The 72,089-nt window shown below is 36.4% G+C and overlaps 1 protein-coding gene across 2 annotated transcripts; it reads left to right on the top strand.

The window, feature by feature from the left end:
• The first annotated feature begins 7,404 nt into the window (after positions 1 to 7,404).
• Positions 7,405 to 52,627, top strand: PLPPR4 (phospholipid phosphatase related 4). 2 transcript variants are annotated; one of them, XM_025391802.1, is made up of 7 exons: positions 7,405 to 7,778; positions 31,396 to 31,581; positions 40,227 to 40,356; positions 42,526 to 42,721; positions 44,397 to 44,454; positions 45,236 to 45,409; positions 48,726 to 52,621. In XM_025391802.1, the coding sequence occupies exons 1-7, from the start codon at positions 7,557 to 7,559 to the stop codon at positions 50,049 to 50,051; spliced, it is 2,292 nt and encodes a 763-aa protein (XP_025247587.1). In that variant the 5' UTR covers positions 7,405 to 7,556; the 3' UTR covers positions 50,052 to 52,621. The 2 variants fall into 2 exon arrangements, with proteins under 2 accessions (XP_025247587.1, XP_025247596.1); XM_025391811.1 differs by lacking the exon at positions 45,236 to 45,409 and having other exon boundaries at positions 48,726 to 52,627.
• The last annotated feature ends 19,462 nt before the right edge of the window (positions 52,628 to 72,089 follow it).

The following is a 72,089-nucleotide window of genomic DNA, read 5'->3' on the forward strand; positions in this document are numbered from 1 at the left end:
TCTCTGCAGAGGGGGACACAAGACAAGTGTCTAGTGGGGCAGGACTTACCCAGAGGGGTGTTGTATGATGGAAGAGCCTGGAGGCCGTAGCAGACTTTTGTAGGAAACCAGGCATTAATTCATGCTAATGGAAATATGGAAGAGAAAAATACGAAAGGGCAAAAGTTCATTGGAAATTCAAAAGAATTTGGAGACTAAATATAAGGGACACAGGCATGCATAAATCAAGGATGATGACTAGATTATTAGATTGAGTGGTTTGGATCATCTTATACTTTAATTAGCTACTCCTTGTTACTTTCCAGGAAGATAGTAGAGAACCAGTTGCAGTGTGACACTGAAAAAAAAGGAATAGCCAATTCATATGTATGTATTTCTCAACCCTTTCAGACATAAACTAGTGTATTAATACAGCACAATAGGGTAAATGTTTTAAAAGGGAATTGAGGGCTGCTGTGCAGAACTTGGTAGGAAAAATATCACATTTTTATAGTACATGAACATGAAGAAAAATCAAGTTTTGGAGAAATATATTAACTTTAAAACTTCCAAATACTATTCAGTTTTTAAATGAGAAACTTGGACTTACTTTTACAGAGAATGGCTACGTACATTTTCTCATCAGAATTTTTACTTTTGATCTCTTTAAATCCCTGATAGTAACCATTGAAGAGAAATTTTGCACAAGCAGGGGATAAAAGTCTGATATCATTGCTTTGCAATCATTAAAAATATAACAACCCTTGAAATTACATGTGAAGAATTCAACAGCTCTGCCTTCATTGACAAAAGCAATGTTTAAATTTCTTGTGATAAACTTAGATGTTTCTAAATCAAATTAAATATTTTTATCACATGTTGCAAAAGAGAAATGATGCTTTATTTGCAGAATGTACATTCATTTTTAGAGCTATTGCTATGTAGGTAGCATGGAAGCCATATACAAGACATATCAGTACCCATGGACAGAATTTACAGAGAGAAGAGAAATAGCAATCACTTCCCTCAGTTGTGCCCATGAGGAGAACTGCTGGATCTCTCCACTCTCCAAGCATCTTTAGCAGACCACACCTAGGGGTGTGCCCGGTGCTCCTTGGGCAGTAACATATGCCGCAGCTGGCTGTCCAGTAGGTTTCCAGGTAGTGGGGCTCCCTCTTGGCTATATTTAGTACACTGAGGTGGGGCAGCAAATTCTGAAGTCATTCCTCTTTTCTCCTGGTTTATAGCCTTCGGAGCTTGCTGTCACACACTGTTCCACCTTGAACCTGGATTATTGCAGCCAGGAGCAATCTGCATTGAGACTTGGCAGAGACCCTGCTAAGGCCCTGAGGGGATCAATATCTTGTGGGAAAGCTGAAACCCATTCACAACACACTAGTATCACAATGCACAACACAACTCTGCAATAAACGTTTTATTTTATTCCCTGTGTCACTGCTATAGGTTTTCTTGGGATAGCCACTGATTTCCAGGGCAGATATGTTCCTGTGGGATGAAGCTCCATAGATTCATGTAAACCAGCTTCTACCATATCCTGATAAGGAATCACAGAGGACCATAGTGGACAAAACTCATTGATAGTAAAACAAACAAACAAACATAAAATTATATTTTAAACATCTCTTGCCTGAACCAGGCATGGTGGCTCACACCAGTAATCCCAGTACTTTGGGAGGCCAAGGCAGGCAGATCACTTGAGGTCAGGAGTTCAAGACCAGCCTGGCCAACATGGTGAAATCCCATCTCTATAAAAATACAAAAATTAGCCTGGCATGGTGGCATGCACCCGTAGTCCCAGCTATCAGGAGGCTGAGGCAGGAGAATCACTTGAACCTGGGAGGTGGAGTTTGCAGTGAACTGAGATTGTGCCACTGCACTCCAGCCTGGGGAACAGAATGAGACTCCACCTCAGAAAAAAAAAAAAAAAAAAAACTCTTGCCAGAAGAATTGCTGAATTGCTGTTAGGTAAATTTGGTGTTAAATTAAAAAACAAAAAAGCCATGTCTTCTTATCAAAGGTATGTGAATTTTTTTGTTGTGGGCACAGAAAATGTTTTGATTGGTTGTGGGCACAGAAAATGGGCTCTGGCTAAATTAACGGGAAAGACAGAAAAGAAGAGAGGAAAGGATATATTTGGAAAGACAACAGGGATATAAAAAGAAACAAAAGAAAAGGAAAAAGCCAGACTTCTTAAGGGAAAGTTAACAAGGACAGTTCAGAGAATCAAAAGGCCAGCCTTAATTATCATTCTCTTTTCTTCTACCACGCATCAACACCAACAATTTTCTGTCTCTGTATCACTTTCCTCAATATTCAGATTCCTGGGGAACAGGGTCCAGTTGTTCACATTTTGGTCACTATCCCATCTGGCCTAGGGCAGACTGAATACCTTCATTTACAGTCCCAGTTTGGACTGTAGAAGTGGGACAGTTTATCATGAAAATTCAAGAAACCACCACAGAAAGAAGGAATGATGGCTCCTGAACAAACACAACAACATATGTCCATTTCACTCATCTAACTCATTCATTTTTAGATGTGGAAATAGAGTCCCTGAGTTAAAATGCTCTTATCTACAGCCATGGAATTAGTCAAAGATGAGGCTGGAACTAAAACATCACTTTCCTGTCCTTCAGAAACTTCTCATTTCAGTGCTTTTCCTGCTTCACATATCTACATATTCAGTTATGTTAAGTCTCTTCTGTTTAGAAAAATGCAATAAAATCTTACATTGTCCCCTCAAAATGTGGTGGAGTGGGCTGATATCTGAGAAATACATAACTAATTTAAATATATTTTTATGACCTTAAAGATAAATGTCATGCAAATATCCAAAGGGCAAGTAGTTGCCAGGAAACAGAAAAGCAGTTTGCATTTGGCTATGGGCACACAAAACCAATATATAGAAAAACGACTTCTTTCTTATCTGAGAAGTCTGACACTTTTAATAATAATGTCAAATGCACTTTCAGGCATATTTTTTTCCATGTTATTTGTGCTCTGAAGTACTGTCTCGTGAAATGTCAGAGTGCTGCTTTTTCAGTGGGTGCCATTTTTCATCTGAATGCACTGAAACAGGATTTCCATTGAAAGTGTTCAAGTTCTGTGAGGCACATTAAATTGTTTTTAATTTCACTATTGTAATGTAGAGCTGCAACTAGCATACATGAAGCAACATTCAATATAAAAGTTTTGCACTTGGCTTCAATGTGAATTTACATGGTAAAGATGGGATGAAGCATATTTTTTAGTTTTGGAATGTTCTCTAGTAGCCTCTGTGCTGTAAGTGGCTTGAATGTCAACTCCTCTCATGGACTTCCTTGACTACCATTCTTTTTACTATTATTATTATTATTTTATTATACTCTAAGCTCTGGGATACATGTGCAGAATGTGCAGTTTTGTTACATAGGAATACAAGTGCCATGGTGGTTTGCTGCACCCATCAACTTGTCACCCACATTAGCTATTTCTCCTAATGTTATTCCTCCCCTAGCCCCTCACCCCTGACAGGCTCTGGTGTGTGATGTTCCACTTCCTATATCCATGTGTTCTCATTGTTCAGCTCCCACTTATGAGTGAGAACATGCAGTGTTTGGTTTTCTGTTCTTGTGATAGTTTTCTGAGAATGTTGGTTTCCAGTTTCATCCATATCCCTGCAAAGGACTTGAACTCATCCTTTTTTATGACTGCATAGTACTTCATGGTGCATATGTGCCACGTTTTCTTTATCCAGTCTATTAATGATGGACATTTGGGTTGGTTCCAAGTCTTTGCTATTATGAATAGTGCCACAACTACCATTCTTAAGAAGTTTCTCATAGTGACTGCAACTGCACCTTAACTGTTTCTTTAGTAGTCTATATCACAAGATATAATTATATGTTTGTAAAGAGAGGCAGTACATGTAGCCCTTAAGATCACATAGCCTGGAGCAACCTACTGAGTTCAACAATCTCAGCCCCATTAATTATGTCTATGGTCCTTCCATACAATCATAGTTTACATCTCTGAGTCTCAGTTTTTTAACTATAAAATGTGATAGTAATGATACTAATTTCATAAGGATCTTGTGAGAATTACATGAGGTAAGATGCAAAGTATTGTTAATGGTGCCTATTCCATAGTGAGCTTCATGGAGGTGTTTTCTCTTACTATTACTAATCAATTGTCTGTATCTGTCTTCTCTTCACCTACATTAGCCTGTGAATTCTATGAAGGCAACAAGCATATATATTCTTTTCTCCAGTGGGTGTCTTGTGAGAAATATGCCTCTCACATAGACGGGGATCAATAAATACTTATAGGCTGAATGGATGGACTGATGAACGGATGAGGTAGTTTTACGTTTCACCAAGTGCTTTCACATATATTGTCACAATTAAGCTACTAGGCATTGTTGTCAGATAGTACCAGTACTCTTCTCATTTTACATAATAGAAAACTAAAGCTTGGAGATACTAAATGGCTTGCTTATGAGCAGAGTTCAAACATTACAAACCCTGAGCTCAAATTCATGTCTTCTGACTCCAAATTTCATTCTGTTTTGGTTCAAACTTTTCTATTTATTTATTCTATCTCTGAGTTCTGTCTGCTGACTTTTTTATAAAATAGGGAAATCATTTGCCGTGTTCACTTCATTGCATTGTTTTGAGCATCAAAAGTGAAAGTAGGTAATATATATCAAACTGTTACCCCAGTGTAAGACATAATTATTGTGTTTAGTATTTAAGGGAATCTTTAGCTTGATTGTTTTAGGAAATGCTATACATTAGAAAAATAAAATTCAAAAGAAGAGAGACCGAAGGAAGGAGAATCTGACCTAATGAAAGATAAAGGATTTACGATAAGAATTGTCTTTGAATTCTGAAACATTTCCTAATCCTTGACAATGTGAGCAGGTCAATCTGGGCAGACCAACTAGGGAGGAAAAAAAGGGTCCCTTTCTGATATTTGGACAATTTGTTGAATTGTTGAGGTATGGTCAACATACATCTCTGATATTTTATCACATACCTTCAGGTTTTTTGCTATTGAAATTAAGCAGGTATAGGTTTAGTCTTATATTTCACCCTTTCTTAAATAAAAACACTGAGTTTCCAGGATGATAACATCTGTCTTAAGTTACATATGTTCTAGCTTACTTTTTACCTCACCAAAGATTGCAAATTTTCTTGAAGTACCAAGAAGGTTGAAAAAAGAAAGGCCTCCAGTACCCAATACCCAACCCCCACAACACAAAGTAACATTGGTAGTAATGAAAAGTATAATTACTGATTAATGTAATAGTTAAACAGAATCAACAAGCACTTAATGAACATATACTATGTGAAAAACTATGCTATCTAGTTATATATGAATCACTTAATTTTTTTGTTCCATTTATTTCTTCACTGTATACTGATAACCTACTCTTTGCCAGGCACACTTCTAGTTACCAGAAAATATAATAATGAAAATGTACTGGACCTCAAGGAGTTTACTAGTGGGTGAGGCAGGCAAGATAAAAAAAGGACACAGAAATACTTGATATACTATCAAACGGTGATAAATTCTATGAAGGAAAATAAAATAGTATAAAAGAATAAAGAGTAACAGAGGTCTGAGATTATGAATCTACTTGGTGCATCAAAGACAACTTCCCTGAGGAGTTAAAATTGGAGCAGAGATATGAATTAAGTGAGGGGGTAAGCCACGCGATTTTGGCGGAACACAGTTCTTGGACAAAGGAACAGTAAGTGCAAAGCTCCGGAGGCAGTGAAAGGCTAGGCTGGAATGGCCAGACCATTGAGGTGCAAAGTGATGTGAATGAGGTCCTAGAACCAGGCAGGGTGGCCAGGCAGGGCTTTAAGGAAGAGACGGGAAGTTTGGACTTTCCATTGAAGTGGAAGAGAGCTCTTGGGGGGTTTGGGTAGGGGAAAAACACAATTGGGTTTACTTTTCAAAGGACCTTTCTGGTTGCTGCATAGGGAATGGTTTGTAGGTTGTGGGAATGGCAAGGGCAAAAGCTGGTAGAACAGTTAGAAGGCTGTTATGTTATGCCAGTCTAGGCAAGAGATGGCGGTCACTGTGTGTGGTGGGAGGTGGGGCAAGTAGTGAGTTTGGGAAGAAGATGTAGTTCTCTTCTGATTACTTCCATTTTCTAACTGAAATAAGAGTTAATGTCAGGAACTGAGAATGAGGAGATTTGAGAAGTGAGAAGTTGTGAATGGAAAAATGGCTGGACAGAAAAAAATTACAGAATTGTGGGGGCAACTCCAGGACCTACTTGGAGTTTGTGGTCACGAGTTGGATGTGAGACAGGAGCATGCAGTTGCGTGCTTTCCTCCAGTAACTTTCAGTTGCTCTGGTAAGGGCAAAGAAGTTGGCTCAACTAAGCTGGCATATTATCAGGTGAGTATGGCAAATTGGGAGGCGGAAACAAGCAATTATAATGCAAGACTTTGGAACCCAAGCCTGGCAGAGGAAAGTGGGAGCAAGAGGTGGTGTTGGCAGTGAAATGTGTACATTATCAAATAGGGTGGTCCCATATTGCTAAAGACCTATTGGAGGAGCAACTAAAAGAGGGAAATGGATAAATTGGTTGGAAATTGTTCATCACATGCTTGAAATGGAGACTTGGAGATACTGGAAATGGCCTGGGACATGTGATCACAAAAGTAACTTATCTTTATTAGTATAATACCATGTCTCCTGTTTGCTGGGTGTTTCTCTCTTCTGTATCAACTTGATACTTCTGGTTGCCAAAGCAATCACAAAATTGAGACCAGCCATGTATACTGCCAACAAGGTGAAGGATTTCAGATTATTAATATCTGAAGACATACTTCTTTTTACAGTTATGATTGTGATACTGACACTGTTCTGGGAGTGTGACAGTGAGATTAGAACATACAGTAGCCTCTGGGCTCAGTGAGGATGCCTATTACCTGCGCATTCACACATCTGCCTCTCTGGATGCAAGGAACCCACATCATTCCCAGGCAACCGGTAGTGTTTGTTAGTGGGTGCTTCGGTGTGGAAGGGAGCCAAGGAGTCTCCTAGGTAGAATCCCCTGTAGGAGTTGTCATTCCTGGTTAGTAACCAGCTTTCAGTGAGTGCCTACCTCGGCCTACTTTTAGTATGGGATCCAAGATCTCATTTCGTGCAGACAGGGGTTGGTTTTCTTGCTATGGGTCAATGCTCTGGAGCAGAGCTTCTGATCCTTAGCATTCTTGAATAGCATTCCTAGAGTGACCTGGGAGGGTTCCCAGAAGGGGACTAGGTGGCTAGGCTCCTCTACCTCCCTACTGCAGAAACCAGGAGTGCGTCCCCCTTTTTGGATTCTTGACGTCAAGCTCCGGCAGCCTTGGAGCCTCCCAAGGGCGGTAGAGAGCTGAGGGAGGGTGACAGGGAGGGGAAGCCATTGCAGCAACAGCTTGGAGGAGGGAGCTGGACATCGTCTCTCACCAGAAAAACGGGGAGCAGGAGCCAGACTAGGGGAGGAAGAGGACTGGCACGCTCAGAGAATCGCTGGGTTGCTGCAAAAAGGGGCGGGGAGAAGGCGGGGGCGCTGCATGCAGCGCGCTGGCTCCAGCGGTGGCCGCGGGGAATGTGACATCAGCGGCGCCGGACGCTTGGGGCTGGAGGAGGCAGCTCGCCTCAGCTGCGCTGTGCACACCTCGCCCGGGGGAGAACGCAGACCCGGGCAGGCGGCAGGGATGTCGGCGAAGGAGAGGCCAAAGGGCAAAGTGATCAAGGACAGCGTCACCCTCCTGCCCTGCTTTTATTTCGTGGAGGTGAGTTGGCCCAGCGCCTTGGCATAATGCAGATCCTCTGGGCATCTCCTGAGCGAATTCAGGTCCTGGACAGCGTTGGAGGCGCAGAGATCGTGCCAGGGCGCGCGCCGCTGTCCCCAAATGCCCGACCCTCCCCTCTTCCCCTCGATTTCACAGCAGCTCCCCGAATGTGCCTGTGAATACCTGTCAGCCCGGGGTGATTACCATTGGAGGTGTCGCTGCTGGGTGGCCTACGGGGAAGGGATACCTGTGTGAGTGAGTGCGGTTTTAGTTCCTTGGCCCTCCTGTAGTGCCTGTGTGCACAACGTCCGCTAGTGCCCCAGAGGGGCCATGATGCCCATATTTCGGGATTTGTGTCTTCAACCTGCCGAGTACGTGTCGGGAACTCTGTGTGCACACAGCTATGCCTAGGGCATATAAGGGTTGAAGGTGTTTACATAGTACAAATATTGTTGATTGCTTTTATTACCCCTGCCGCCCCCCCACAAATCCTTCTCCTATTATATTATTATGGTGCTCACATATGCTTCTGAAATTGGATCTGCATCTCTAAACATCAATCATCGGTGTACTGGCCTCCTTCCACAGTAAAAAAATACATATTATGTATGTGTGTATACATAACTATATATAATATTTCAAATCTATGACATCATCTGATTTTACATGATTTGTATCTGTGTATTTACTGTGCTGAGCAGTATTATAGATAAGCAATTAAATGCAGATGTATCCATCATGACCCTCTAACTTGCCAAAATGCAGTATTTGAGGGAGAAACAATTGGTAGGAGTTATAAAGATTGGCAGATACAGTGGTTCTATGTACTGTGCTCCATAGCATTAGGAAGACATTTTTAAGCAAGACGTTTACTAAATTACAGATACAAAAGGGGTATATTGCATATGTTTAGGGAAATCAGATGGTTTTCGGCATGAAACTATATTCTGTGTAGTTAGAGTCTGGGTTGCATAGAGAATTATAAGACTGTTGCTGAATCATAAATAACCTTCTCTGGCCATCTTTTCAGCCAAATATGGAGGTTTAGCCCTTCCAAGTACAAACAGTAGATTCTGTATTCAATGATTGCAAGGCTTATCTGTGATGAGGAATAGTCACTGCCTTGAAACTTGGGAGAAGAGACATTGTCAGTCTGTTCTTATAGATAACAATATATTTGGAAGTTTTGTAGAGGTGTCATAATTTTTTTAAATAATTTCAGTTTTAAGAAAGATGTATGTGACTTGCATAAGTTTCAGAGAAATGATGGGTGACCCTTCATTCGTGACCCATAGAAAAGAAGCAAAAAAAAAAGGACCTATGTATTTAAAATAATGAATTCATTTATTATCCTTTCTCTTTTCACAAGAGATTTTTGAGACCACGATTGACCACGATTTAGGTAATTTTTGTTGAAAGATAATGAAGAGCTTTCTCAAGAAAATGTAGGTAGCAGAAGATTCCATAATGAAAAGGGTGAAGGAATAGAAAGATGAGATACCTGCCTTCAAGTTCAATCTATCAGACCACTTGTCGCATTGCTAATCCCTGTAGTTTTGTGTTATAGTGATTTCATTTGTGTCTGAATCAATGACATCTGTCTAGGAGAAATCAGTTTGTCTGAATTCCATCTCCAGGAAGGAACACACCTGAGGTCAGCTAGAAGCTGACTACATGGGGGTTGCAGCTATATGGCTTCAAGGAAATGCCCCCATGAAAGAGGATGCAAACCAGGCAATTAAGGATGTGCCTTTACAGAATGTCCGTGTGCACTTTTGAGGCATCTTTAACCGGAGTACATGTCCCTTAAGCAAGAATTTTAAAAGTACAAGTGCCTCATAATGCATTTGAATTGTGTTTAGGAACAGACATCTGACAATTGTTACTTCTTTTCCACGGGTGGAAATAGCCCAGATTCATTACTTTTACTTTGGCCCATTCAGATATCCTCTATGAATTCCTTAGCAGGGCAAACTATAGAACAATTACTTGAAGACAATTCATGGAGTTTAAATGAGCATTGATGACACTGTGTCTTGGGGTTAACAGACTTCAAAAACAGATCCACACAATTGGATTGCAAATTATCTTCCTAAAAATTAAATGTATGATGAACCACTAAAGAGCCTCCAGAAAATGGGAGACTGCATTAGTATAACAATTATTTAAGGGTTTGACCAGATGCACTACCACACTCCTTTGAAATGACTCATTTTGAAGGTGGTGACAATGCACTAAATTTACATCTCTTTTGTAGGCTGAATAAACATAGCTTGAATTTGCATGTTAGTAAAATGCTCTAGAGTAATGACACTTTGCTTTCCAGCACAGTTTCCCAAGACCTTAGAAATTAAGATGGAAAAGTGAAACATGAGTGAATCTCTTTCCATCACATATCAGTCTAAAGCACATATTTTTAGCCTTCTCTGTTACTCAAACCATAATTTAAGTAACAAGAGGATTCTAACAAAACAGATCTCAGGAGAAAACAGTGCCTGGTTCTCAAGTCAGTGACACCATGAGCGACTTACACTTTGCCTTTTTTCAAGGAGTTTAGGAGTTTGACGACATCACTAATTCATGATAGGTATGAGATGTAAAGAAACTTTAATTGGGAAAATGAGGGAAGGAAAACTTTCACTTGAGTTGTGAAAGGGGCTAAAATCAAGATGGACTGAGTTATATCAGGAAAATGGCAGCATGCTCTGGGAAAAACCTGGGCCTTGCACACAGATTGACTTGGTTCAAACACCACCTTTGCCAGATGCTACATGAATAGTTCTGGCCAAGTTACTTCTCTCATCCTTAGTTTCTTCACATATAATAGAAATTACATAATATAAATATAAATACACTTGTATTCATACATAATAGAAATTATTATACCTATGTCTTAGAATATTGAATATATCATGTGGTTAAAGGATCATGGCTGAGATATGGTAGGCAATCAAGATATGTTAGTTCTTTTCCTTTCTTATAACTGTTCTTGACCTGAAATAAATTATTTTACTTATAGTTTGGACTTAAAAGATCAAGTCCTGACAAGGTCCAGCTTGAGAGTTCCCATTGTTGAGAAGAAGTCATCTCCCCAGTTTCTAGAAACAGTTTGGGCTCCACAGGCTTCTTGAAATGGATCTGTATTAATTGATACAAATGGAGAGAGTGAAGTACTATTTAAAGTTTGTACAATAATAATGACAACCATTTATAAAGTGCTTAATATGTACTAACAATAAGCTAAATGCTTTACATGACCATGTCATTCAATCTTCAAAGTTTCTCTTTAAGAAAGAGCCATTATTATCTGTGTTTTGAAGAGAAACTGAAACTCATAAAAGGTAAACAACTTGCCCATTTTTATAAAGCAAAGTTAGAGGCAGGGCTGGCTATTAACTCAAAGCTCATGCTCTTCACCACTGCAATAACAATCTCTCTCAACTTGTTGAAAGAACATTCATATAGGCAAAGTTACTTTCTATGGTTTCTCACTGGTAAAAAAGGAAGATGTAGTAAGGCAAGGGCACACTGACAAAGGTAATACAGTTTTCTCTGACGACAGATCGGTTTCCTCAGCTCAACCTCCTCCACTGGGAGCCTCCAAGCGCAAAGAGTTGGTGGACAGTGCATACTCCCCACACTGGCTCATCAGTTAGTGGCTAGTGCCCCTCAACAAGAACTCTGGATAGATGCAAGGAAGGAGTAAAGATGTTGGCAGCCCATTTGCAGAGTGTCAAGGTATCTCTAATTATACCCCTATGGGCATTAGGCTGAGGTGTTCGTGTTCAGCTACTAAAAGCAAGTAATCTTGTCTTTGTTCACCGCCATACCTGATGTTAAAGCACGCATTGGTTTAAGGGATAGAATTATTTTTTCTTACATTTTTGGTTTATGCTGCTGTTTGCTAATGAAATGGCTTATGGTTGACAGTAATATTGGATGGCGATTTGAAAAACACGGTGATTTTTAATTTTGCACATCATTTTATGAGCAAGCTTCATAACTCAGTTTTACACTGTACAGCCTGGGGAAACAAAGGTCAAGTTGTGAAAAGAACTCTCAGATAAGCATAGCCAAACCTTATTAGGATAAAGAGAAAAGCAGGTTAAAAAGGAATGTTCCACTAAAGAAAAGGTTTATCATGCCCTTAAACTTCCCAAGTACCCTGCAAGTGATGGCTGTATCACTTACAGTAGCAACTGCAGCCAGCAGTATACCTAGAGTTAGCAAAAGAGTTTTCAAACTTTTTAAAAATAATTATACTTTAAGTCCTGGGGTACATGTGCAGAACGTGCAGTTTTGTTACATAGGTATACACGTGCCATGGTGGTTTGCTGCACCCATCAACCTGTCACCCATAGTAAGTATTTCTCCTAATTCTATCCCTCCCCTAGCCCCCCAACCCCCACAGGCCCTGGTGTGTGACGATCCCTTCCCTGTGTCCATGTGTTCTCACTGTTCAACTCCCACTTATGAATGAGAACATGTGATGTTTGGTTTTCTGTTCTTGTGTTAGTTTGCTGAGAATGTTGGTTTCCAGATTCATCCATGTCCCTGCAAAGGACATGAACTTATCCTTTTTTATGGCTGCATAGTATTCATGGTGAATGTATGTCACATTTTCTTTATCCAGAATATTACTGATGGGCATTTGGGTTGGTTCCAAGTCTTTGCTATTGTGAAAAGTGCCACAATAAACATATGTGTGCATGTGTCTTTATAGTAGAATGAGTTATAATCCTTTGGGCATAGCCCAATATTGTATGCGATAAGGCTGGTTGTCTGGGACTAGTGCACTTCCTTTATGCAAAGGATTACAGTGGTCCATCTGGGACTCAGGCTCACAATTTTGTTCTCATTAGTCATCCTTCTCAAAGATCAATTCATTATGTAATGTAAACAAATGACAAATTACCTTTTTAAACCTAAAAAGATATAAATTCTTAACATGAAATAAATGGGAATGAGATTCTTTTTCCTTAAACATTCTGCTATATGACATAACATTTTTATAACAAACCTGATGCTAACTTTATGAAGGCAGAAGAGTTATGCTTCACCTATATGCAAATATATTTTGACAGGGTTACCGATACAGAAAAGAGTTTGAAATTGCCTGTTATTCATATGAGAAAACACACAAAGACACATATGTATGCACACACTTCTGTGCATAGGTATGTACAAATACACGTGGAGTAAGAATATCATCTCTCTCTCCACTCAGTATAAAATTACAGTATCTGAAGCATTCCAATTCAGAATATTTGAATCTCAAAAAATTAAGATTACTCAGAAAGTTTTCATTCCTTTTGTTTTTTTCTTTTTGTGGCAGGGTCTTCCTCTGTCACCCAGGCTGGAGTGCAGTGGCATGATCTCAGCTCACTGCAACCTCTGCCTCCTGGGTTCAAACAATTCTCCCACTTCAGCCTCCTGAGTACCTGGGACTACAGGCATGGACCACCACACCCAGCCAGTATTTATAATTTTTGGTAGAGACAGGATTTCATCATGTTGCCCAAGCTGGTCTCGAACTCCTGGGCTCCAGCAATCCTCCTGCCTCAGCCTCCGAAAGTGCTGGGATCACAGGCGTGAGCCACCACACCGGGCCTACTCAGAAAGTTTTCATTACTTTGAATGTGTACTTAGCAGTAGATATGTTGCAGGATTTTGTTAATGGAGCTTAATTACTATAAGGTCAGTAACTAAACAGTTTGTTCAGGAGTAGAAGCCATTGCTGCTACTCTGTTGCTATCCTACCTGGGGAAGTTCAACAAGCCTTTGAGCAAAGACACACATTTTGAAACACATTTTGAAATTGTGGTGTCTTGACAAAATCTTAATACAATTTTTATTTTCTTCCCATTGGAAATCGTCCACAGGTTTTTAATTGTAGCAAACATTAATTCACAAGATTTCAGTTCTATCTCATGATCTATGTTAAAATTACATAACTCACTTGATTTTCTTGCTAAGAAATATTGCTAGCTTATTCCCTTTTACATAAACTTCAGCATCAGTAGGAAATATAAAATCACATTTCTGCATTGCATATACCAAAATAGTAGCTGTAGATTTTTTTTCTCTTCTTTAGATTGTATAGAAGTAGAGTCTGCTCAAAGAAGTACTTCAAACCCTGCCAAATGAGATGAGTTGGCAAGTCTCTTCTCTTTCAAAGTCACAATGCATAAACTCTGATGCAAAATAAAATAAATAGAGACTAGAGCCCTAAGTTTTAGAGATAGAGTTAAATGAGGACATTTCTACAAATCTAAGTATTGAACATAGCGCTTGCTATTAGGGAATTATTTTCTATTTCTAAACACCACGACTATCTTACTGTTTCTTCATGGCCAAGTTACTCAAAATGTGATTTGTTCTACTTTATCAGGAAAGAAAAAATACTTGGCTTCTGCCAATTTCAAGGAGATTTTAATAATAATGATAATAATCATAGTAATAAAAAAGAATAGTCCATTTCAAGTCTTCTTTATATGACGGACTCTCTAGATACATTATCTTTAGTCTGGAGAACTATCCTATTGAAAAGGCATTGCTATCTTTATTTTTTGAATCAGAAATTGTATCTCAGAGAGCTACCGTTTTTACCAGGGTCGCATAGCAATGAAATGAGGGAGTCAGGATTTCAGAGCCTGTCCATCTTGCTCTTGCATTATGACTACACCATACTGTCTCACACATGCTTCCAACAACAATGCTAAACCTAGTGAAGAAGTGCAATGGAGAGCCCTGCCTCTGCTGTGACTTGGCTAGCTTCATGGTATCTGGATGTGTGTCTTTGAAACATGTCTGGTTGTGGCTCTGTCAGAGTTGTGGATCAGAGTTTTTCTCTACATTCAGCTACAAAACTTGGCTGTGTTAGTGCTTTTTCCTACTTAATAGTAACTGGTTTAATTTTTGATATGTCTGAAAGGTACAGTGTCCCCTAAAAACAAGCTCTCTTTGGGCAAGCACAAATGGCACCCGTGAGTCTCTGATGAAGATTAATGAGGATCAATGGGTGGGGGTGAGAGGGAAGACTTGGAAATTAAATAGAGTTTAGGAGAGTAGAATATGTAGGTCAATTAAAATGATAGAAAGAAAGAAATTCAAAAAGATAATAGAAACAGAGAGAGGTCAAGCCAAGCAGGATTAGAAGAAAAAGCATTAGAAAATTGAAGGTAGGAGTGAAGTGGGTGGGGGTGTGTGTGTGTGTGTGATTGAGATCCAATCTATGAGCAAACCATGGAGACCCCTTTAAACATTTTGGTTGTCTAAGCTGGCTTGTTAAAGATTATTTGAGACACAATTATTGCTGTTTATGTTGGAAATGTATTACAAATGTTACTCATAGCAAACACATTTTCTCTCAGCATATGTATACAGCATAGGCTATTTCTCAAGCAACCATTGTATTTAAAAGGTGAGGAAATGTCTTATAGAGTTTAAAAGTCTTATTACAGAGATAAGTCTAAAAAAATTATATAATCCAATGACATATGGTCTCACTGTTTCTTCAATCATGTAAGATAATTTTGCCTTGAAAATGTTAACTGAGTTAACCTTTGGACATGCCAAGTATGCCCGAGTTACCTAAGGACACACTGGTTAATATCAGATCAGGAATAGAACCTAGGTCTCCTGACTCCTGTTCTAGTGCTCTTTCCTAATTATTACTATTTCTAGAATTCCTTATATTAGAAAGTTTCCCTCTGGATTATAACATTTAAAATACAGGTCATTCTAATTCTACATGTGAACAAATTGGGCTAGCTGTTTGTGCTAACTTCCAAACACATTTCATGACCACCTTACATTAAACAATTATGAATGGATCTTCCACTGTTCCAAGTTGTTAGGCTCTTTGAAAAGCATGGTAGTAGCTAAAGATTAGAAAATCAGAAAGGATTTTTCTCATTGCCTACATGCCCACCTGTAATTTCACAATTAACTCCCTTGACATGAGGTCTCTAACAGATAGTAAAGGAAAGCATAAACAAGGGAAGGAGTAAGAATATAATTTATGTCATCAGCTATACAATAGCTTTGAATTTTCCCTTATACTTCAATGTAAATTTTTCATACATTATCTCATCTGATCCTTTAAATGCAACTGAGAAATAAATATAAACTCTATTTTAAAAATTAAGTAACGAAGACTCAGAGAAGTCCAAAAACTTGTCTAAAACTCAAGTAGTGCTATTTTCCATCTTGGTCAAAAGGAAAAAAAAGGTGATATTTAAACTGTGAAATGTCTAATTATGAGCATCATGGTAGCCTTTTATGGTATGAATTAGCTGAGAAATTTATTTACAGTTAACTATCGAATGGAGTAATCTTTTCATGGTCAAGTGGATTTTGAAATATGGATGCCAAGGATAGAAATGCTAATTTTGGCATAAGTAATGTTGAGGTGTTTTTCTTATCAATAAGTAGACTGAACCAATTGCACTATCTGGACTAAACCAATCATTACTATCTGGTTGTTTGTCAAGCAACATAGAGGAGGATAATTGCTTTCTTATTTGCTGTAACAAGATGGTTTCTGTCTGTGTAAAACTGGTATTTAGATCACTTAGGAATAAATTAAAGAAAAGGGGAAAGACAAGTAATTAAAATCAATGTATTTGTTGAAAAGGTAAACATGGAATCAGTACATTTAACAAAAGAATGATGTTTGGGAGTGAGAGCAATGGAAGTAGATGTGACTATATTGTTAACAACTTAATGCTCTTACCAAAAGTCTGTGCTATGGGTTTGCTTAGAGGTAAACTGCCATTTAATGAAATCCTAGACATGCTTCAGAAATTGAGTCCTCATGGATAGAGTCCAAAAGAGACTGATCTTATATCAAATGTTCTTCAATACAGAATGCTAAAATGAAATTCCAGGGTATAACATGTTTTGTACTCTTACAACAATTTATTTATGTACTGAGTAAATATTTATTAATTTCTTATGATGTGACTTTTGGTAAAAGTAATAGAAACGATATAGAATCATCACTGGCATACTTTCTAGTCAATAGTAGAATTTCCATAAATTTTAACTGGATGTAATAAAACAAGACTAATCATATGAACATAAATTTTTCTTTAACTGTCTTTTATCAGCTTGTGGAGACATTTTTATTTGCAGAGTGATCATAAATTCCCTATCAGAGACATTGCTTGGCCTTGTGGATTATTGAACAGTTGAAGATTAAATCAATATCCAAGGTCTATATGAGTCCTTATCTCTTAATTATGCTTATGTTCATTTTATGATCTAGGACCTACCTATGGATTGTTTGAGATTTGAAATTTCAAAGGCATCAGTGAAGCAAAGTTGCAATTTTAGTTTTCATAGAAAGTTGTTTCAGTTAGATAAGGCACATATACCACAGACAATTTTTTGTGCCTATGGTAAAACAAACTATTAGATATAGATATATATTTTTTTTTACTTTTGTAAAAGAATATAGCGTTTTTTTTTTTAACTTGATCTGCCAATTAGCTTTGTAATCTTTGGCAATTAACTTATTTCCTCTAAGCCTCATTTTCCTCATTTGAAAATGATTGAACTATTATGGTCAGGATAGAGTAATTATGACCCCTTAATCATATACAAATTATAAAATATGGCCAAGAATTCTAAAGCAAAGTCAGGCCTAGTAAACGAATTTCCCTTTCCCATTTACCAACACCCCCTCTCCCATCTTGTCTGAAGTAAACTTTGTGGTGGCTTTAGATGCTACCAGATTACCTGGAAAGGGGCTGGTTCTCCTGATTGTTTTCTATTGGTATCACACATTTATGTATGTTTTATACAGTGTGCATACAATGGTAGAGCAGTTTATTATAATGTTTAAATACAATAACAACAAATATTTACTGGAATTTCTGCTCATTTTTAAAGATAGAGGGACATATGCACACACTTACAAAATAGAGACCACTTTTTTTCAGTACCCTTACCTTGACCTAGTCAGTGGAGGGGAATTCTCATTTACTGAGCATCTTCTACACACAGTGCCCAGGTAACACTCTACTGAAAGTCCTTATTCCAGGGTTGTTGGGAGGCCCATAATCTGTAAGCCACTGCCGTTCTCAGCTTTCCAGAGTTCTAAAGTGTCATATATAAACTCATCAGCAGCAGTGTCTGTTCAATGCAAATTAAATATCCTCCCATGCCTCAACTGAACCATCTGTGAAATAAAGAATATTACGCTTTCTAAAAAATGATGAATAAATTAGATTTAGTCTTTGGGAAAGAGTCATCTCATTTAGGCTATTGTATGATTCATTGAAATCTTTTTTTTTAAGGCAGTTGCATACACCCTGAAGAATTAACAGGTTACTTATCCCTTGGGTGATGATCTGAAAATGCTTGTATTGTAGCAACTGAGATTTGACTGATTAAAACATGGAGAACATCCAACTGTGAAGATTTGGACATAAATAATGTCTTCTTCATGGCAAAACCTCATAAAAAGGATGGTCAGCAATCTGTTATAAACAATGTACTATAGAGAGATGAACTTTTGAAAACTCTTCTGCATTAAGACCTCATTTAGTTTCTAGCTTCCAGTTGAATTTGATGTACATGAAGGAAAATTATTTGATGGTGTTATGTTTCTCAATATTTAAGCCTCAGACTAGTGGTTATTCCATAGATAATATTGGTTCTAGTAATTTTTAGATGGTTGGCGCAGGACATAATTAAGAAAAAAATCCTTTTATTATTTATTTTTAAACTCCAGCCTGTAGAACAATGCAAATAGCAGAGAGCAGATACTCTCTCAATAGATCTGTGATGCATTAGTTGTGGTGTTGGTCAATAAATCTAGCAGCTTAATTAATGAATATAGGGAGACAGAGCCTGGACTGAACCTCAGCTTTGGCCTTGGCCTTGGCCACATTATTCTTTGTCTGACCTTGAAGGCTAGTGGTCTTTTCAGTCCTGTTCAGAAATAGAGGAAGAGATTGCTAAGACTTCACTGCTCAAATGTATGTTCCAACATGACTAAGAATGGCCAAGTGTAGCATCCCCTAGAAAATGCCTACTCTATGGGACTACAAAAAACTTTAAGAACTGCTCATTCCTTGTTCCAAATCCCCCAGCCAACCAAACTCAACAGGCTCTGTTTCTTCCTCCACCACAACCCTTCACCTTCCCAAGATTCCAGAGGTCAATGCAGCACAGTAGGGAGAGGGAGCGGGGTATAAGGTATCTCATATGGGATGACCCTAAGAATCACAATGTCCTTAGCCATCTGTCCTCAGTTCCACATTCTTTCCACGCCATGTTGAAAAAAAAATCACAGAGAGGACAGCGATTTACAATCTAAGCAGAAGCTCTTTAGCATGGACACTGAGCTTGGGCAGTGAGGCAGGGCAATTTAGCTCTCTCTCACACTCTCTCTATTTACTGTTGGTTCAAGCCAATTACCTTCCCAGGTGATTGTGTTGGTCAAGCAATCCAAAAGCAGTTATATTTTTTCATTTAAGTATTTAGTAATAAAGTGGCTTTCTTTGGCAGTTATATAGCATTTTATTTATATATATTGTTCATCTTTTTGATGCATTTTCCAGTAAAACACATAATACAATCCTACCTACTTTAATTAATTTAATCACAGCATTAATATGTTAGAAAATAAAATAGAAGTTATTAATGTCCCACATTAACAGCTTAACTTCAACATCTCTTTTACATGCACCAAGCCTTTTCAAAAGTGAAACTTAAATAACTAAGGCCTTCAGCAGCACTGGAAAGTTTTAACTTTGAAGAAGGGCTCCTAATGTGCATCTAAGTGTGCATCTAAGTGTGTATAAAGATGTGTACATAGGAGACAAGCTCAGAGGGAAGAGAAACTTGTGATATGCTATAGTGTTCTAATCTCTGAAATTAGATGAGAAATTCCTTTTCTGGATAATTAATAGGTCAAATAAAATGTATCAGGCACAAGGCAAATACTAAAAATATTTGTTAAATAAATTGAATAAATATAATAGAAAATATGAACTTTCATAATGTTTAAGTAAAATGGTTTAATGATAAAATTGATGCCTTATTTTAATAAACATTATGAAACTATAATTAATTTAGAAACACTGATGGTCTTTAATTCAGTCATTTCTGTGTGTATAATGTTAAGATTATATGTCAATTTAGATCTCAAAATCAAAAATTTGCTTTTCTTATGCTATAACTCAAATACAAGGGGACTTCTAAAAGTTCATGGAAAAAAATGGGATTAAAAGATAAACATAAAAAACATAAACTTTATTTCTCAACACAAGCTCTATCAAGTTCAAGATAATTTTGTAAGCAATGATAAAAGCTGTTTGGTTCATTCCTAAAGAACTGATGCTCCTGGGAATTTAACCATGTCATTGCAAAATTTTTTACATTATCAACTGAAGAAAAATGGATACCTTTGAAAGATTTCTTAAGATTAGAAAACAAAACTAAGTCAGAACGAGCCAAATTAGGACTGTGAAATGGATGTCTAATGATTTCTCATTGACACTCTCACAAAATTGCCTTTGTTTGGGTGAGAGAGATGAGCATTGTTATGGTGGAGAAAGATTCTCTAGCAAAGCTTTCCTGGGCATTTTTCTGCTAACACTTTGGCTAACTTTCTCAAAACATTCTCATAATAAGCAGATATTACTGTTCTTTGGCCCTCCAGAAAGTGAACAAGCAAAATGCTTTGAGCATCCCAAAATGATGTTGTCATGACCTTTGCTCTTAACCAGTCCACCTTTGCTTTACCAGGACGACTTTCCCATCTTGGTAGCCATTGTTTTGATTGTGCTTTGTTTTCAGGATCATACTGATAAAACCATGTTTCATCACTTGTTACAGTTCTTTGAAGAAATGCTTCAGGACTTTGATGGCCTACTTGTTTAAAAAATTCCATTGAAAGCTCTACTCTTGTCTGCAGTCAATCTGGCCACAGTCACTTTGGCACCCATTGAATGGAAAGTTTGCAAAACTTCAATGTTTCAGTCAGAATTGTGTAAGCGGAACCAAGGGAGAGGTCTATGTTGTTGGCTATTGTTTGTGTTGTTAGTAGTCAGTCCTCTTCAATTAGGGTATGAACAAAACAAATGTTTTCCTTGCAAATTGATGTAGATGGTCTGATGTTGTGGGCTTCATCTTCAACATCATCTTTTCCCTTCTTAAAATGAATCATCCATTTGTAAACTTCGGATTTCTTCTCTGTATAAACCTTCTGTAAAGTATCAATGATTTTGCCATTCTTCTACCAAAGTTTCATCATAAATTCGATGGATGTTCTTGCTTCAATTTGAGCAAAATTCATGTTGCTCTGATAGGGGTTCTTTTCAAACTGATATCTTGTCCTTCTTGGCGTTTCAAACTAGATCTTTTTCAGACATGTTTTCAGTGAGTATGAGCTTATTTTGGTGCAAAAAATTGAAATCCATTCACAATTTTTTCATAATATACATGTTCCATGACTTTTGAAGATCCCTCATATAGAAGTTTTAGTTATGTCACTTTTGCCTGACATTATTGCAATAGACTTTTTCCCCTTAATGCTTGTTTTGTATGCACTATGTCTTTCCTTTGCCAGGTTATGTGAACATCTATATGCTTTCTCTGTATGAATATAACAATCCCACTAATAGGGAAAGCACTATTTAATCTAAGTATATTAAGGTCTTAGTTTTGTTAGAGGACATCAAGAATATACGCAATATCACACATTATAGAAATTGTAGGGTAGCATTAACAATCTATAAAGAGAAATATTCTAATTTTTTTATTTTGTTATTTCTCAATGTCTTTGGAAACCCATTGGTCCATAGTATAAGCTCCTAGGAAGAGGTAGTATGTACAATAATCACAAACATGAATTGGGAAGCCAGATTTCTTGAGTTTGTAATCCAGCTAACAAGCCGTATAACCTTATACAAATCATGGAATCTTACTGTATAACCTTGTACAAATCATGTAATCTCATGTAATCTCAGTTTCCTCACCTGTAAGATGGCAGTAATAATAGTACCTTCATCAAAAAGGTGTTGTGAAGATTGCATGAATTCAAACATATAAAGTACTTTAAATGGTACCTGTCAAATATTAGTAGCATTAAATTACAATTATTACCCAAATTTTAAAATGTCTGCTGTACGTTGTAAGGGAAGAGAAATTACAGCTGGAAGAAAGGATTTAAAAGCAATTACTTTTAACAATTGAAATACAGATCCTCAGCCTCAGGTCTTAGTCTCTAATTTGGTTTAAAGAATAAAATGCTTCCCAAGACAATGCACATACTTCAGTGTCTAATTATGTAAGAAGAACAAATTTTTACTACCTGAGGTTAAGACTGGTGATTACAAAACCTACTACCCCAAGCCTAGTGCTAGATCAATATTCAGGTAATAAAACAACCATTTATCATTATTTATTTTTGACTTTACTGTTAGATCATTGAGTGATTGTATTGGTCCTTTTAGAGCTGTAAAGATGTAGTTTCATATTCAGGTATAAAACATAGAACAGATTTTTTTCCCATTCAACCTAATACATCTATTAGGTGAGGTAGCTCTTCTCTATTAATTATCATTGCTATGGAGGATCCAATGTAAGTTTCTTGATTTTTTTAATGCTAACGAAATCATTAGAATTCTAGAAATTCAAAATACAAAGCATTTTCTTGTGGTAGAATAAATGAAGATCTTTTTAAATGGGGGATATTTTCTTAACAATACAGCAAGAACGTCTCAACATTTGGCATCTCTCTTCAAATTATCCGTGTCTGTATTAGTTTATTGTATATTATTGTATATATTTGTTTATTGTATATTGAGGACACCTAATATGTCAGGGATAAAGAGATGGATAAGACAATTTCTCTGCTTTCAAGGATCTTGTGGCCGAATAGGAGAGAACGTAAAGGAACAACTGCCATCCCATATGACAATTGCTATGATCCAGGCATTCATCAGGATATCTCTGTATGGTCAGAGAAAGTGATCCAAAGGAAACACTAAAAGCAGGAAAACATCTGGAACCTTACGTTTGCCTAATTTCTGATACTTTATATTAGAAATCATTTACTAGGGAAGACAAAAGTGAAAATAAAAGCAGACCATATCCAAAATATAATTAAATGCTCTTAAGATATTCCCCAAACCAAAATAATACAAATGACTTCACAGAAACTGCACAGGGAAGAACCTTCCGGACCTGAGGGCACCACATCAGTGAGAGTGTGATTTGAAAGCATCTGCCAGCCCTTTGCTGTTGTTGCCGTTGAAACCCCTTGACACATGGCCATCTCTCTCCTTGTGTCCTTTAAACTGGCAATCTCATTGAAGCCTAGGGCTATCCTTTCCTGAAAAGCACTAGACTAGTGCCAGATGGTGACATGTGGCAGAATGGCAGCAGGATACACGGCGGTGCATGCTTCCAGGAATTTAACAGACCAGGTTTCTATTACTGGCCTTTGCAGCCAGGCGTTCTATTTTACTTATCTGGGCCACGGTCCTTATCTTAAATTTATCTTAAGAATCCCAAGGAGGTTATAAGAATTAAATTAGATAATTAGGAGGAAATGTCTAAATGAAAACTCAGTAAATGTCCTTTGCTTTTTAGGTCTGAGTACATACCTAATAAATTCTACCGAAACTGAGAGGAGCTCTAGAAAAGATAGATCTCAGATTGGAACAAACAAAGAAATTTTCATGTTTGGGTGATAAGGAATAAGTGAGTAGAGAACATGTTTAAGAGTAATAAGAATTAAGAGAAACAGAGTGGCCTTCCTCAAACTGCACCTGTCCCCTAGGACCCCCTCTTCCCATATGGGCACCCCACATGCAGTTATCTTAGCGGTGTGGAGGAGGAAAGCCAGATGAGTTCCATGAGCAAAGAATTTTGAGCACATTTCCCAACTTAGACACCTGGGTAGGAGTCTGGATGTTCCCACCTGGGGGCTTTGTGGCTATTGCACAATTTATGTAAACTATTTCTGCCTCAGTTTTCTCATTCGTAATTTGGGGATACTGATAGATACTTTATACAGTGTAGATTGAATATAGCAATCTTTTAAACTTAAATAGTATCTCGCACCTAAGTCTTCAACACCTGCTGTGTATTTTTCAGAAATTGTCTATGTTTTTTGTTCCTTTAATCAAAATTTCTTGATTTCTTTCAATTAAATTCAGTGAACATTTATTGGACACCTAGAACATTCAAAGCATTGGGTAAATTGCAAAGGTTTCACTTTTGAGTACTTGATCTTAGGGCAAGGGCTGGTAATATATAAATAACTATAATCAGAGGCAGACTAACAGATCCTTTGATAAAGTTATATATGTAGTATATGAGATGGAGTCTTCAATTCTGAGTGGAGAGCCTGGAGAAGGTTTCAGGGAGAAAAAATTCTATGACCTCAACCTGAAAGGATAAGTCCAATTTTTATGAGAAATAAATGTGGAACTGTAATGTGAAGCAGAGACTAGAACGCATCTTTTTGAAATATAAATATAATGGGAACATGGGCTGTCTTTCTGGTTTAGGAGAGTGGAGAGTAGGTGGAAAGCAAAATTAACCAAGAAAGGCAGATCAAGGCCATATTTTAAAAAGTCATAAATATCATTCTAAAAAATTTGCACGTTATTTTGTTATTAATGGGGCACCATTAAATGCGCGATGAGGTGTGAATTCTAGGAAAATTAGTTTGGAAGCATTGTGGAGGATGAAACAAATTATGAAGAGAATAGAGTTTTTTTTAAAGGCCCTAATGCTTTATATAAGGCAGTGACAGTGTGAAAGAAATGAGAGAAATGATTCTTCATTCATGACAGTATATGAAGCATTTCAGTATTAGATTGCAATGTAAAAAAAAACCCATCATTTCATTGATAAGAAATGACGCCCAGAAAGGTTAAGTGACTTTTCCAAATCCCAGAAGAAGCTGGCAGAATAAATAAGGGGAAAAACTGGATTCTTCTGGTTCTGAGGCCAGACCGGTTTCCCTCAATCACACTGCCCTGTTTCAATTTGTATCTATTCATGTCATACAGGCCGTATCTGTTTTATGTATAAAAACCAGTTTAGACTTCTAGACCTTAAGTAATGTTGCAGACTCATTCTGACCAATTATTTCCCTTAATGACACTTTAAGTGTTACTGTATGTTTATAATGTGTATTTTTGAAGTTCTTTGCAGCCAATCTGAATATGCTATACTTAGAGCGAAGATAGTTTTATATATCATAAAGCCTAATATTATTTTATTATTATCAATATTTGAAGAAAATATTAATCTGTATTAGCTACAAGGCAAAAAAATACTACAAAATACCACTAAAGATCATACTGTAGGAAGTAGAAAATTCCCTCACCACGTGTGTGTTGACCTGTGACAACTTTCTTCATGGCTACAGGCTTTAATACAATTGCTTTGATCTGCTAGCATTTTTTTCCCAGTTTGAATTGAATTTCAATGTACTGTATTACTGTTTCAAATTTCACATTTTATATGATTTCAGGGTATTTATCAAGTTGGTTCCAAGCATCTCATTTTAAATGTGTTATTAATATTAAAATCTTCCTTTATCTCTTATAATAGATCTTGCATATGATTGGCACGAATATACACAATTATTTTCTTTGCCTTCTTGTGACATTACTTATATCAAAGCTAAAATAATTTAACTTTGAAATGTCTTATGCTAGCGTTGTTCTCCAAAAGTGAGGATTTTGCTGCTTAAATCATCTAGTACCAATAATTTGCAGCTTTATGCCTCCAGCCTTGGTCTCTCCTGTTAGCTCCAAGTCGACATCTTACTTTAATAACTAAGAGACGTAACAGTTTTAATACTTTCAAAACAGAATCTTCTATTCTTTCCATCCAAACTTCTCCCTATCCCAAGGAATGACATCACTGACCTAATTCCTCAAACCCCATCTTTGAAATCAACCTTTATTGTTTTATCTTCTTCATTGATCAAGCCATAAACAAGGTTTGTTATATCCGTCTCCAAAACCATATCAACAATCTACCAGTTTCTTTGTATCTCCAGTACTAAACTCTAAGACATGCTGCCTCATCTCTCCTGGATTTCCGCCATTGCCATGCATCCACTAGAATGTAAGCTCTGTGAGTGCATGGAGTTCTCTGTTTGGTTTACCGCTACATTCCTTACACTTAGAGAAGTGCTGGGTGCCTACTAGGCATTCAATACATATTTGTTGAGTTTTGAACAGCCTTCTAAATTTTTACCCTATTCCTACTTTTGACCCGCCATGATCATCCTCAATCTGACAGCCAGAGATCTTTGTAAAATACATTGCAAATCCTATTACACCTCTGCTTGAACTCTCCGGAATGTTTCTGATCCTACTTTAAATAAAATTCTAACTTCCTCCTTGGACTTCAGGACTCTGCAACGTCTGGTCCCAAATCTACCTCTCTGACTTCATTTTGTATCACTTCCTCCATTTGATTATACTTTTCACCTGGTTTTTATCCGGTTAGTTCTTTCTTGCCCATTCAAGTCTCTGCTTAAATGGCACCTACTCAAATAGGTTTTCCTTGATCTAAAATAGGAATTCAGGCACTTAATTACACAGCCCTCTTCTTTATAGTATGTGTTCTTTCTGATATATATATATTTCTGACATACATTTAATATATATAATATATAATATATATATTTTTTACCTGGCTTCCTCAACTAGAATGAAATATTCATAGGGACAAAGATTTTGTTTTATCATAACTGTATTCCCAGGACCTAGAGCAAGGCCTGGGGCTAGCAGGCTCCCAAAGATATTTGTTGAATGACTAAACGGATGAGCCACCATTACCATATATATTAATTGGCCCTTTGTGGCTATGGTTTCCACCAGTTCAAAAGGCTCTTATAGGACTCTGAATTCATGATGGCTATGAAGAAGGCAAAGAATGGAGCTCATCTGTTTTGCCCTAGGCTCAGAGCAAAGTGAACTCTCCCCAAAGAAAAGTAGTTTGTCCTTATTATAATCATGCTAAAAACAAGTAAGCTATCTGATCTAGATAAAGTGTCATGATAGATTTGGTAAAATGTTTCACTAAAATGGATATATAATCTAAATTTGTCTTTTTAAAGTTGACATCAGAAAAATCAATATTGACTAGCAAATGTGGTATTTTGAAACACCTTTCTTTTGTTTGCCCTGTTCTCTAAAACAGTTATAATTTTTCTTCTTAAAAATTGCTCTATTATTTTCACTCACAGGTTCCTTAGTGGATGGTAATTATAAGAATCAATCTTTTCTTTTTGAAAATAAACCATTTTCCTATTCCTCAGGTAATTTCTCTCCTCTCTATTGCTGCATACAAATAGCTTGGTTCAGACGGGCACGGCGGCTCATGTCTGTAACCCCAGCACTTTGGGAGGCCAAGGCAGGTGGATAACCGAGATCAGCAGATCAAGACTATCCTGGCTAACACGGTGAAACCACATCTCTACTAAAAATACAAAAAATTAGTCAGGCATGGTGGCACACGCCTGTAGTCCCAGCTACTCGGGAGGCTGAAGCAGGAGAATCACTTGAACCCGGGAGGTGGAGGTTGCAGTGGGCCAAGATGGCGCCCCTGCAAAAAAAAAAAAAAAGAAAGTTTGGTTCACACTTTTTTGAGGGCTATATCATGACTGGAGAATAAAATTTGTAGTTTTTGGCTACATACTTTTAAAAAATCTCTTTAAATCTCATTTTCAAAATCTCATTTTAAATGCAATCAAAACAAGTCTGTGTAATTTTATTATGTGCATATCAATTCTATATGTATGCCAAAATTGGCATATACCATCTGTTAAATTCCTTACACTCAAAAAAAAAAAAAAAACTCTTGTTGAGCATTTCAAAGATAAAAAGGTAACTCTGAAGACAATTATGTTAGAAATAAACATTGTCATTTAATTCATTACATTGGGTAGTAAACTACAGTATGGGAACACCATGTATAAAATTATTTATTTCTAAAATATAATGAATATAATGAAGATTTTATACAAGTAACTCTTTATTACAAACAAAATGATGTAAGGAACAAAGTAAATATGATTTGAAAAAATAAGAGAAATAGATATCAAAAAGAAAAAAAGATTCTTTTTAATAGAGATGGGATTTCACCATGTTGGTCAGGCTGGTCTCAAACTCCTGACCTCGTGATCCGCCCACCTCCCAAACTGCTGGGATTACAGGCATGAACCACCAGGCCCAGCGAAAAAATGATTCTTATTATGGAAACAAATGAAGGTTTTAAAACATGCTTCTATAGAAATGTAGAAGATATTAATATGGAAAATTATATAATTGGAAAAATGATATAATTGGAAAAATTGTCAGTTTCAGGAAGGCTACTGGCTGAAAAGACTAATGCATAATATTAGTGACAAATTAATTCATATGTTAATGTAGCATATATGTATATATAGAGATACATGCATATATATTTGGAAGTCACTATAATGTATATTAGTGGCAACACAGAAATCAGTACGATTAGGCCCCTGCCTTAAGGCGATTTTAGTTTGGGAAGCAAAGCAAAAGACTAAACCTAATTTATAGCAGATAAAAAAGAGCAGTGGGTAAAAATTTCCTAAAAAGAAGTACTAGGGGATTAAGACTAAAGAAATTACTCTCAAAAGGTATTATCAAGCAAAGCTTCATGAGAAAGGTGATGTTTAATGAATAGATTATTGTTACTAGTTATAACAATAACAGTACTTAATAACATTTATAAGCTATTTATTCCAGATATTGTTGACTTTGGAACTAGAATTCATGTATTCAAAATCCACCTCTGTCACTTATGACAGGTAACTGCTTATCTACCTGCAAAATGAGGATACTGATAGCAGTTATCTTACATCACAATAGAAAGTTTTAGGTTAAATGAGCTTAAAGTCTGTCAAATTAATTAAAAAATATCTAAAACAGAAAAATTGACGCATAGTAAGCACTTTATGAAGTACTTGTTAAATTAATACTTAAATATATTTATATGGATTTAACTGGAAATGTAAATAATGTGCATGCACCATGAAGTGCTGATTTATTGGTCAAGATTGAAAGCTACTATTCATGCACTATCGAAGAGGGAAGTAGTGAGGCGGAATGATCAGATACTTGAAGTGATCGAATAATAGTCGATAAGAAAAAATAAATGTTTTTGATATACTTTTGGTTCTCTACAAAGCATCCATCTGAAAAACAGAAAGATAATGCAAGATTACTTACTATGTATTTCTTTTTTTCCCCCAGTAAACCTAATTATTTCTTAATTACAAAAAAAAGACCTCTTGGGAATAGAAGGCATAATACTGTCTTCTAAAAATAAAAATTAAAAAATTGTTTTTTCAAACCAAACAATCAGAAATCATGAGTAGTAAATATTGTCTTTATAAAAAACATTTCCTGTTTGCTTAAATAAATATTATATCCTCTAAAGGAACAAAGCCTTAAACTAAGCAATTCTTTGAGTGTTATATAAGTCTACATTTTCAGGTTCTGGAAAGTCTGGCACTAGATTAAGCATTTGTGATATTTTCTGTTTAGCTGAGAGCAGGTCTCTCACTAAGCTACTGCTCCTTGATGACCAAGTCTATCTTTTGTTCAATGTATTACATCTACCTACACAGTGCCTGGCACATTCAAACATGAATGAATAAATAATTGAACCCAAAAAGGGTACACAAAACCTAGAAAGTACACTGTGCCTAGTTTAGGGAGACCAAATAGATGAAACCCAGTGAAGTCAGGATTTTCAGATAAACAATGAACAATTTTCAGTATAAGTCTCTCTCAAATATTGCATGGGGTATACTTACACTAAAAATTATTCATTGTTATCTGAAATTCTGGTTTTGCTGGGTGACCTGTATTTTTATTAGCTAAATCTGGTAACTCCAGTCTAGTTATTGTAATTAAATTAAGGTTTATGCATTTATTCAATTAGCTAGTTATCAGCAAGTATTGATTACTTCCTTAAATTATTAAATGATGTATTCCCTGCCTACCAAGTGCCAGGACTTATAAATAACACTGGCAGACTCTCACTTCATAGAGCACTTATTTCAGTGGGAGATTGGGAGAGATGAAAAACAAATAAGTGAAGTATTAAACTGGCAAGGTAATTTCAGTTAATGATAAGTGTCATGAAAAAAAATCAAGCAAAATGATAAGGTAGAGAGTGAAGGATGGATCAAGAGCTGCCTTGGGTAGAGCGTGCAGAAAGTCATCATTAAATGATGTAAAGAAGCCAGTAGTATAAAGAGCCAGAAAAAGAACACAAAAGGAAGAAGAAACAGCAAGTGCAAAGGATCCTGGGCAGAAACGAATTTGACTATTACAGGAAAAGAATGAAAACCAGTTAGATTTCAGTGAGCAGGGGGCTGAGGAGCGATGAAAATGTGGTACAAGAAGAATCAAGAGCCAAAGCATGAAGCAATTTGCATTGCATGGGATGGCATTTGGATTTTATTCAAGTTGAGTGGGAACCACTAGAGTGATTCAGATAGGGAGTGATGCGATCTGAAATACTTCGTTGTTGTTGTTGTTTGTTTGTTTGTTTTCTTTATTTCTTCTAAAGAAAAGGGGGATACATGTGCAGAATATGCAGGTTTGTTACATAAGTATACGTGTGCCGTGGTGGTTTCCTGCACCTATCAACCTATCTTCTAAGTTCCTTCCCCTCAACCTCCACCCTCCAACAGGCCCTGGTGTATGTTGTTCCCCTCTCTGTGTCCATGTGTTCTCAATGTTAAACTCCCAGTTATGAATGAGAATATGCATGTTTGGTTATCTGTTCTTGTGTTAGTTTGCTGAGAATGATGGCTTCCAGCTTCATCTATGCCTCTGTAAAGGACATGATCTCATTCCTCTTTATGGGTGCATAGTATTCCATGGTGTATATATACTAAATTTTCTTTATCCAGTCTATCATTGATGGGTATTTGTGGTTCCATGTCTTTGCTATTGTAAACAGTGCTGCAATAAACATACATGTACATATGTCTTTATACTAGAATGATTTCTATTCCTTTGGGTGTATACCCAGTAATGGGATGGCTGGGTCAAATGGTATTTCTGGTTCTAGACCCTTGAAGAATCGCCATACTGTCTTCCACAATGGTTAAACTAATTTACATTCCCACCAACAGTGTAAAAGCATTTCTATTTCTCCACAGCCTCACCAGCATCTATTGTTTCCTGACTTTTTAATAATTGCCATTCTGACTGGTATGAGGTGGTGTCTCATTGTGGTTTTGATTTGCATTTCTCTGATTATCAGTGATGTTGACACATCTGATCTGAAATACCTTTACAAGACCCCTTGGAATGCTGTGTGGAAAATGAATGGGTATAGTGGGAGGGTGGGAGTGAAAGTGTAGCACCAGTTAGAAGGTTGGGGTCGACTCGTAACAGGCTGTGACTAAGGTGGGTGAATTGGAATCCACGTTGAAGGTAGAAGCAATAGAACTTACAAATGATTTTTAACTCTGGAATCAGAGAGGAATAGTGAGAGAAGGAGAGAAAGCCGCTTGTTTTCTATGTATGGCCTGTATGTCAGGTAGAATAAATTGATCTTCTTTGTCCTTCATTCTTAGTTGCCTATATTGGCATCATCGGTGGTTAGCCTCTATTTCCTCGAACTCACAGATGTCTTCAAACCTGTACACTCTGGATTTAGCTGCTATGATCGGAGTCTTAGCATGCCGTACATTGAACCAACCCAGGAGGCAATTCCATTCCTCATGTTGCTTAGCTTGGCTTTTGCTGGACCTGCAATTACGGTAAGAATTACCCTCAAAATTGTGTTTATCAGTCCTGAAAAACTAAAAATCACCACATTTGTATAATAAATGGGTTCAAAGCAAACAAAAGATGAACTGTAAATCTTAAATCAAAATCGTGTCTTTGAGATATATTGACAGTATCATGTGGAAGTTAATAGCATAACGTTATTGGCATTAAAATTTAAACATTCTATGATTTGAAAAATGATTGATTCCTAGTGTTTATTTTTATGAATCATTATGAAAAGTTTTGTAACTTTATAATTCTCTTTGAATGGCTAATAGGATATTTCTGATACACTTCCTAATTAACTTACTTTACATGTGTTTATTTGGTATCCGAAGCCTGAAAAAATGGGGGGGGGGGAAATTACATATTCAACAGACTGTCTTCCAAAAGTGCATTTGGTATCACTTACAGTTTCATTTTTTTACTAGATTATCACTGTTTATTAATTATGAGTACTGAGCATAAATAATTATAAAGAAAAGATATAAAAACTCATTCAAGGCATACATGCATGAACACATACACATACATACGGACATGCTCAAAGAATAAACTGTTTTATATTCAGAAAAGGCATTTACATTTTAAAATGTTCATAAATTCAAAAGAGCTAGAAGAGAACAATTTAAATGTTCCTAGCATAAAGAAAAGATAAATATATAAGATGATGAATACCCTAATTACCCTGATTTGATCTTCACATGTTATATGAATGTATCAAATTATCAGCTATATCCTGAAAAGATGTACATCTATCATGTACCAATAAAAAATCTAAAATAAATAATTAAATAAATAAAATATGTACATAAAGAAATGCTCTAATGTACTGGAACTAAATTCAAAACATAGTTGTTTTTAATGTGTTAACATACATTGTAACACACTTTTAGATAAATCTATTAACAAATAAGACTGGCCAACCGTTTTCACCACCTCTTTTGCCCCAAAAATACTACCTAAGAGGACAAGAAACACTTTTCAAGGGAAATGATATTGACTTCTATGGTGAAAAACTCGTGTTTTGCTTTTAGCATGTTCGTGAATGTCAAAGGAAATGGCTATGAAATTAAAAGCTTTATTTGAAAGCTTCACATTCTAGTTAATTGACCTGTTCAGGCTCAGTACAGCGGCAGTTTAAGAAGAGTCTCTGCATAGATGTTCTAAACGCTACACTTTTATGTAGCTATGGATTTTTTCAATTCCCCAATACTAAATAATGCTGGGAATTATTTAATATAATGCTGTTTACACTTTAAATACATAGTGTATAAAATATTCTCAGAAGATAAAATGGAAACTTAATTTTCATAGAACTTTATCATATTTAAAAGGTCTCTAAATACTTTATAAATTAATGAGTTATTCGACAGTGATTGTCCGATCATTAGAACTATTAATGATGTACTTGGAAGAAGCTGAGACTCTGAGACTAATAAAATATTCTTAGAGTGCAATATTGCTCAGAATAACAGTATTTTCCTGTCATTTACTAAAGTTTTAATAAAAAATTCATATTATGCAGTCATTTTACCAGGGCAGAAAAACAGAACTAAAGACAAAAGCCACATGATTATCTCAATAGATGCAGAAAAGTCTTTCAATAAAATTTGACATTGCTTCATGTTAAAAACTCTCAATAAACTAGGTATTGAGGGAACATACATCAAAATAATAACAGCCATATATGACAAACCCAAACATCATACTGAATGGGCAAAAGCTTGAAGCATTCCCCATTGAAAAACAGCACAAGACGAGGATGCCCTCTCTCACCACTCCTATTCAACCTAGCATTAAATTCTGGCCAGAGCAATCAGGCAAGAAAAAGAAATAAAGGGCATTCAAATAGGAAGAGAAGAAGTAAGACTATTGCTGACTAGTCACCAGAGGACATGATTCAATGTCTAGAAAACCCCATTGTCTCAGTCCAAAAGCTTCTTAAGCTGATAAGCAACTTCAACAGTCTCAGGACACAAGACTATTGTGCAAAAATCACTAGCAATCCTATACCTCAACAACAGTTAAGCTGAGAGCCAAATCACAAAAGAACTCCCATTCACAACTGCCACAGAAATAATGAAATATCTAGGAATACAGCTAACAAGGGAAGTGAAAGAGCTCTACAAGGAGAACTACAAACCACTGCTCAAATAAATCAGAGATGACACAAACAAATGGAAAAATATTCCATACTCATGGGAAAACATCAATATCATTAAAATGGCCATACTGTGCAAAGCAATTTATAGATTCGATTCTATTCCCATTGAACTACCAATGACATTCTTCAGAGAACTAGAAATAATCTATTTCAAAATTCATATGGAACCAAAAAAGAGCCCAAAGAGCCAAAGTAATCCTAAGCAAAAAGAACAAAGTTGGAGGCATCACGTTACCCAAGTTCAAACTATACTACAGGGTTACAGTAACCAAAACAGCATGGGCATGGTACTGGTACAAGAACAGACACATAGATCAATGGAACAGAATAGGGCACCCAGAAATAAGACTGCACACCTACAACTATCTGATCTTTGGCAATTCTGACAAAAACAAGCAATAGGGAAAGGATTCCTTATTCAGTAAATGATGCTGGGATAACTGGCTAGCCATATGCAGAAAGTTGAAACTAGATCCCTTCCTTACACCATATACAAAAATCAACTCAAGATTAATTAAAGACTTACATGTAAAACCCAACACTATAAAAACCTTGGAAGACAGCTTAGGCACTACCATTCAGGACATAGGCACAGGCAAAGATTTCATGATGAAGACACCAAAAGCAATTGCAACAAAACCAAAAATTGAAAAATGGGATCTAATTAAACTAAAGAGCTTCTGCACATCAAAATAAACTTTCAACAGAGTAAATAGACAACCTACAGAATGGGAGAAAAATCTTGCAAATTATGCACCTAACAAAGGTCTCATATCTAACATTTATAAGAAACTCAAACAAATTTACAAAAAAATCCAATCCTATTAAAAAGTGGGCAAAGGACATGAACAGACACTCCTCAAAAGAAGGCATACATGCAGCCAACTAGCATATGAAAAAAAGCTCAACATCACTGATCATTAGAGAAATGCAAACCAAAACGACAATGACATATTATCTCATACCAGTCAAAATGGCAATTATTAAAAAGTCAAAAAATATTAAGACGGTGGTGAGGTTGTGGAGAAAAAGGAACATTTATACACTGTTGTGGGTTCAACCATTGTGGAAGACAGTGTGGTGATTCCTCAAAGACCTAAATTCAGAACTACCATTCAACCCACCAATCCCATTACTGGGTATATACCCAAAGGAATAGAAATCATTCTATTATAAAGATACATGTACACATATATTCATTGCAGCACTATTCAGAATAGCAAAGACATAGAATCAACCTAAATGCCCATCAATTATAGACTGGATAAAGAAAATGTGGTACATATACACCACGGAATACTAGGCAGCTATAAAAAGAATGAAATCATGTCTTTTGCAGGGACATGGATGGATGTAGAGGCCATTATCCTTAGCAAACTAACACAGGAACAGAAAACCAAACACCGCATGTTCTCATTCATAGCTGGGAGTTGAACATTGAGAACACATAGACACATAGAGGAGAAAGACACATACTAGGGTCTACCTGAGGGCAGAGACTAGGAGGAGGAAGAGGATCAGTAAAAGTAACTAATGGATACTAGGTGTAATACCTGGGTGATTAAGTAATCAGTACAACAAATCCCCATGACATGCGTTGCCTATGTAACAAACCTGCACATCGTGCACATGTACCCTTGAACTTAAAATAAAAGTTTAGATAGATAAAGTCTATAATATATATAAAGTTTATATATATATATACACACACACACACACATATAGATGCTTTAATTGTATCATACTGCCACACCAGAAAGCGCTTATCCTAATTGGGTAAAGTGCTCAAAATTATTATAATTGATATATTTGAATTTGAAATAAATTACATAAAATACTATACAAATGATCATGCCTCTGTTATAAAAGTTGTATTGATATTTAATCATTTAAACAATTTGATTGTACATATCCAGAAGTCTTTCTCCCCTAGGGTATTTTATCAAGTTGCTAGGAAAGCAAATTTAGTTGTGGCACTCCCCGCCAGCACTATTGATTTCATGTTGCTTCTTTTGCTGACACTGTTACATGTCCAGGGGACAATAACCTTGGTGTCATCACTGTGTGCCTGCTTGTGTTGACTCCTTCGCATCCTATAATAAATTCTCAATATACAAGTTTGGGATGCTTTCTGAGGGATCTGGCATTAAAGCTTTCTTTCTTGAGATCTGAGAAATAAAAGAGAAACTCCACCATGGCTCCCTTTCACCTGGCTGACCTGGGAATTCCAGTGCCAACTCCTTCCAGAAAGGCATCATTCAATTCCTAGGTCTCCATGGAGCCTCCATAGCTGCTGCATGCCTCTTCATGGAAGGAAAGGCAAACTGGGGAACTATTTATGCTTCAGGATCCCTGAATTCCCTATATCACTTCTGGATACTCCAAGATGACAGCAATTCATCCCACCACACTGGTTTGATAGGTTTTAGGTAACTAACTGGATGGTGAGACAGACTAGACTTTGCTGACATCAAACACTTTGTCACAGCTTTCTCTCCAAACATATACTATACTTCTAGATTTCACTCTAATTTCATTTTTTTTCCTTGGTTTTGAAGGCCTTCTCCCAAAACATACATTTTCTCAGCAGTGATCCTCTAGAGTCTGCTGTCATCTTGTTCTAAAACCATAATTCTATCTCGAATCTTCCTACATATATAGCTATGCTAACTCCTTTTCCCCTCTCTTCCTGACAGTAAAAATAACAGACTCTAATTTCTGACTTTCCAGGATGTCATTTTCTTTTCTATCTTTAGGGCAGCATAAGCCTGTTCCAAAAACGGGGTAGTGAGAAGGGATAGGGAGGTCAGCAGAACTCTCCGTTTGGGGATGAGCGTCCAAAAGGACTTGTGTGAGGAGAACTGCCACCCGCCACGTGGAGTGGAGGGAAGGCAACGCAAAACAAAAGGCCTTGCTTCAGCCAGATTCTCCAAAAGGACCTTCCTATGAATACAAAGATCAGCTAATTTGTATGCAGGAATTTAAATATGAATCATTCAGTATTTGCTTCCCAGATTTTTTAATGCTTTGAGAGATGTTTAAAAATAACTTGTCTTCGTGATGTTACACATGAAAGTGGAACAATGTATTTCATTTATGTGAAATGTATATGTTTATTTTTCTGAAATTGCCCTTAAATTGAAAAATTTCTTCCTTAATATTCAATTTTCATTTACTTTCGAGTGATAAAACAAGCATTCTGTTTTAGGTTCTTCGGAGATTATTTCTCAGAGAAAATGAGAAAGACTATTTGGGTTTATCATAAATCTTCATGAAGTCTATGTGAACAGAAAAAAATGTGCACTTTTTCTTACTGGAATTACAATTTTACTACATCTTGTTAAACAATTAATACATCTAATTCTATAGAAGAATTCTATCAGAATTTAATTCTAGCTCCTGGGATAGACTTAGCTTTAAGAGACTACACAATCAATATGCAGAATATTAGACATGTTGGGGCTTCCAAAAAACATTCATTGAAAATTTAAATATTGAGGATACTGTGATGAATACTATCATAATTTTTGTTGTTTTCTTTTACAAGAAAGACTTTTGGATTGTGAGTTCTCCCTATGATGACTGTTCCATGGCCAGGTTCCTTATAGTACTAAGAAATATATTTCTTCTCAAAACCTCCCCTGAAGTAGTCATTATAACATCTCCTCCCAACACCAGTCCATAACAACAACAACAAATTGTGTTCTTTTCAGGGTTGGGTACGGGACAAAACAGAGACTGTGAAAAGATACTTGTTGTAAACTGTTTTCTGTTTACAAATGCAACAGCAACAAATAATTTTCTTATCAGAACCTAAATTCTGACACCATACTGCAGTACAACAGTGTGCCATTCAAAAGGGGGAAACAAGCTAGGCGTTTGGAAATGCACTGGGAAACAGATCCCCATACCCTGAGGAGACCTAGCTTTATGCCAAATTGAATTATTTTGAAAACTCATGAATGACATTAGCTGAGGTTAAGTGACAGAAGTGAGTGTGAGAAAATGAATGTCCTGTTTAATGACAGGGATGGTTGGGTGATGTCAGAATACTGATAAGAAACCTCTATACACATTACATGGTCTAGCCAAATAAGCGTTGCACTTCTTTTACATATGAGTTTTGAACATATTCAAACAACTAAAATAAAATTCTTGGCCCGGAGCGATGGCTCACACCTGTAATCCCAGCACTCTGGGAGGCAGAGGCAGGTGGATCACTTGAGGTCAGGAGTTCGCGACCAACCTGGACAACAAGGTGAAACCCTGTCTCTACTAAAAATACAAAAATTAGCCAGCCTTGATGGCACATGCCTGTATTCCCAGCTACTTGGGAGGCTGAGGCAGGAGAATGGCTTGAACCCGGGAGGCAGAGGTTGCAGTGAGCCAAGATCATGCCATTGCACTCCAGCCTGGACTACAGAGCAAGACTCAGTCTCAAAAAAAAAAAAAAAAAAAACTCCTGAAATCTCAAGGTCTCAAGGTCATTTGAGATAATGACTGTTGTATGACAAAATACACTTTTCTATACAGATAAATTCTTATGTAATTCAACACTCATGGACAAGACATGAATCATTACAAATATAAAGAGAAAACAAAATTATTCACAGAATTTTTATTGAGGAAGTGAAGGTGAAATTAATCTCTTTTAGCTGAATACAATACATTTCAGGAATAAGTGGTTAATTTTCTGGAGATGATGAATTTGAGGTAGCAGTTATATTATTCTGTGTAAGTGCTGTTTTATGTTGTATCTGTCTACACAGAGTATAGAATCTATTGAATTTCCATGTCTAACTTGAAATGCTAATGTAGGACTGTATTTTTCAAAAAGTATACATGGTTAACTCAGCATCCAATGGTTTGAAATGAATTCCTTTTGATTGTTTCTATAATGATTGATTTTAAAAGAGTTTATTATGCCACATGATTTTCACACATATGGTTATATGTAGAGTTCTACTGTGATAATTATTCTTCAAATTTTTTATACAAAGTAAGATTATTTATAATTAAACATGTACCATATTCCCTACAAAAGTAAATATAGTCATTTAAGTATTCAAAGCAGAAGGCCATAGGCTTACTGTCATTAGTTTTGTTTTTTAACTGTAATTTTGAACACTTCATAAAATAAATGTTAAGCTAGTAATGACAACTGAGAGGTTTTCCCTGGAAAACTTGTTTCAGTCCTAATCAGAGTTATAATATTTACAGTGACATGATTATTTGTATTTAAGAGACAGTATCTCATTTAAGAGACTGTTAGTATCTCACTAATCGTACTTTCTCAGCTCCACACATTTATAGCAAACCAATATCTAATTTCACAACAATCTTTTAGGCACAATTATCTCAAATATTTGAAAAACTTTTTCATGAATACAATGGATCATTTTAAATCTTGCGTCTGTTGTACAGGATAATTGACAACCCAAATGCCTAAGGTAGTTAGCAAATGTGAGTTCCACAGTAAAAGCCAAACATGCAAATCTCACCGTGCCAGGCACTGTGCTAGACAGTGAAGGTGAAAGATAAATAAGAAATGGTTCTTCCTTCAGAAGGCCCCAGTCTAGTGAGAGACAGCCAAATGAACAATTTCATAAAGCTATGCTAGAGGGAAGGACAAGATAAGGGAGCCACATAGATGGAGATGTAATTCAATTTAGGGTACAGTAAGAGGTTTCAAAGAAAACTTACTGAAGAAAATCATGTCTAAATCACATTGAGTTCCTTCATTGATCTCACAGGTCCTAAAATCCTACAGCAAAGTGCCCTGTTCCTTATCTTAAGAGAGTCCTCTTGATACTACTGTATGATTCTCTGTCCATTGTGAACACATTGTCTAAATGCCTATACCTAGGAAATATTATCCTGCTGACCTAGATTCTCTTGTAATCTGCATTCTCTGATAAGACAGCCACTAGCCACCTGTGGCCACTTCATTTTATATTTGTTTATTTAATTTTTAAATAATTAATACAATGGAATAAGACCAAAAATTCAGCTACTCATTTGTGGTAGCTATATTTCAAGTGATCAATACCCACATATGGGTAGTGGCTACTGTATTGGACAGTGTGAAGGACAGTTCTATCATTGCAGAAATATTTATGGGACAGCTATGCTGTAGACAGCACCTTTCTACATTCACACACTTTCCATGGATTGATCCTTCTGCTCAATCCCAAATTGATTTATGGACCTAATCTGCTGGTAAAATCTTCCAGTACATAAGAGTCCAGAAGACCCCACCAAATCTCATTAGAGTGGCCTGATTACTTAATTCTCACTGCTTGATCAAATTCTCAGAAGAAATTACTGTGCCTCTAAAACTTTTAAGAAAATTTACATCCTTACTTTATTGAATTGATATGTTAAAAAGTGACATGTAATTCCTTTATACCTGTTGGCTTAATAGGTATTCCAACATGCCTTTTCCTGAATACCCTTCTATCTTTGCAGATTATGGTAGGAGAAGGAATTCTCTACTGTTGCTTCTCCAAAAGAAGAAATGGGGTTGGACTGGAGCCCAATATTAATGCCGGAGGCTGCAACTTCAACTCCTTCCTCAGACGAGCCGTCAGATTCGTTGGTGGGTGTGGGGAACCACAAAGAAAAGAAATGTTTTCTTTTTCAAATAGAAATGTCATATTTAATTATAGATATTAAGTCTCTTACACTAAAATTTAGATGTATAATTTCAGTACATGATGAGTTTTACATTGTACAAGAAACTGTTAAAACACCAAAATTTGGGCTTTGTATCTGAAATGTGTTATTTACATTTGTTGCCCTTGTTTTGAGAGCTAATATGCCATGCATTTCAACTTATTTGTGCCATAGCTCTGGTTGAAGCATGAATTTATTTTAAAATGGTTTCGGTGGATCTGTGTTCAGTTTTTTAAAATGGAGAACAAACGTCAGGAGGCCAGAATGAACAGACAACTCTTCAGAAATTACTTCAGTCACACGAATGATTCCATTTCAATTTTCCTGGAATGTTTTTATCCAGAAGTTACTACACTTTGAAATGTCACCATAGAGTACTGCATCATAGCCATTTTTCCTTGGTTGTAGCCCCTAATGTTACCTTTCATCTTTCATGAGACCTATAGAAAATCTATAGACCTGGCTATCATCATCTGAATCAAACCAGTTTTTAAACCTTTGTCTCTTCTGCATAGCATGGGGCCATCTTAATGTTGTTCCAGTCATAGGTCTTTTATTTTTTTTAATATAGTTGAATAGTCACCCACAATACATCACACCCACCTGAATGTTTTCTATTCATTCCCAGTAAGTCGGCATAAAATTATTTTTACCTATAACATGTAAGCTCAAAATAATTGATGGCTTTGCTTAATCCCTAGTAGATAATTATACACAAATTTCTTTCCCACAAGAGGAAGAATCAGGTCTAACTCATGCCCCGGACTCTGCTCCACTAAAGCATTTTCTTCCCATCACATTGAGAAGATAAGAAAACAATAGACAGCTTAACAGCATCGCAAACTCAGGCAAGGAAATAAAACTCCAGGACATGTAGCTGAACACAGAGAAAATATTCCCTAATGTAACAAAATACTGTGGACAAAGGGCCACATACCCTCTCTCGACTGGAAGAATGATCCATTCCACCCTAGAGAACATGTTCCAGAGCCTGCGTCAGCAATAGGTCTAGAAAGTCCATTATCCGAAGGAAAAAGTAAGTCTTTGCATGCTTCTAGGAATTAGAATGTGGCAACAAAGTTTCTGTGCCATGAATCCCAGGTGTGTGGGTGGAGAAGCAATTGGAGGAGTGGTGGTTAGGTGACAGTAAGCAGTGAAGAAAAATGCAAAACAGGGTAATGTGCAAGCCAGCACTCTTGGTCTGGAGGCAGTGACTGAAGAATTACCCTGGTCCTCTCGTAATGATTTCTATGAGTAACTCATGAATCAGAACGCAAGCTGTCAAGTCAGAATGAATCTAGGGTGACAAGAAAACCTAGAGTGAGCAGGTTCCAGATCATGTGCCTGTGAGCAGAGAGTTGGACTCCCAAAGATAAGGCCAAGCAAGCAATTTCAAGAAGATATGGAGTTTGCATGTTCAAGTGCAAGGATTTTTTATTTTATGGTTTAAGACTGGTCCTAGGAGAGAGAGAAAAAAGAATTTGGACCAAGAGATGTAAGAACAGCATGTCCAAATTCCAAACACACAGGTAGGCTCCCCACATTAGTGTACCTAGGATACGATTGTCAAATTTTCCATGTCAGGGCCTGCCTGACGTTGTCTCTGCTTTAATTAGCATTCCTAGTATGATCACAGCTTGAAGAGAATTAGAATGGATTCTGCAGAGTGTGACGACTGTGGCTAGTGTTAGAGACCATCAGGGAGAAATAACCCTGGCAACTTAAAAATGCTAAGCAAATTAAAACTACTTTAAATTTTGCTTCATTCCACACATGTCATCCCTCTCAAATCATACCTTAGCATGCTCCAAGTGTCTGACAAGTGACTTACAGTTAATGTTAAGAATTGGTCCTTTATAACCAAATTAACAAAAGTGCCTAAAGTTACTACTTTGGAGATACCCATTGCCTTTACTTTGGCCGTAAATATCTGTTTAGAAGTTTAGGAATTTTCTATACTGTCTTCTTGAAATTAACTTAGAGAAAATGAGCACAATAGATTTTAAGATCTTAATTCATTAATGTTTAATGAATACGTTTGATGCTGACACAACCACCAACTTGGTAACAATTTCTTTCATTTTGCTTATAGGTGTTCATGTATTTGGACTATGCTCTACAGCTCTTATTACAGATATCATACAGCTGTCCACAGGATATCAAGCACCTTACTTTCTGACTGTGTGCAAACCAAACTATACCTCTCTGAATGTATCTTGCAAAGAAAATTCCTACATTGTGGAAGATATTTGCTCAGGATCTGACCTCACAGTTATCAACAGTGGCAGGTTAGAAATAGGTCTAAAAACACTCTGCATCATTGTTTTCATTATTCAAATGCTGTTTGGAGTATCACTTTAAGCATGGCTTTTTCAGTCGTAATGGTTTTTTTTTTTTTAATTTTTCTTTTCAATTCAATGATCTCTTCAATGACTAAACCATAGAAACCTATTGGGGGCTTATTCCAAATTCTTCCCTATGTCTCCAAATTTCAGCCCACCTTCTTGCTACTAGTCCCTATATCACCAAACTCCACCATGTTTTGTGATCGATCCTATACTCATTATGGTTTTAGGTTACTATAAATGGTTTATTTCAGAATATTTATAGTCAGTCATGGCTGACAGTCAATATAACTCTAGGACTGGTTTACATGGAAGACTAAACACATATGAAAGTTGTATCTCCATTACATGCTATATTAAAAAAATGTGAATTTTCCTTTTTGTAAAGTTTGAGAAGGGGTAACATCTAGGATTGCATATGATTTCTTTCAATCAGGTCTAACTCATGCCCCAGACTCTGTGCCACTAAGTTCATTCATTCTTTGAATGAACCTAGGTGTGCATAGCTTCTGGCCTTACATGTCAGAATATAAAGGAAACTCAAGAAATTACCAATGCATAAATTTTTAATAAATAAAGCAAAAATAAACTTATATGACAAGAGATAGTAGTTTAGAGGCTCAAAAGAAATAAATTGCAGAGGGATAAGGGCCAATCAATTATTGTAAGAATTGAATTTTCCATTCAATAAGTTCCCAAATATTCACTAAGGAGTCAAAAATAAGTTAATAGGTACAACTGAATAATTAAAGCCTGATGTTATGTGATTATACACATTAAGGTTCTCATGTATCATTCAATAATTTTGGACCTACAGCCAAGACCTATGTCCTCTATTTTTTTCTCAGTCCTATTATATTAACTTATCTCTATTGAATAGCGATCTTCTTTATCATGGTACCAAATAATTAGGAAGGCAATAATTTAAGTGAATTTTATTTTTTCTAATTTTTTACTTCATTGAAACAAGTCTCTATTCTTCTTTCGCCTGCCCTTTTCAGTGTCTCTTCACCATCCTTGCCTGCTCTTTAAACTGTTTAAACAAGATGATTTATGATTCTTGAGATGAAATTACTGTAAAGTGTACTACATTTTGTTAATTTTGTAGAGAAACGTTTTGTTAAAATTTGACTTTTCTTATGCTTTCTAGAGTATTAATAATATACATTTAGATCCAATGCCATGAGAAAATAACTTCATTTTTAAAAAATTCTATGTAAATAAAACAATGTATTTAGAAGCATAGAAAAAATTTACAGCTAGGTTTTGTGAGCTGTTACTTTGAACTGGTATAACTCTTACACCAAAGAACAATGATGTTTTCCAATCCATTTCTACTTTCAACCATCGTTCTAGTGATGTAATGAAGCGGCCCCTTGCCAAGCTAGCAGTTCTTTATACTGGAAAGTACATCACTATTATTTGTTAATATTAATGGTGACTAGCAGTATTTACTTTATCACTAAGGTCTTTCACCAGAAAGCTGAACAGAAGGTAAAATTATTGCTTATTGTCAGGTGATTTTAAGTTGAACGTTCTAACCACTCAGTGTCTTTGAGATTATTGCTAACAGTGTATCTGAACTACAAGGCATAATTTGACTATCTTCTTTTGGCAGAAAGTCCTTCCCTTCTCAACATGCAACCCTTGCTGCCTTTGCAGCTGTGTATGTTTCGGTAAGTAACTGGTTCTTTTTGTTGAGTTGTGTTCTGCAGAAAATCTGAGCAATGAATGTTGTCTCCAGGTGACTAATTAGATGGTATACCCATGTAATACCAGAATGGTAAATTTAGTACTGCAGCCTTAAAATACAATGGCATCCAAAGCAGAAATCAAATGCTACTATAAAAAATAATACAGTAAAGGAATTTTTCTACACAGTTATAATAATATTTATTTATTCTGGTATCCCTTTAATATTATACTTCATGGAAGGATATTGTGAATTATAGGAATGTTACAAAACTTGAAAGAATCACAATAAGTACCCACAAAGACATACAACGTGCACACACATACACACACACAAACACATGCACACACATATGCTACTTTAGTATTTCTGTAACAAAAAGTTTTAGGTCAGTATAAATTTGGAAATGTTGTACAATGAATAGTCATTTTATCTAATTTATACAATAGTCCGTGAAGTCTTTCCTGAGAAAAATGAACGAAATTATATGACAAGTAACATGGAGACTAAACAGTTCAATGGCTAACTCTACTGGTTTGGTATTTTTCCAACCTTCATATAATTAAATGAGAGATCTGTTATTTATTTGGTAAATTTCATCATGCATATCTCTTCTTGGCAGGTACAGAACATAGCCATAGGAAGGGGGAATGAAACAGTAAAACTGAAGTCAGTTGTATCAGACTTTTAACTTTTTATTTGATTATAATTTACTAATAAAATGGCCTTTCTAACATACTTAACCCACTTCTTCCATTTTTAAGATGTACTTCAATTCCACATTAACGGATTCCTCTAAGCTTCTGAAACCTCTCTTGGTCTTCACATTTATCATCTGTGGAATAATCTGCGGGCTAACACGGATAACTCAGTATAAGAACCATCCAGTTGATGTCTATTGTGGCTTTTTAATAGGAGGAGGAATTGCACTGTACTTGGTAAATAATTTACTATTATCTTATAAACCAAAGTTTAAAATGGAAAACATGCAGAGAATATTTTGCACTATAATAACTTCCTTGCAATATATTTTAAATTTACAAGGAAATGGCCACATCTCCATTCTATGCCAAAACACATATCCCACTTTCAACAGAATCATTTATTGAACTCTTACTATGAGCCAAAAATTGTAATTTTAAAAAGATTTTTGAATTTTGTCTTTATGCCCACCAAACAGGAGGTGGGCAGGGACTACTATTGATAGTATAATTATAATGTTACAGATGAGGAAAGTGATTATTGCCAAAAGTAAGGTTAGTGGAAACAAAAATTTAGTTAAAGGTTATATAACTTTCCCAACACCACAAATTTAGCACTTGAGTGTTACTGTGGTACAATTAGTATTGACTTCTTTAACACTACTCTTTTTTCAAGAGTGATCTTCCTCTAAGGGAAATATCCTCAGCATAAGGAAAGTGAGATTGTCCATTTCATTTTGTCATGCATGCATGCATTCATGCATTTTACATTTATTCAATATCTAATCTGTGCCAGGGATTGTATTGAACATGAAAACACTGAGAAATAAGATGTATTCTTTAGAAGTTTACAATGTAAAGATTAACATAAATATAAATGGTTACAACATGTTCAATGATATAACAGGGTATGAACAAAGTATTTTGGAAATAGCAAACTGCCTAAGGACGTTAGAAAACACGTCACAAAAGTGATGTGTGTGTGTGTTGCTGTTGTTGTTGTTGTTTTTAATGAGAGTTCCATGGGATAAAGAAAGGAGGGAGGGCATTCAAAAAGAAGAAACTACATATGCAAAGAGACAGGCATCTGAAAAAGCAAGTGGAAGTGGAAGGTAGGGGAACAGGAGGAAGGAGACATAATGGTCAGATTTCCAGCATTGAACACTGGATCGATGATGACTTCATTAGCAGACCAGGTAAATGACAGATGAAGCAGATTTGTAGGGGTAAAGGGAGTTGAGGGGATCAATTGAATCAATAACCAGTTGAGTAGTTGCTTCTGGAGTTCAAAAAAGCAATTAGTACTGGAGAAGGATATTATTTAATGGAAGTACCATTGTAGTTAGTACGGGTATATAAAATTGCCAGATCATAAAAATAAAAGGGAGCCAGGGAATACCAATAAACAAGTGACAAGCAGAAGAAAAGGCAATAATGAAAGAAACTAAGAAGAGCTGACAGAAATAAAAATAAATTATCTGTAGCTACAGTTCTCAATCATGTGGTCTTAGTGCCCTTGGAAAGGTATTACAAGAAAATGATTACCGAAATACAGGTAAAGGACTGAAGTATGCTATAATTTTATACGTTTTTTTTTATTTTCATAAACCAGCATAGTCAAGATTGTTACTTTAAAAGTTATTCTTACTCACATGCATTCTTCAGTGCAGGAGAAAGGGATCAAATTAAAGTTAGTGTGCCAGAAATTGTGCATAAGCCTGGGTTGCCTATAGGAGTGTTGGCAATGTGCATTGCAGAAGAAATAAAGAAGACTGGAAATGCCACTCTCTAGTTTATGTATCGCTTTTTGCATGTGTGTCATTTCATGATGTCCTGGAATTAGTGTGGGATTTATAGCCCAAAGGATTTGATTATGAATCCAGATTTTCCTCCACTTAGCCAAGACACACAGCTTCTCAGAAGCCTGTTTCTTCACCTACAAAATAAAGATACTAACTCTCTGTCCCATGTCATAACAAGAATTAAACAACTACAGTTATGTATCGCATAATGATATTTTGGTCAACCATGGACCACATATATAATACCACAATGATCCCATAAGATTAAAGTACTGAATTTTTTCTATATGTTTTCTATATTTAGATATGCAAGTGCTTACCATTGTGTTACAATTCCCTAGAGTATTCAGTATAGTAACATGCTGTAGGATTTTGCAGCCTAGGAGCAATAGGCTATACCATAGACCCTAGGTGTGTGGTAAGCTATACCATCTAGATTTGTGTAGGTGAACTTTATGATGTTCACACAATGACAAAAGCACCTGTCAATGCATTTCTTACAATGTATCCCTGTCATTAAGCGACACATGGCTGTACTTGTACGGAGAGCTTATAGTTTAGTGGAAGATTTTCCCCAACTTACAAATTTAAGTACAATTATTAATAGAATTCATGTAGGGATTGCTCATTCTGGGGAGAGCATAGAAAGATACTTAGAAGAAGGAATTAAACTACTCGAAGAGGCAGGAGCTTGACTTTATTTCATTTCTGTCTGCACTCTTGCCCTAAAATTGGAAAATTTTCAGTTCTAAGCCAATGTTTTGTTCATTGTTAAGCATTCTATAAAATGTTAAATCAATTTTTTTTTGTTTTGACTTGAAAAGTAGACAGTGGTTACCTCCTTTTGAAATTAGCATGCAAAATGCAAATCGGTGTCTGCTGCTTGATTTTATCTCTAAACCAAGTATCTCAAAAACTGAAAGTCCAGCAGGGATTAAATCTTCTATGTACCAAAAGGGTAATGATTTTGAGGCTGAACTTTAGGCTTTTTCCAAATTTTGCTTCCCAAATCTAAAAAAAAAAAAAAAAAAAAAGATACACTGTGTATGAAGAAAAAATTAAATAAAATCTGGCTCAAATTTAGTGCAATGGTACTAAATTGATCAAAGAGTATTTCCCAATTTATGACCAAGTTTAAATCAGGAAAGAATCTAGGTGCCCCAGTCTGGTGATGGTTTTTGCCCTCTCTTCCAAGAGCACCCTGTACAATGCCGAACACACAAGGCTGTACTCTGTGTGGGTAGCAATAATACATGTCTCTGACCTTATTTCAAAACCAGATATCATGTTTTATGAATGATATATTGTTCTATATTTTGTACACCTCTTCTACTTTCCATCATATGATTGAAAATGGAAGGTAAAATAAATCATTTAAGCCATTTGAGATGTCACTCAACAAGAAGTTCCTAAATCCGGAGAAATGAATTGCTTTGAAAAGCAGGAAAAAAAGTCCTTATTTCTCTCTTGTCTGCTTTTTCTTCTGAAAAAATACACAAGATAAGACTGACAAAAACATCCAATAGGATGGAGAAAAGAATGGGGTTCACATTGCTGAGCAATTCATGCAGTGATTTATGATATAACTAACTATTTCCCTGCAAAAATATAGTTTTCATGTTTCATTATTTGTATTAGTCAATGGTGTGTAAGAAGCATATACCTATGTATGTACTTCAGTGGGTATTCTAAGGAAATCCTCGTGACAGTCTTCTAGTGCATGATATTTATTGCTTTTTCTCAAACACTAGGGCTTATATGCTGTGGGGAATTTCCTGCCCAGTGATGAGAGTATGTTTCAGCACAGAGACGCCCTCAGGTCTCTGACAGACCTCAATCAAGATCCCAACCGAGTTTTATCTGCTAAAAATGGTAGCAGCAGTGATGGAATTGCTCATACGGAAGGCATCCTCAACCGAAACCACAGAGATGCCAGCTCGTTGACAAACCTCAAAAGAGCAAATGCTGATGTGGAAATCATTACTCCACGGAGCCCCATGGGGAAAGAGAACATGGTTACCTTCAGCAATACCTTGCCGCGAGCCAATACCCCATCTGTAGAAGACCCTGTCAGAAGAAATGCGAGCATTCACGCCTCTATGGATTCCGCTCGATCAAAGCAGCTCCTCACTCAGTGGAAGAATAAGAATGAAAGTCGAAAGTTGTCCTTGCAAGTTATAGAGCCTGAGCCTGGACAGTCACCACCCAGATCCATAGAAATGAGGTCAAGCTCAGAGCCTTCGAGGGTAGGGGTGAATGGAGACCACCACGGTCCTGGTAACCAGTACCTCAAGATCCAGCCTGGCGCCGTCCCCGGATGTAACAACAGCATGCCTGGAGGGCCAAGAGTATCCATTCAGTCCCGTCCTGGGTCCTCACAATTGGTGCACATCCCTGAGGAGACTCAGGAAAACATAAGCACCTCCCCCAAAAGCAGCTCTGCTCGGGCCAAGTGGTTAAAAGCTGCTGAGAAGACTGTGGCCTGTAACAGAAGCAACAGCCAGCCCCGAATCATGCAAGTCATAGCCATGTCCAAGCAGCAGGGTGTCCTCCAAAGCAGCCCCAAGAACACTGAAGGCAGCACGGTCTCCTGCACTGGCTCCATCCGCTATAAAACCTTGACAGACCATGAGCCCAGTGGGATAGTGAGGGTTGAGGCTCACCCAGAGAACAACAGGCCCATCATACAGATCCCGTCCACTGAAGGTGAAGGCAGTGGCTCCTGGAAGTGGAAAGCTCCTGAAAAAGGCAGCCTTCGCCAAACTTACGAGCTCAACGATCTCAACAGGGACTCAGAAAGCTGTGAGTCTCTGAAAGACAGCTTTGGTTCTGGAGATCGCAAGAGAAGCAACATTGATAGCAATGAGCATCACCACCACGGAATTACCACCATCCGCGTCACCCCAGTAGAGGGCAGCGAAATTGGCTCAGAGACGCTGTCCATTTCTTCTTCCCGCGACTCCACCCTGCGGAGAAAGGGCAACATCATTCTAATCCCTGAAAGAAGCAACAGTCCTGAAAACACTAGAAATATCTTCTACAAAGGAACCTCCCCCACCCGGGCTTATAAGGATTGAGTGATGTCCATTCCATCATTTGGGCTACTCCCAAAAGACCATTTGTCGATTCTACCTGTGCTCTGTTCCAGCGAATTGGGAAGTCTCACCAAGCTAGATTGTCCACCATCAGCCCAGAACTCTGTAACTTTTCAGAACCGCTATACTCAAACTTGTAGATCTCACATCAAGGAGAGGGAAAAGCACAATGCAAGAACCTAACTAACGTGATGGTGTGAAGAGTTTTCTTAAGACGTGTCGTCAAACATAAAAGGTTTTGCAGAAAGCAGTATCAAAAGAAAGTGGTTTTCTTCAAATGTATACTATTTTACTTCCTGAATGTGCCAACTTTGGGGATTTTTCTTTATAGTGAGCTGTGGGAACCCAGAACACACACGTTTTCCCTACAGCAGAGGCCATGCAGCATTATATATTCATTTTGCAGAATCTGCACCTACAGCTCAATACGGTTGGTGCTGATTATTATAGTACATATACCATGTAAACTCTCAAACTCTATTTAGCTGTGAAATAGTGGTGTGCAATTCCTTGTTAAAGAAATGCTACTTTATTAAGAAGATGCTGGCTGCTTTGTGTTAGAATAGGACACCCCGCAGCTTCTCTGTAGTGGCTCTGTCACAGTCAAAAAAAGAAAAGGTTTTTGTGCGTTTCTTCAAAATTCTGCTTTCTTCAACATCAAAAATTGTGTAGGAATATTTTCAGTGAAAGGGAATAACTATTACTTTTCTGCATAGTTTTTCTGCTGCTTCCTTTTTATTTAAGTATAGGTACTGCTAATGAATCTGTTTTCTTAGTGAGTAAATTTGCATAATTTTATAAATATATTATTTTAGAGAATTTTTTGAAATGTTGTGATCATATTTTGCTTTCTATGGCTTCTCCTTAACTTAATTTTTTGATGTTATAGATACGTTCTCCTACTTTAAAAGCAAAAATAACAATTGACATTCCTTGAGCAAAATATACTGCTGTGAATTTGCAAACAAGAAATCTGAGCCAAAACTTGACATTGTGGGTTACATTGCCAGAAATGTTGGTCAAGTTTGCCCTTAGATGTCTACAACTAGCTGGCATAGGTTGCCATCTTAACAAGTAATCTAAAAGTCCCTTTTCGTTCTACATTATTAACTTTTTTTTTCTATATCCTGCTGACCAGTAAATTAGAGCCACACTGGTTAAGTTCGACCCTTGTCTCTAAAACATTTTTGTTAATTGGACACCAAGAGGAAGAATCTGAAAAAAAAAAATGCATATTGGTAAGTCAAAGTAGCTCACGGTATAAATTAAGAGTGACTTCAAAATATCTGAATACGCGCAGTTTTAGTTTAATATGCAAACAACCATTTTTGCTACCTATCCTGAATCAAGCCTTGAGCCTAAATCAAAGGAAACCAATACCATTGATAATAAGAAGATAAAAACAAAATATTTTGGAGTGTTTTCCAACTTAAAGTATGAAGACATATTCAGTTCTTGGAACGTAGTATTAAACCTTTTTAACGCCATTTCATAAGAATTCTGATATATACTTGATGATTGCCAAGGGGATGAGAGGAAACCACAGAGATGGTTGATCTAATCTTAGCTCACTTTCCAATGATAGAAGGAGTTGTTTACAGATGAATAGTATCACATCATTATCAATTTCTACATGAAAAGGGCAGAGCTTTCTAGAAAAACCAACCTTCTAAGGCATTAGGAATTTAGCTGAAACCAGCAGAATTGAAAACTCTGGCAATAAAACATGGACTCGACCGTATCCCTTCTGGCAATTTCCTTCTCAGAGAGGGGAGTGGGAATAAAATGTTGCCTTCCCCACTTCTCACCACCACCACCATCATGATGCTTCTACTGGCTTTTGCCAGTTTGTAGAGGGAAAGGTGGGTTGGTTTTAGTGCTCCGAAGAACAAAAACAAACAAACAAAAACCCCTGCTACAGCATTTCAGGTGCAGTATGATATTTCCTAATCTTTCCTATTTCTTAACAAAAGATTTTAAAGTACTTCTCTAGTCATTGAAGTTTTTTTTTTCTTTACATAAATATTGATATATTCTTTTTCTACTCAAAGTGCCAAAGGCTACAGTTTTTAATGACTTAACAAATTGTACCACATTGTTAAGGACATGTAATGACAGACACTAGAACTCAGACCTCTGCATGTATATTTGATAACATGTCTTTTGTAAAAAAAAAATTACAAAAAAATTTGTTTACATTCCACTGGTACCTTAATTTAAAATAAATCAGACTAACAGGTGGTATCTCTTCTTAGTGTTCTATTTATCTTATTTGCTAATGGGAGCACTTCTTCCTTTGTTAGGCTGTGCTTTACTGATAAAACCAAGTATTGAATAAAGAGAGTTAATTATCTTTTTAAAGTAAATAAAATTATGAAAATATATATAGTATATATAAAGTATTGTGTTTAATAAAATGTTATGCAATGTTTTCCAAACTGATAAAGTTTGTAAAGTGCTATAAATGTATTTTGTTAAGTACAGATAAAAGCTATTGTGTGAGTATATTGTGCTAAAATCATAGAAATAAAGATTAGATTTCTTCATCAAAATTGGAATATTTTTGTTTTTACTTCAGAGTCTGAATAGATGATGGCTTGGCTTGTAAGAAAATAACTGAGGAAATAAGAATAAATCAGAATTGATTAAATTCATAATCAATGAATTTAATACATAAACATAAATGTAATACATCATCAATATTTAGGAATGGGTTACAACTAAGAAAGAAAAGTTTCTCAATCTATGACATGTTTTCTTATTGTTTAGAATTTTATTTTATGCTTATTGAAGGCAGTTTTTTATACTTTAAACGTATTTTTGCATATCAATGTTACAGTGTATAAAAAAGAAAATATGAAGGACTTGACTAAGAATAGTTGATGTACTTATTTTCCCAAACAGTAGTGCCCTTTATGCCATCATGGCCATTGGCGCTGCAGCTTTTCTTAAAAGAATGCTTCACCATTAACTCCACGATATTCTTCCGAGCCATTAAGACTCATTATATGAATTTTACTGCTGATGATTTGTACATCTAACTAGAAGGTATTAGCACAAGTTTTTAGACCATAACCAGAACTTAGGATTTACTCAAATGGTCCTAAGGAGTTTGTTGAGTGATATGTGAAGTTACAAATGTCCAGTAATGCCACCAAGTTCATGTAGCTGTCCAATTGCAACCAAGCTCATACATACCAGGCAACAACATCACAATCGCTACCTGGCCAACAGCCAATGTAAGATACTGTTGATTGTAGGAAACATCCTGGTTTTAGAGAAGTTAACATGTGAAAAAAAAAAATGTGTATCTTATATAATGGGTGAAATACAGTTTCTCTAGGTCTTTAAATTAAACTTCTCTAGGTCTTGATTTTTTCATTTCTAAAATGGGGACATTCAGCCATATTTCCCTTTCTAAAGGATGTCCTAAAGTTCTCAATTTCTATGGATTATCATTATGTATTTTATCCAATGAGCAAAAACTGGTAAGAAAATAGGAAATAACTTAATGATCTAAAATAAGTAACTATTTAGTATTGCCATCTTTGACTACAAGGTTAATAGAAGCAAGCCAACTGGGGTTGCTGAAAGCCTACATCAACCATTTCACCACATAACATATCAAAACAGGTAGCCTGTATACGTATATCCCTGGTCCTAGTACCTTTCTTATGAGGCAACAGGTGAGTAGATTCTTGGTTATTATATACTTAGGAAGCTATCATTAAGGGCCCTATTATTTCTGTCTTTTATAGGTCAAGTCTTTACTTTATGTCTATGGGTAATTTCATATTACAGGTCAAAGGGAATATGAACATGTATGCGTGATTCAGAGAGTAATTTAATTAAAATAATATGAATAAAAAATAAAAATGAATTAAGATGATTTAATCTAAATTTAATCTAAACAAAAACAACAACCATGACTTGGAAAATTGGCAAAGGCCTTTTTGTGACTGGATATTTCATTTCCTCTGCTTAAATATGTTTCTGACTTTATTCTGTAAAAAGATTCTAAGATGCTCTAGGATCAGATGTTCCCATTTGAAGAAAGCATATATTTCAGTAACAGTATATAGATCGCAAGTAAGCTCTATTAATAGAAGATCCCCATTGACGATGCTTTCAAGTTGAAAGAATATTTAGATGAGCCATTTGATATAGAAGTGACTTTTATTTCACTGTCCAAACAATTGTTAGCCAAAGAAAGTTCCTAATTTTGTGTATTTGTGCACCACAGTTAATGACAAGTAAAACTATAACTCTGCCACCAATTCTACTTAAGAAACTTGAATGCCCTTTTCATCTCCTTTACTCCCCTACCTTAAGATTCTGTCATTGCCTATAAGAAAAATGTATCTAAATTCTAAAGTTACATTTTTAAAATGGTACAACTGACCATTAGATGAATGAGTTTAAAGAAGAGAAAATATGAAAATTGCATTTGTATAAAATCTCATTTTCTATTTATCACCTTTTATGCCTGGCTACTTCCTTATAAGAGTGAAAGAAAGGAACTCAAGGATAAGCCTCTTTGTCGTTAAAAAGATGATATAAGGCCAGGCATGGTGGCTCACACCTGTAATCCCAGCACTTTGGGAGGCCAAGGCAGGCGGATCTCCAGAGGTCAGGAGTTCAAAACCAGCCTGGCCAATGTGGTGAAACCCCATCTCTACTAAAAATGCAAAAATTAGCTGGGCATGGTGCCAGGCACCTGTAATCCCAGCTACTCAGGAGGCTGAGGTAGAAGAATCCCTTGAACCTGGGAGGCAGAGGTTGTAGTGAGCAGAAATCATGCCACTGCACTCCAGCTTGGGCGACAGAATGTGACTCTGTCTCAAAAAAAACAAAAAAAAAAAAAAAAGAAGAAGAAGAAGAAAAGAAAAAAAAGATGATATAGCAGTGACATCCGTCATTTATAATTCACTCGATTGACCCCAACTAGATCCAGTTTAACTTTTCCTTTCATGAATCGTGCTTTTAAGGTCAAATCTAGAATATAAAAATAATTCTCAAAACTCAACAGTAGAAAAAAAACAGAGTAAATAAAAAACAGTAAAAAAGTAAAATAAAAATGGACAAAAATACAAAAATATGTACAGAAGTTTCACCAAAAAAGCATGTACAGATGGCAAATAAACACATGAATAGATATTCTGCATCATTAGCCATTTGGAAAATGCCAATCACAAGCACAATGAAATATCACTAGTCATCTATGAGAATGATTAACATTAAAAATAGTAATAATATCAAATACTGGTAATAATGTGGAAAAACCGAATCACTCATATACTGCTGGTGGGGATGTAAAAGGTACAACCACTCTGAAAAACAGATTTATAATATTTTAAAAACTAAGCATACACTTAACCATACAACCCAGCAATTGTACTCTTGGGCATTTATCTGACAGAAATGAAAACTTATCTGCCCACAACAAAAATGGTACATATATATTCATAGTTTCTTTATTACTAATAGCCAAAAACTAGGAATAACTCAGGTGTCCTTCAATGGGTGAATTATTAAACAAACTATTATATAGTCATATCATGGAATATTATTCAGCAATAAAAAGAAATGAACTATTGATAATCCCACCAACTTGATTGAATCTCCAGGGAATTATATGGAATGAAAAATCAACACCAAATAGTTATGCAATGTGTGAATTATCTCATGCAACAAACAGTATAGATACAAGCAATCTGTATTTGAAGAGGTGGATTTTCATCTTTAATACATGGTTTTCAAGGTTGTTCTAATTGCCACAATTTCCAAGCATAAGTAGGATAGGAGTAGGAGGGAGGAAGTCAAGGATAAGTAGTTTTACCTTTAAGAAGATGCCATAACTGGTATCGATTATTTATGATCTACCCAACTGGCCCAAACTATTAGATTGGTGCAAAAGTAATTATTAGGTTGGTCCCATTGAAAGTAATGGCAACAACCACGATTGCTTTTTCACCAACCTAATAGATCACCTTTCTGCAAGAGAGGCTGAAGAATGTACTCTGTAGCTGGGAGGCCCTGGGCCCAGCTAAAATTGTGCATGTCTCTTTTCTAAGTAGGTAGAAGAGGATGAGAATAATTCCTGGGGACTAATGATCAGTCTCTGTCATACCAGCTTCAAAACACTTCACGATCTAACCTACAAATTCATATAGTCTACTACTTCTCCAGGAAAACCTGTTTGATAGATAGATATGTAGATAGATGGTAGATAGATAGATATATACAGAGTTTATTTTTGCTCCCTTTCTGAAAAGTCTTCACTCCTCCTTTTAAAAATCCCCTTTGGTCTTCAAACTTAAATCTCAATCTTCGTCTATACAATTTTAGAGCTGGAAGGAAACTGAAGGGATTTACTCAGTCATGCAACTGGTAGGTGTCAGGGAGGCACTGAGAACAGGGAACAGCTGTGTTCTGTTAACTTTTTCATTCCTCAAGATTAGCATATCATCCCACCACACAGGTTGGACATTCATTAAACATTTTTAAATGAATGAATCAAATAATTCATCTTCTGACATCACTAGAGTCAGTACATTTTTTAAAAGGGCTAACTTCATCTCTCCTTTTTGAAACTATTTAAAGATCCTTAATCTGTACGGCCAATGCATTTACTTAATCATACAGTTTGTATGATTAATCAATCTGATAAATGAGACATTGAATATTTACTACACACTAAACTATAAGTTCTTTATAAGCAGTTCTAGCACAACAGATGTTTAACAGATATAGAATAATTGAATGAGTACAGTGTGCTCTATCTACTGTGAATAAAAAATAAATAAAATAAGTAAATGAGACTTATTTGGAAGAGAAAGGAATGGTTGTCCATTTGAGTGTGCCCTGAAGTTCCAGTTTCTCAAAAGTCCACTCTGAGACCCTGAAGCCAAACTTATGCTATTTATGTTTTTATCTTTTTTCTTATTTGAAGCATGTTTAAAACGTGTTGACATAGTATAAGCCAGATTTCTTGGAACAAGCTGTTTTCTCACAATACATATGACCTAGCAACAGTTGTTTGTTCAGATGTTCCCACCTCCACAGTAATCTTTGTGGAGGCAAGTGCTAATAAAGTATACCTACTTATTCCAACATTTAAAAAACGAAAACAAAAAAACCGAAAACCCTCTATAGTCAAGCATGCAAGGTTTTTTTCTTAATTCAAAATCAAATAATAGACCAGGACCTACAGTGATTTCTTTGTACCTGGCATATCCCCTGCTCTCTTCTTGCTACTCAGTGCGCCACTCGAATATCACAATATTTTTCAGAATTCTAGAGTAGTGAGAGTCTTTGAGGTCAGACTGACAAGTATTCAAATTTCAGCACCACCTACTGTGTGCCTCAGTTTTCTTACCAGTACAATCAGTATAATAATTTAGGGTTGTTATGGGGATTAAATGACTAAATATAGGTACAATATTTAAAATATTGTGTGACATTTAGTAAGCAGCACATAAATGTTCTTCCTTATTTTTATTATTTGGAAGCGTTCTGTGGCTTCTCTATCTCCAGTCCTCACTTCTCCCTAGAATTCTAGATTCAAATATGTAACTCTCTACTTCATTGATATCTTTACTTAAATATCTATAACTACCTCATATTTAACATTTTCAAAATACACTTCCTGATATCTACTCCCAAACTTGTTTCTCTCTGTTAGTAATGTCTAACTGTCCACCCTCCCACCACAGCTGCTAAAGAAAAATTCTAAACTCTATCCTTAATCCATTCTTTTCTCTCACCATTCACTCTCAAACCAAGTCTTATCAGCACTTCCTCCAAAATATAACCCAACTGTGATCGCTTTTTCCTAGCCACAAAAAAATAGGATCTACTTTGGGTATTTGGGTACGAGAATAGCACTCACAGCTATTTGGCATTTAGGCAAAAAGGTTGGCAAAAATGTTCTCTTCTTCCGGATTTTTTTCCAAAAAAATCATGGAGAAATATTTGCTGTGATTTATGAAACAGTGAGTGGTTAAAGAGGGGGAGGAGTGATCAAATGTCAAAAAAAAAAAAAGAAGAAGAAGAACCCAAACCATCTCCCCGAAAAAAAACTGTAAGGAAACTTCATATTTTAGCATGTTATTGACATGTTTTAAATGCTTTTAGAATAGAAAGTGGCATTAGAGTTCCTACAGTGGGTAGTTATTCTGGGGAAACAAATGGAATCATCAGAGAAATGCAAATTAAAACCACAATTAGCTATCACCTCACATTTATTAGAATGGCTATTATCAAAAAGTGAAAAGATCACAAATGTTGGCAAGAAAAGGAAACCATCGCACACTGCGTGAATGTAAAGTAGTATACCCGTTATGGAAAACAATATAGAAGTTCCTCAGACAACTAAAACTAGAATTACCATAGAATCCAGCAATCCCACATATGGATATACATCCAAAGAAACTGAAATTTGTATGTTGAAAAAATATCTACGTTCCCATGTTCATTGTGGCGTTATTCACAATAGTCAAGATATGAAAGCAACTTAAGTGCCTGCCCGTGGATCAATGGATAAAGAAAATGTAGCATATACACGTGATGGCATACTGTACAGCTTTTAAAAAAAGCAGGAAATTCTGTCATTTAGAACACCCTGGATGAACATAGAGTACATTAAGTTAAGTGAAATCAGGCAGGTACAAAAATACACATTCTTTATCTTCTCACTTATATGTGGAACCCAAAGAAGTCAAACTCACAGAAGCAGAGATGGATACCGGAAGTGGGGGTAAGAGGGTGGAAAAATGAGATATGTGAGGCAAAGGATAGAAAACTTCAGTTAGACAAGAGAAATAAGTGTTAGTGATCTATTGCACACCATGGTGACCATAGTTAATTGTAATATATTTTATATCTCAAAATTGCTTAAAAGAGTAGATTTTAAGTGTTCTCACCACAAAAAAATAGTCAGGTGAGATAATGAATATGCTAATTCACTTTAATTATTCTACAATGTCTACATATATCAAATATCACATTGTACTCCATAAATATATACAATTGTTTTTGTCAATTAAAAGTAAATAAAAACTAAAATATTTACAGAGTATCTCCTACGCACTAAATACTGTTCTCTGTTTTTGAGGTGTAGCATGGGAAAAAAAGTTTCTTATTTCATACTGCTTAGGAAGTGCTGGAAAGTATGCTTTAACAAATGAGAGAGTAAATGAGAAAGAAGATATAGGCTCCAAAACACAATTCTAACACACACAAATACTGAAGGGCAGTCTCAGGAGCCTAGTTGTAACCAGGTGCGGAAATCAACTAGTCCAAATTGGAGAAGGAGGCTGGAGGGTGGATGGTGAGATGTCATTAGAAACAGAATTCAGCTGAGTGCATCTGAAATGTTTGAGCATCTGGAAGAAATATTGTTAGAAATTTGACAGATCTCAGAGCATTTTGCAAAAAACTACCAATTAGACCTTTAAAGAAAAACTAAGAAAATAAAAAAGGCAACTATTAAAACTTTTGGACCAAAAAAAAAAAATTAAAAAGTAGATTTGTACATGCTTGACTCCACAGCAAATAAAATTTACATAATAATATACATACATGAGCACCAACCATTGCCTTAATATAAATTTTTGCAACAGGAAGGTCATTGGTGACTGTGATGAGGAAAGTGCTAGGGGACTTGCAGGAGGGAAGAGCCTGATTGGAGTGGGTTCAGGAACAAATAGGAGAGGAACTGGAGACACCAAACATAGGCAATGCTTTCAAAAAGTTTCAGCAAACATTTATCTCAGCATCATTAAAGATTTTTATTTTTCTAGCCGGGCGTGGTGGCGGGCGCCTGTAGTCCCAGCTACTCGGAGGCTGAGGCAGGAGAATGGCCTGAACCTGGGAGGCGGAGCTTGCAGTGAGCCGAGATCGCGCCACTGCACTCCAGCCTGGGTGACACAGCGCGAGACTCCGTCTCAAAAAAAAAAAAAAAAAAAAGATTTTTATTTTTGTACAAGTTGGAATTAATACTTCCAAAAATGCTGAAACTATACATTATATGAAAAAACATATGTAAATTTATGTTTACATGTTATTTAAAAGTTGATCCAGTCTGGGCACAGTAGCTCATGCCTGTAATCTCACTGCTTTGGGAGGTCGAGGAAGGAGGATCACTTGAAGCTAGGAGTTCAAGACCAGCCTGGCTAACATAGTGAGCCCCCGTCTCTACTAAAAATTAAAAAAATAAAAGTACCTACCTGTAGTCTCAGCTGCTCAGGAGGCTGAGGTGAGAGGATCACTCGAGCCCAGGAGGTAGCGGTTATAGTGAGCTGAGATTGTGCCACTGCACTTCAGCATGGGAGACAGAGAAAGACCCTATCTCAGAAAAAAAAAAAAAAAAAAGATTAATCCAGTTAAGAACTTGCACTACACACCCCTCTTCCATCATCAAATTTTGAATATCTCAATTTTAAGACTTCAACTGAAGGATATATACCAACTAAGTGAAAGGAAAGGTCTTAATCTACACTTATCTATAAATAGAAATTGTTTATGCAGTCAGCTTTCCTTGTCCAGGCCAAACGTTCTAGTCAAGTTTCTCCACCTTGCTGAATCTAAATGCTAAATAACGGCTATGACAGAGAAGGAGGTGCTTCACTAGCTAAGCAAATCATTTTCTGCTAAGCAAATCAAAACGGTAAAGCATTACAGATGACAGGCTATTTTCTCTCTTCAAATTGATGTTGAGTGCATATAATCATGCACAGTCTTGGGGATTCTTTCATTATTAAGATTAATCATGACATCAGCATTTTTAAAAGCTGTTTTTCTTTAAATAGCCACGAAAGTTAGCCTCAGTGATAGGACTAGCCTCTTCCAGAGACTTCTAATGAACACCTAGCAATCAGCAGGCAATCATGTTACTCCTTGAACTACTGAGAAAGTAACTGCACAATATGACATGTCAAGAGCCCTCACCCATGTATCAGTGGCAGGTGGAATGTCATTCTGCTGAGATAAACCCAGGAGCAAGCAAAAGTGATATTCCCACAATTCCCCCGGCCCTCTGGATCTCTTCTCCCTTTACTTCCCTCAATAAAACACTTTTACCTGAAGTCTTGACCTGTTTTCTTTTGTGATCTTTTAGGTAATGTTGTCCTCTTTCAGTCTAAGCCCCTAGTGGAGTTAAAGGCATGCCCCCAAATTCATGTAGCTGGGTGTGATCCTAATTTCCACAAACTCCATTACTCAGGTCCTGGATGCTGCAGCTGTTGAAACGAGCCAATATTTTCCTGATACCCCCATCGTGTCTGCTCTATTTTTGAACTTTCTACCTCTTTCTACAGCCTATTTCCCCAATTAGATAATCCAATACCTGGGTTCCAGCTCTAGGATTAGAGCTGAATGAAATCTCCAGGAATTCCTTGTGGCATTAGTCTTGTCAATCCTATCCTGTAGATAGGATAAGATCCTTCAACATTATCCTCTAGAAGCTACAAATGTGACTGTGCTTTCCATACTTTCTATTCTAGCTTCACAGTCTTTCCTCTCCACTGAAGGAAGTCCAGTATTGCTGCTAGCATGCTGCACAAATGAATCATATATTCTAATCCTGCCAGAAGAAAATACAATAATTGCAGTAATTCTGGAGTTCAGATCTGATAAACAGTAGCAACTTTCAAAACAAGTGAAATGGCATCTCAATTCCATCAGATCTGGTGATCTTTGGAATTTATTTTAAAAATGCCAGAACCTAGCTTAAGGTTTGCTATTTTGTTTTTGTTGTTGTTGTTCTTTCAAAAGTAGTGATTAAGAGAAAACATCCACCATGTTTTCATTTCAGTTCTGTCACTTTCTATTTTGTACTAAGTCTCTCAATTTCCTTGTTTGTAAAGTAAGACCCAAACTACCATATGCCTAGATAATTGCCGGGAATAAAGGAAAGCGTTAGGGAAGGGCCCTCAATCTCATAGAGAATAGCAAAGAGTAGCAAGACTCCAAAAGAGAAGACTAAGCAAACAAATTGACTTGTGACAATTGCACACATCCCAAGAGTAGACAAGACACACTGGATCAGAGAACGATTTATTACTCACATCACAGCAAACATCAGGAGCATCAAATAGTAGCACAAATTTCCCCAAGTCCTGTGAGGTGAAACAGTGGGTCCAGATGGTGATTACGGCTGGGGAACCCGAGACTAAGAGTTCAGCACAATTTGTAGCAAGAAGTAAACAAGCCATTTTCCCTCCAGCAGGGAGCAAGCAGGACCTAGGTATTCATGTTTTAGTCACCTCAAACTGCTTGAGACCCTACATCAAAAATTAAGTAAATGGTTCTTGATCAGAGGACACTTAGGTCTTGCAGTTAAACATACTCAACAAAGACAAACATAAGCTATAGGGGAACCACAACAGACTGTCTTGTTAACAGTAAGCTTAATGAGCCTTTGATATGGCTATTTTAAACAGCACCCTGGCACATTTGTGATACTTTCACTATGTAATAAATAAGCAAAGTGATCTTTCAGGAAATTAGTCTTTTCTAACTCTATACATTTAAAATTAATTGGATTTGTCATTTGTGGGACATATTGTATACACGTTTGTAGCTATATTTTAAAATCAGATGATAACTCCAGATTAGAGGCAATCTTGTAGAGTGAATAAGGGCTTGAGATATAGTCACCAGATTTGGATTCAAGTCCCAGGTCTGCCACTTCCCTGCAGTGTAAATCTTAAGCAATTATCCTTTGATCTCTCTGAACTTCCATTTCTGCCTCTGCAAAATAAAATTTTAAAAATATCAGTCCAAAAACACGAGCTCACAAAGATTTTTGAGACTCGGATTGATGGTACATCTACAATTTCTTTTAAAATTATAAAAGATTAGTAAATACCATAAGTATAAACTAGCAAATAAATTTAGGGTTTGCTTAAAATTCATAATTTAACTTCCTCGTTATACATAGCTGAAGGTGTAATAAATGAGATGTGATATATTCAAGTAAATCATTTCAGTGAATGGTGCAAGTATATCTGTGGATTGGCAATGCTCAATTATTTCCACCTGTGATTCAGCAGGCCGCCACCAGGAGATGGTAGCACTATTTGTGTTCTATTATTAGAATGCAATGTTTAGCTCCAATACTTCAGCATAGCAATTTAAATTATAATGAATAAGTTACTTAATATTTATTAAAATCAATAGATTGCTCAAATATTAAATATATGCATTTATACGATAACATAAAGAAAATTTCATGTAGAGGAGGATTTTAAGAAATGTAAAACCCAAACATAAAGCAGCTTGGTTTATTTAAACTAATTTTAGTCACCAGATAAATCAACACTTAGGGGAAAAGGTAGTGTAGACTCTATTTTCTGCACCTGGGAGGAGGTGCTTTCCCAGTCCTTTGTAGCTGCTGCTGCCACCTAGATATGAAACTAGAGTGGGTCCCTTCCTCTCCTTCCTTTAAAGCAATGGGGCTCAGGGCACACAAAGGGCTCCAACATAGTTGTTTGAAGTGTATTGCAAGTGTTGTTATTTCTGTTGCTTTTGCTGTTGCAAGCTTGCTCAGTGCTGTGACAAGACAGAAACCAGATATTATCTGCTTTGTGCTCGTGCAGAACTCTAGTACCAGCTCAGCATGTACCTGCAGTAAGTAGTAGGGTACTTGAGTCCTCAGAGTAATCTCACAAAAATCTTATTATTTTTCCCACCTTACAGATCAGCAAACTGATGAGCTGAAAGATTGAGAACCGAGATTTTAATCCATTTTATGAGATTTTAATCAATTTCTCTCTTTGTTAATCAATGGGCACCAGGAGCATGGCTGGAATGTATGTATTCATCCTGGCCCAGAACTGCAACGTACCCAAGAAGTCACCATTGTATCTCAGTTCTGTTCATGTTGCTTCAGTCCACTTCCACACATGCTTTGACAGATCTTACAGCATAATCACTGAACTGTTTCATTACCAAGTCAGAGAGAATTCTTTCAGCTTTGTGGTCTGGGTTGCTAGAAATATATAAATACATGCCATGGGGGTTTGTGCATGTGTGTGCATAAACTTTCAGGGAAAATATACACCTGTAAGTATGTTAGCTGAAGCTCCTAAGTAGTGGCTGTATGAATATTTTATGTTTCCTCCTGGCCGTTGCTTCTGTAACCTGTTTCTAAAGTGATAAAAAGAGAGAGAGAGAGAATGCAAGAGAGGCCAGTTTCCATAGGAACACATGTAACAACGGAAAAACCTGTTAGTCTAGAAGACTACCTCCAGGTAAGCTGAACTCATACCACCAGTATTATGAGCAACACATGTACCCAATTTAATTGCATTTCAAAACGTCCTCTCTAAAAACTTCCCATGGGTAGTATTCACAAATGTTTTCAAAGTATAGAAACAGGATCTATCTGACCTCTAAAAATAAAAATATTTTAAATGAGAAAATGAATTACAATTTTTTATTTGTATTGGTACTATTTGAGTATAAGAAAAAAGGGCAGCATACAACATAAATACTCTAGGAGAAAATTAAGGCAATGCAAAGTAATTACTTTTTCTTAATTATTGGCTTTGTAGTACATCTAACTGCCAAACATGTTAGCTACTTGAGAGAGAGCCTGAAGAGTCAAAAAATAATAAGCAATAAGTAACATAGAACATTTATAAATGTACAAGATGAATTGCTATGAAAGAATTTGATTTAGATAAAAGTTGGTAACTTACAAATAACTTCCTATAAACAACATAAGAAAGCAAGATTAATCTGTACTATATTTTAAGAGCCCAGAGAAAAAAATTCCATTTTAGAAAAATATGTAATTCTCCAGAACATCTGCATACAGCTTTCAAAGAGGAGTTTAGGTATTACCATTTTAACAGCAGATAAGTTCTCGAAACTTTAGTATTACCTTCGAATTCTTTCCTTTTTCTCTTCATGTCCAACTTCTGATAAAACTCTGCATCTTGTCAATTCTCTTCCTTCCCCATGACCTCATAGCACTCTTTTCCCCAAATGCTCTAGGTCCCCACACTGTAGGCTTACGATGCTCAGAAGCAGACCCACCTTGGCTTTTTTGCATTTCCTTACCCACACTCCAAGCCTTAGTGGAGGGAGAAGGTTCTCATATATTTGTTAGACAGATCTGATTAATTTTTTTTTACAATATCATGTGAATGACTGATGGGGAGGTCAATGTGTTACACTTCACAGGGTGATCTACATTTAAAAGAGATATTTAAATTAAAAAATTAATTTGCTGGTGTGAATCCTTTGGAAATTGAGGAAATTTTTAACAAATAAGTGAATAAATGAATACTCAAAGGAAGAATTAATTTATGATGTTAGAATTTCAGCAGCAACTCAACTATAAACCCCAATAATCTCCTACTTTCTATAATTTGGGCCACTATCCCCTTTACATATAGTCCTCAACTCTGCAACAAAATTTTGGAAACTTAGAAGCAATCTGATTTGTTCTTTATCACCTCTTCCCACAATGCTGAATTTATAGCAGTGGGTACCTTTAAAAATAGAGATAAAGGTAGGGCTTAAAATCAGAACATGTTTAAGAATCAGCAAGAGCTACCACATGACCTTCTCACTGTTCCTTTCCCACTTCTACAGAAGACTTCAACTTTGTCCTTGAGACTATAAGACAGAGGCTTATTTGAGAGGGTAAGAGGTCCATCCCTGGGAAGCACTCATCACAGATAGGAACAGAAATCCTTATTAAAATCTCAAAGTTACTCACCTAGGAGAATTTGACTGGCACAAGAGAAAAGTGCTAAAGGGATTGATACCAACCCAGCCAGATTAACCAGATGGGGTATCAGTGAATCAAGAAAATATAATAGTCCCAGGCATGCATGCATGCACCCATTAATAGAACTTTAAAGTATATAAAGCAAAAATTTAAAAATCCACATTCAAAGGTGGATATTTTAACACCCTTCTCTTTGTAATTGATAGGTAGAAAAATATTAGTAAGCACACAGAAGTTTTGAATAACATTGCCAAAACTTGACCTAATTAATGACAGCCTGGATAAAGAATGGATAAAGAAAATGTGCTACAGATACACCATGGAATACTATGCAGCCATAAAAAGAAAATGAGATCATGTCCTTTGCTGGGACATGAATGGACCTGGAAGCCATTATCCTCAGTAAACTTATGAAGGAACAAAAAACAAAACACTGCATGTTCTCACTTATAAGTGGGAGGTGAACAATGATAACACTTGGACACAGGGAGGGGAACAACACACAATGGGGCCTGTCAGAGGGTGGGATGTGGGGAGGGAGAACATTAGAAAAAATAGCTAATGCATGTTGGGCTTAATACCTAGGTGATGTGTTGCTAGGTGCAGCAAGCCACCATGACACACATTTACCTATGCAACAAAACCTGCACATCCTGCACATGTACCCAGGAACTTAAAATTTAAATATATATATATTCGGGTCCAGTGGCTGACGCCTGTAATCCCAGCCCTTTGGGAGGCCGAGGCGGCTGGATCACCTGAGATCAGGAGTGAAAGAATAAAACTCTTTTAGAGATGGGGTACCCACCCCATCTCTACTAAAAATACAAAAAGCATCTGGGCCAGGTGTGGTGGCGTGTACCTGTAATCCCAGCTACTCAGGAGGCTGAGGCATGAGGATTGCTTGAACCCAGGAGGCGGAGGTTGCAGGGAGTTGAGATCACACCACTGCACTCCAACTCGGGCAACAAGAGCAAAACTCCATCTCAAAAAAAGAGTAATGTTTAGCCCCAATAGCTCACTACAACCTCTGCCTCCCTGGTTCAAACCATTCTCCTGCCTCAGCCTCCAGAGTAGCTGGGATTACAGGTGCCGCCACTACACCCAGCTATTTTTTTTTTTTTTTGTATTTTCAGTAGAAATGGGGTTTCACCATGTTGGTCAGGCTGGTTTCAAACTCTTGACTTCGTGATCCACCCATGTCAGCCTCCCAAAGTGCTAGGAGCCACCACACCTGGCCTTATTTATTTATACATCCATACATACATACAACTGCAGAATATGTATTCTTTTTATGTGCACAATGAAATACTAAGATGGACCATCTGCTGGGCCATAAAACAAGTCTTGTTAACTTTAACAGGATTGGATTCACATGTTTTCATACCATAACTGGATTTTTTAAAAAATTCAATAAGATATCTGGAACATCCCCAAATATTTGGAAATTAATCAGCTTCCTTCTAAATAACTTTGGAATGAAAAGGCAATCACTAAAATATTAGAAAATATTTCTTATTAAATGATAATGAAGATACATACAACATACCAAAACTAGCAGGATGCAGCTAAAGAAATATTCTTGCTATACTTAGAAGGAAATTTATAGTTTTAAATGTCCATATTTAAAAAGAAAAATGCAAAGCCAATGATCTAAAGCAAGGCACTGTGCTAGACAGTAGAAATACAGTTGTAACTAAAACAAAATCCCTGTCTTAGTGAATAGAGCCTGGTGCAATGGTTGTCATGTGTTGGCATGAATAATCATCACCAGGAGTATTTATTAAATTCAGAATTATTAAAGTGTAGACCAGATTACAATTTTCCCCTATGAAGCAATCACTGTTTTGGAGACACTCTTCACAATGAAAAGATCCATGTGACTAATAAACATATGAAGTAGTCCTCAATTTCATTACATATTAGGAAAGTGCTAATTAGAAACCGCAATGAGAATTCACTACACACTCACAAGAATAACTAATGAAAAGAACAAAAAATGCTAACTGTTGCAAACATGTGAAACAACTACAACTCTCATCCTGTCGATGAGAGTTTAAATTGGTATATAACCACTTTGGAGATCTGTTTGGCAGTATCTGCTAAAGCCGAATATGTGCATTCCTCATGACTCAGCAACTCACTTCCTTAGTATCTACTCTATAGAAGTACTTACATATTGATCAAAAATGGTCAGAGCAACAACAATGTTGAGAGCAGTGCTGTTTGTAAGAGCCAAAATGAAAACTACATTAACGTCTGTCAACAGAACAGATAAATGAATTGAAACATTCACACAATTAAATGCTATACAATAAATACGGGGAGGAAACTACAAATAAATGCAAAAGGTAGATAAATACCATAAAGATAATGAGTAAGAGAAGCAGCATCCATAAAAGAGTATATAGAAAATATTTCTATTCAGACAAATTTCAAAAATAGGCAAAGCTATTCCATGATGGTAGAAGTTGGAATAATGTTTAACCTTAGGAAGTGTGAGTAGTGACTGGTAAGGAACCTGAGGGTAACTTTGGGATGTTGACAATGTCTCATTCCTTGACTTGGGTGCTATTTACATGAGAGATGATATGGTTTGACTGTGTCCACACTCAAATCTCATCTTGAATTGTACTTCCCATAATCCCCACATGCCCTGGGAGGGACCCAGTGGGAGGTAATTGAATCCTGCAACAGTTTCCCCCAGGCTGTTCTCGTGATAGTGAGTGAGTTCTCATGAGATCTGATGGTTTTATAAGCGTCTGGCATTTGCCCTGCTTGCACTCATTCTCTCTCCTGCTGCCCTGTGAAGAGGTACCTTCTGCCATGATTGTAAGTCTCCTGAGGTCCCCCCAAGCCATGCAGAACTGTGAATCAACTAAACCTCTTTCCTTTATAAATTACTCAGTCTTGGTTATTTCTTCATAGGAGCATGAGAATGGACTACTACAAGTGGGTTCACTTGGTGAAAATTTACTGGGCTGTCCACATAGAAATTGTCATATATAATATTAAAATTTTAAATAAAGGTAGAAAAAATATTCCCCCTTAATTTTATTTGACTCATAAAAGTCATCAGCAAAGTATTTCATTGTCAGGATTTCTTATTCCTAAAATTGCCAACTACTGTTCTTTATCTCATTACATTTAGCTAAAATCACTTGTACTGCTTTGTTAGTTCTCATACTTAGTATGTACAATTTAGGTGTTTGGATAAATGAAAGGCCATTAACACACTCAAAATCAAATAATAAGGTCAATTTTTCGTGAAGAGAATTATTTTTGAGGTTAGTGATTTACTATGTAATCCCCCTGCAGTTGTGTAAACCTCTTTGAGTCAGGGTAGTGTAGTCTACAGCTCTCTAACTGTAATGAAAGCTACCTGAGCTATTTCCCTTTGGGAATGAAATGCATTGCTTTCTGCAACTGAGCGGGCCTATAGTGAGTCATAATCTTCATTTTTGGAGCTATCTGATATAATTAATATGAATTTTTAAAACTAATCATTTTCCTTTTCATTTAGTAGACATATGGGAAAGCAATCCGTGTTTTTTGCCAGCCAAATTTTGAGAAGCTTTTAATTTAGCAAGAGAATATTCATAGAAACATGAATTATCTTATGCTCCCTAGTATACTATAAACTTCCTTTGTTGTTCGAGTAAAAAAAAATTCAGTTACTCGTATTGGTTTATGTAAGGTTAAAGTATAAGGTGCCTTTGACTTTAGGGTATAACTCATATTAATTTACTAAATAAAGGATAGTGACTCTAACATTCTTCATGCAATTCCATTTTATAGCAGTGAATACCTACAAATGAGAAAAATCCATTCATAAAATCATTTATCAACAGAACACTTGCTTTCTTTTGTTCTACCTTTAAAAAATTAAAGCATGTTTTAAAAGTGAAAACTAAATCCCATTCCCACCAGAATTAGCTATAATTCCTTCTGCAGTCTTACCAGAGAGTCACAATCATTAACTTGGGAATGAATACATTACTGCACCAAACATGCCAACTAAAAATATCTGGACAATTATTTGTCAAAGGATTTTATCACTTTGATGGTCATCCATTAACATTCTTGACCTGTTCCTCAATTTCACCCACTGAATTCAACTCCCATGTTTGTGTGGTGGTAGCTGTAGAAGGGGTAGATATGGGTCAAGATAGCCAAATCAAAATGATCTGGGCATTGCATCTGAGGTAGGTCTAATACTGGGGGTATATAGAGAGAGTGACAATTGCTTGCCTTAACACATAGTGTTAAGCGTACTTAACACTCTCAAAGTGTATTGGAGTTTTATATTTATCCAGTTTTCTTAAAATAACCAATTTCGTGACAGCATCTCAAAATGAGAGCATGCCTAGCTTCATTACAGTTGCACAAATTTACATTAGTGGATATAATTGTAAACTGTTTTTCCTTCTGTTATTATCCCTTGAAAAAGATTCTATTTTGCATTTTTTTAATAATTATGAGGCATTGTGTGTTTTATTGGTTTCTATTCATAATACATCTTTACTTACACTTTTATGGTTTCTGAATTGATTGCTGTTTTGGTTTCTATGGTAACTCTGCCAGTTGCCTACCTATAAATAGATATTTTATAATAACAGGCTTATCAGAGTTCAATTTTTGAGAACCCTTTTGCAATAAGAAGGAAAATTGCTAGAAAAATAACATATGAATCAAGGTTTATGGAAGCAGATCTCTTGTACCTGTCATAGTGTAAAAATAGAAGAGTCAAATTGAAAATTCATGTAGATGCATGCTGGCAAGCATATGGTGAAAAGAAAGGAATACTCAACCATTTAAAAAGAAAAATGTAAAATTGGGATACACTTTTACATTTGGCCTCCATTTAAAAATTCATGCTATCTTTTATTTTATTTTATTTTTATTTATTTATTTATTTATTTTTTTGAGACGGAGTCTCGCTGTGTCTCCCAGGCTGGAGTGCAGTGGCGTGATCTCGGCTCACTGCAAGCTCCGCCTCCCGGGTTCACGCCATTCTCCCGCCTCAGCCTCCCAGTAGCTGAGACTACAGGCGCCCGCCACCACGCCCGGCTAGTTTTTTGTATTTTTAGTAGAGACGGGGTTTCACCATGTTAGCCAGGATAGTCTCGATCCCCTGACCTCGTGATCCACCCGCCTCGGCCTCCCAAAGTGCTGGGATTACAGGCTTGAGTCACCGCGCCCGGCCATCATTCTATCTTTTAAAATAACATTTATTAACTACACACAAACTACAGTCTGCATTTCTTTCACCACCTTCTTGTATTACTCTTCAATGTGACTTTATAGAAACTCTTATGTATGGGTATTATCCCTTGGTTATATAGAAAGTATATATCATCTTCCAATTTATTCTTTATCTTTTAACTTTCATTGTATTGTGGTTTTATTTGCTATACTGACATTTTAGTTTATGTAGTCAAATATGGCAGGTTTTCCACTGTGGCTTCTGAATCTGTGCTTCACTTAGGAAGACTTTTCTACTGCAGGATTACAAACATTCCTCTATATTTCTTTTTCATTCTTGAATAGTCTTAAAGTATATTATGTTTTTACTCCTGCACAATTGAAAATCTGCACGTAACTTTTGACTCCCCCAAAATTTAAATACTAACAGCCCACTGTTGACCAGAAGCCTTACCCACAAGATAAACAGTTGATTAACACATATTTTGTAAATTATATGTATTATATACTGTATTCTTACAATAAAGTGAGCTAGGGAAAAGAAAATGCTATTAAGAAAATCATAAGGGAGAGAAAATATACTTACTATTTATTAAGTGGAAGTAGATTGACATAAAGATCTTCATTCTTGTCATCTTCATGTTGAGCAGGCTGAGGAAGAAGAAGGGTTGGTCTTGCTGACTCAGGGGTGGCAGAGGTGGAAGAAAAATCCACATAAAAGTAAATCCATGCAGTTCAAGGATCAACTGAATAATAGGAAGTATCAAATGTGTGCTAGTAACCTGTTCATTTACTCTTTTTTACGAACATTGGAACCAGCTAGAAGTTCCACAAAACTCCCAGCACTGTTTGCATTTATTATTTAGTGCACAATTTACATCTATATAATGTTTAGTCTTCCATGCAGAAACATGGGATGTGTCTCTACTTGGGCTGTTCAGTTTTATGTTTGACAGTAAAATTGTAATATTTTATTGTCTGCTTTAAAAAATTCTAGAATTGTGTAGTTTTGTGCTATTGTGCCTGAAATATTTTTCCAGTTTTTCTTTCTAATTACTTATTGCCATTAA

Source organism: Theropithecus gelada, chromosome 1 (assembly GCF_003255815.1).
Source record: "Theropithecus gelada isolate Dixy chromosome 1, Tgel_1.0, whole genome shotgun sequence".
NCBI lineage: Eukaryota > Metazoa > Chordata > Mammalia > Primates > Cercopithecidae > Theropithecus > Theropithecus gelada.

Coding starts and splice junctions, on each gene's coding strand:
- PLPPR4 (XM_025391802.1), top strand. CDS start 7,557: ATGCAGCGCGCTGGCTCCAGCGGTGGCCGCGGGGAATGTGACATCAGC. Junction 7,779..31,395: donor CCTGCTTTTATTTCGTGGAG/GTGAGTTGGCCC, acceptor CTTCATTCTTAG/TTGCCTATATTGGCATCATC. Junction 45,410..48,725: donor GAGGAATTGCACTGTACTTG/GTAAATAATTTA, acceptor CTCAAACACTAG/GGCTTATATGCTGTGGGGAA.